This window comes from Hyperolius riggenbachi, chromosome 3 (genome assembly GCF_040937935.1).
Source record: "Hyperolius riggenbachi isolate aHypRig1 chromosome 3, aHypRig1.pri, whole genome shotgun sequence".
Lineage (NCBI taxonomy): Eukaryota > Metazoa > Chordata > Amphibia > Anura > Hyperoliidae > Hyperolius > Hyperolius riggenbachi.
The window spans coordinates 220,677,689-220,749,777 of NC_090648.1; positions in this window are offsets into that span (position 1 = coordinate 220,677,689).

Below are 72,089 nucleotides of genomic sequence, written 5' to 3' on the forward strand. Positions count from 1 at the left end.
TCCCGAAGAGGTGCGGCTCCATACTGCACACACGTGAGCGTGCAAGAGAGCGTGCTTGCGCAGGTGCAGTACAGGGCCGCCCTTCTTCAGGAGCACTCGGGCTCCCTGAAGACTTCTGAAGCCTCCTTCGGCTGGGTAAAGCAGTATTTGACTAAATTTAGTCAAATACTGCTACCGGGCGAGCCAGCACTGGAAGGACGGGACCAGGAGAGGAGCCGGATGGCTCTATAGGACCCAGAACCTTCCCTCTCCTTGGGTAAGTATCTGTCTCATTTTGTTAATTCACTTTAAGGGGAGGAGTCTTCACATTTGGAACATAGTCAGCATTATTGCAATGTAAGAGGCGTGTCTCCAGCAGGGATTGGAACACATTGCAGGGCTGAGGCAAAACAGAGGCATTGCTAGCCTATAGACTAGCAAAGTGCTATGTTGGTTTGCGGTGTGCAAGGGTGGGGGGGGGATTGGTGGTGGTCAGAGGGCAAACAGAGCAGCACTGGTGTGATGTCACGCGGAGCCAGAAGAATGGGGAGAACAATGCTCTTGGTTGCAGCAATCCACTAGGCTGATGACTGTAGGTGGTGATGGAGGAGGAGGAGTTTGGACAGAGCACAGACTGCTGTTGAATCCAGCCACAGTATCTCACAGTAGGACACAAATCCAGTATTGCAAACTCAGCTAGCCAGATTATTAAAAACTAGCTGATGGCCCGGCGTTGCCCGGGTATCCGATTGGCTGTGGCTCCACCCCTTTTCAGTCACTCAATGACCAACTGTACCAGGTTTGAGGCTTGTGTCATTAACTGTGCAAGAATGGCAGCAATTAAATATTCCCCTTGAAAATCAATAGGTGAATTTTGATTGGCTTTGGTAGGCTCCACCCACTTCTCTGATTATGAGGCTAGGTCCATGACCGATCGGATCCGTTTGAAGCTGATCCGGTTTTTTTTTTTTTTTTGGGGGGGGGGGGGGTTCCCCCTCGTTTTTACTTTTTGTGCAATTCTGGTGCAGACGTTTCCAGTCTATGCCCAGGAGGAGGTTGCCATGCTGGAGGGTGATAGTAGCCAGGACGGGGGTGACAGCGGTCGGCTGTCACACTGATGTTGCTATGCGGCAATCGGGAGCTTACCTTCACTTCCTCTCGCCGCGTCACCACCTGCAATGCCGCCCTCTATACGTCGGAGGACGGCATTGCAGTAAGTGACGCGGCGAGCGGAGGAAGTAAAGAAGGTAAGCTCGCCGCATAGCAACCTTTTAATTACTTTGCGCAAAGTAGCTGGAGGGAGAGGGGGGGTCATCCCCCTCCCCGCCGACCGCTGTCACCCCCGTCCTGGCTGCTATCACCCTCCAGCATGGCGGCCCCCTCCCCCAGTGGCTGTGACACACAAATGGATAAGTTTCTGTGTCAAAATTTGCCTGTGTAGAGGGAAATCCGTTTTCCCATTGCCTGCCACTACCCCTGCGTGTATCAGGGTCCAGATCCGTTGCGTGAAAATGCAGCAGATCCAGACCTTCTGGTCAGGTTTTGAAAACGAGTCCCTACAAATGCGGACTGATCCGTTTTTTTCTTGGGTGAAGATGGCTGCTATTTTTAACATTAGTATCCGTGGCTCAGTTTTTAATCGGCTGAAAAACTGAGCCACGGATACGTTTCTGGACCTAGTGTGGACTAGGCATTAATCCCAGTCAGCCAGTGGCCAACTGTGCAAAATTTGAGAACCCTACCATAAACCGTGTAAGAGTGGCTTCAGTTTACATTTTCCCAGTGAAATTTGGATTTGTTTTCACCCACTATTTGGTGTTGGGGGATAGCGGAAAATTGTGTACTTACCTTCGGTAATTTTCCTTTCCTGGAACAAACGATGGCGGCATACCTATGGGTTTAGCCCCGCCCCTTGAACCCGATAGGACAGTCCACATGATAAAAGATTAACCCGCCCCCGCCTCGCCATTCTCGTTAAAAGTAAGTCCTCGAATGGACAAGGAGGGAGGGAATCGTATGCCGCCATCGTTTGTTCCAGAAAAAGGAAAATTACCGAAGGTAAGTACACAATTTTCCGCTTTCCTGGAGCAAACATGGCGGCATACCTATGGGATATAACAAATCACCACGAGGGTGGGAAATAGTGCCAAAACAAACAAGTCAATTTATTTCTTAGCTGCAGAAATAACAGATTTTCCAAAATCCAAAGTGGTAAGATAGGCAGGATTGACACGATAATGAGACATAAATGTATTAACAGAAGACCAACCAGCCGCTTTGCATATGGTTTCTACAGACACTTTGGCAAAGGATGCCCAAGAGGACGCCATTCCTCTGGTAGTATGAGCATGTACCCCAGTGGGGACTTCCAAACCCCTCAACCGGTAGCACTGCTGAATGACCTTAACCAACCATGCTGCGATGGTTCGAGCAGAGACTGCCTGACCCTTCCTGTATCCCTGAAAGTTGTCAAACAAATTTTCTGAAGCCCTAAATTTGGTTGTGGCCTTCAAATATGCTTTCAAGCACCTTCCCACATCTAAAGGATGTAGACCATCTGACAGGGCAAAGGTCGGAAATGTCAACTCTTGGTTGATATGGAATGCTGAACAGACCTTTGGAACATATTGCAGTACCGGCCTAACTACTACCCTGTCTGGGAAAAATTGCAATAAACGCTCCGAACATCCCAAGGCTTAAATATCAGACACTCTCTTGGCTGAAGATGTGGCGGTTAGGAAAACAGTTTTCAGAGTAATCTGTTGAACCGTTGCCAACTCCACCGGATGAAAGGGAGGCGAAGCCAAAGTATCTAGAACCAAGGTCAAGTCCCACTGTGGAAAGAACGGACTCCTTGGTGGACGAATTTTCATAACCGCCTGAATAAATTGAATCACCAATGGATGCTGAGCCCATCTTGCGTCCGTCAGTGCTGACAAGGCTGACACTTGCACCTTTATAGCCGAAAGGCTCAAGTTCCTCTCTACACCAGTCTGCAGGAAATCTAATACATTATAGATCTGTGGAGCCAACGGATCAAATCCCTTTGTCCTTGAAAAGGATATGAACTTCTCCCATATTCTATAATAAGTGGCGTTGGTTGTTGGCTTTCTGGACTTCAGCAAGGTGGAAATAACTTCGTCTGAACACCCCACATCTATGAGCTTTTGCCTTTCAATATCCACACCGCTAAACATAATTTTTGGAGATTGGGGCATAAGAGATTCCCTTGCGCTATCAGATCCGGGATTAATGGCAGCTTGAACGGCTGTTCCACACTGAGACTCATGGCCAGTGCGAACCATGGCCTCCTTGGCCAAAAGGGCAGGATAGCTATGATCGTGACTGATTGTTTTGACAACTTTTGCAGAAGCCTCGGTATTAAGGGTAACGGTGGGAACGCATACCCGAGACTGAATTCCCAATTCTGGGACACGCAATCCACTCCCGAAGATTGTGGGTGATAGGTCCGACTAAAAAACTTCGGAAGTTTTGCATTCTCTGCCGAGGCGCACAGATCCCATTGTGGCTTTCCCCATCTGTTTACGATCCTCCTGAAGACTGAAGCATTCAGAGCCCACTTGTGCGGGCTGTAAAAGGTCCTGCTGAGGTGATCCGCAAGTTGGTTTTGCGGCCCCGGAATGTAGAGCGCTGACAGACTCTTCAAATTCCTTTGAGCCCAACTCATAATGTGACCGGATTCTTGAAGAAGCCTCTGACTCCTCGTACCTCCTTGCCTGTTTATGTACGACACCGCTGTGGTGTTGTCTATTCTCAACAACACTGCTTGACCTTGTACCCTCTGAACAAAAGATTTCACGGCTAGGAATGCCGCCCGCAGTTCCAGCAGATTTGAAGGCACATCCGTCTGAGAAACACGCCACCTCTTCTGTATCCAGGCCCCCTCGCAATGGGCTCCCCAACCTTCCTGACTGGCGTCCGTGGTTATCACCACTGGTGCATCCGGCAGTATTTGCTTGCAGTTCCTCAGATTTACTGGCTTGATCCACCAAGTCAGGGATTGTTTCACTTCGCTCGGTAAGGATAGCTTCTGCGATAGACTCCATTTGTTCCACCTCCGAAGGAAGAAAGTTTGCAGACCTCTGAGGTTCCAGTGAGCCCACCTCACCATCGGGATGGTTGCGGATAAGGACCCCAGAAGACTTAGGCAATCCGACGCTGTTAGAAAACTTGAGTCTAAGGCCCATCTGACCCTCCCCATTAGGGACTGGATCTTCTGTTCTGGTAAACAAATTCTGTTCTCCACCGTCATAAATCTTGCCCCCAGAAAAACCAGGTCCTGGGCAGGGCTCAACTGGCTCTTGCGAAAATTTATAATCCAACCCAATGATTGTAGAAGAGCTAGCACCACCCCTTGATGTTGCAACAGGGTCTCGCGATCTTGATGTAACAGAAGAATATCGTCGAGATAATGGTACACTCGAATTCCCCTCAATCTCAATTCTGCAATCACCGGTAGCAACACCTTCGAAAAGGTCCTCAGGGATGTTGACAGGCCGAACGGAAGACACTGGAACTGGAAATGCTGACCTTCCACTGCGAACCTGAGATACTTTTGGAACTGCTTCACTATGGGGATATGCAGATAAGCATCTTGCAAATCGATTGTACCCTTCCAATCTCCTACTTGCACCAGCTTTACGATCGTCTGAAGAGACTCCATTTTGAAATGCTGCACCCTTATGAACTGGTTTAGATACTTTAGATCCAGCACCGGCCTCCAACCTCCCGAAGACTTTGGGACCACGAATAGCGGTGAATAGATTCCTGAAAAGAGTTGTTGAGATGGAACCGGTACAATCGCGTTGTTTTCCTGAAGAGAAACTACGAAGTCCATAATCGCCTGCCTCTTTGAAATTTGGGACGGAACTCTTGTTGACACAAACTTGTCTCGGGGTGGCTTTTTCCTGAAATTCCAGAAATGCCCCTTGCTTATAGTCTTTAGTACCCAGTGCTCCTTCACTACCTCCACCCAGTCTCTCCAAAAGTATTTTAATCTGGCTCCGACCGGGAATGACTGGGTGGGCGTATTCTCAAAAAGACTTCTGTCCCTGCTGAGAGGTAGACGCTGCCTTTGCCTTATTTGACTTGAGGAAAGACGACTGCGTGCCCCTCCAATTTCGGTTAAACGGCTTTCCAGGCCTATACGACTTGGCTTGCTGAAACCTGTTTGAAAACGACCTTCTTGGATACTGCTGCTGGGTTTGCCGCGGCTTCCGGTCTTGGGGAATCAGCCCAGACTTTCCCCCCAGTGACCTTGGATATTGCTTGATCCATTTCTGCTCCAAAGAGATGAACTCCATCATAGGGTATCTTACACCAATTATTCCGGGAGGAGGCATCAGCCGACCACGGCTTCAACCAAAGGGCCCTCTTAGCTGTAACAGTGCATAACATTGCCCTAGAGGATGACCGAATCGTGTCTATGGCCGCCTCTCCTATGTAATCTCCCGCCAACTTCAGCTCATCCAGAGCCCGAATGATCTCCTGCTTCTCTAAGTCTGAATTCACTGCCGTCTCTATGTTGTTCACCCATACTTTAATCGCTTTGGCCAGGGACGTGAGGGCTATAGCCGGCTTGCAAGCCGCCCCAGATGCCAAAAACGCCTTCTTCAGGTCGACATCAATCTTTCTATCCAACGGATTCTTAACACTAGATTTACCATTTCTGCGCAGATTTGCGTAAATCCCCTCAAGCTCACACCTAGTAGCACCCCTGCTGAGTTTTTTAACATGCCATCAGCTCCATTGTTCTCTTTCTTTTGTTCTGAAACCACAACCATTACCTGTGAGGCCTGAGCATTTGTTTACTCTACCTCCCATCCCCCACAACCAGAGAGTTCTGTTCTTTGTGTGCCAGACTGATACTGTAATCAAGGGGCTTTTATTGGTGTTTCAATGTGCACTGTGTGGGTAGAGGTCATTGGGGTGCCCAGTGCAGTAGCAAGTCACTCGTGCTTCACTGCGCAAGCTGGACCCACAAAGTCTGCTAAGGTTTGTCATTGCCATAATACATATGATATTTATATAAACCCACGACGGACAATTTTTTTACTTCACTGTCACTGTCGCACAGACTGCTGCAGTGCAAAACAATGCTATTGGGCACGGTGAATAAAGTCCGGTGTGAACTTCCTCAGCTTGCAAAAGACACTGCACAGCAAGAGGTATTATTATTATTTATTGTATTTATAAAGCGCCAACATATTACGCAGCACTGAATATTAATTTAGGTTACAGACAATATTTAGGGGTGACATACAGCAATATGACAATACAGGAATACAAGAAAACCAGATCACACACCATAGTATGAGTACAAGGTAATGCTTAGTCAGTCACTGGAGGGGAGCATGGAGATTAGGCAAGTTAGGTTCACTCAAATGCATAGCATGGGTTCACAGTAATGGAGGTGCATGATCAGGTAGGACACAAAAGGAGGAGGACCCTGCCCAAAGGCTTACAATCTAGAGGGAGAGGTAGGGACACGAGAGGTAGGGGACCAGAGTTCAGCTGTGGGTTTAGAGCAATTGTGAGGGGTGGTAGGCCAGAGTGAAAAGGTGAGTTTTGAGGGCCTTCTTGAAGGTGTTGAAGGAGGGGGCTGCCCTAATGGGTGGAGGTAGGGAGTTCCATAGTGTTGGAGCGGCTCTTGAGAAGTCCTGGAGGCGTGCATGGGACTGGGTGATGCGGGGGACGGTCAGGCGAAGTTCATTGGAGGAGCGGAGTGAGCGGCTTGGTGTGTATCGATAACGTTTATAGATATTGGTTTCACGCAAAAAATCTCGTTTGCGCGCGAAAAACGTTATCGTTTCACGTGAAAATTCACGATCGCGCAAAACCAAAAATTCTGTTTTCTTTTTCAGTGTTTCAAACTTTACAGAGTTTACAGCGTTTGCAGACCCAGTGTCCATCGTCCCTGCATTTGGCACAGGTGAATTTTTGACATGTTGCACAGGTAAACCTGCTGCGATTCCTGCTGCAGCTCTCTTGCACCTGGCACTGTGTTGTCTGTACAGTCCCTGGCACAGCAGCTGCAACAGCTTCAGCAGCCCGCCTTTGTGCCAATATTTCCTTGTGCTGCATGAATCGGCAACGGAGTTCCTTAGCTAGAAGACTCAGAAACAATCTTCTTTTGCCTGACCACCCTGTACATGCCTTGTACAAAATGTAGGCATTCACCGCCGCCAGGTCCAGCATATTGTAAAAAACTGCTACTGGCCACCTGCGTGTTGCTGCTCTTACGGAATACATCCGTGCGTTCCTTGGGTCCTTGGAGATCAGTTAGAGTGGGCGCTGGGCGCAAATATGCAGAAGTGATGTCACTTCCGCATATCGGCGGTGTCCGCTAGGTGCTAGCGCCCACTCTAACTGGTCAGGGCACCCCTGGAAATAGATTGGGGCACCCCAGAAAATTTTCGGGGCATGGGCCCCCCAAAATAGCGCTAGCGACGCCACTGAGCACTGGTGTAAAATTCAGTGCAGTTTCTAGGCTAAAATGCACCCAGGGCGAGGGTGTAAAAATTGCGCCCCCCCCAAAGCAAGGTATGGGTGCCCGCAGTATAGGTTAGCCAGGTCTAGTTGCACTCAGTATAGATTCCCCCAGTATAGGTAGCCCAGAATAGGTACCCCAGTATAGGTAGCCAGCTATAAGTCCCCCCAGTATAGGTAGCCAGGCATAGGTGAGCCAGTATAGTTGCTTCCGGTATAGGTTAGCCAGGTAGGTGCCTCCAGTATAGGTAGCCAGTATAGTTGCCCCCAGTATAGGTTAGATAGGCAGGCGCCCCCGGTATAAGTTAGATAGGTAGGTGCCCCCAGTACAGGTTAGTACAGGTTAGCTAGGTGGTTGCCTCAAATATAGGTAGCCAGAATAGTTGCCCCCAGCATAGGTTAGATAGGTAGATGCCCCCAGTATAGGTTAGTTAGGTAGGTGCCTCCAATATAGGTAGCCAGTATAGTTGTCACCTGTATAGGCTAGCTAGGTAGGTAGGTAGGTGCCCCCAATACAGGTTAGATACGTTAATGTTCCCACTATAGGTTAGATAGGTAGCTGCCTCCCAGTATAGGTTAGATAGGTAGGTGCCCCCAGTATAGGTTAGATAGGTAGGTGCCCCCCAGTATAGGTTAGATTAGGTAGCTGCCCCCCAGGTTAGATAGGTAGGTGCCCCCAGGATAGGTTAGATAGGTAGCTGCCCCAGTATAGGTTAGGTAGGTGCCCCCCATGATGGAGGGGGAGCCTCAGCCGCGGGGAGGGCAGCCCAACCTCACCCTCCCTTCCTCTCCCCAGCCGCCCTCCGTGCTCCCCCCTCAGACTGCAAAGCAATGGGCAGGGAAGCGCTATACAAAACTACTCACCTCCCTGGTTCCAATCGCTACTCACTCGCCGCCAGTCTCCTCTCTGCATAGACCCTGATACACACGCTGCTTCCTGTGTGTGTATCAGCGTCTACTCTGTGCAGAGAGGAGACTGGCGGCGAGAGAGCAGCGATTGGAACTAGGGAGGTGAGTCGTTTTGTATAGCGCTTCCCTGTCCATTGCTTTGCAGTCCGAGGGGGAAGCACGGAGGGCGGCCTGGGAGAGGAAGGGAGGGAGAGGTCGGGCTGCCCTCCCCGCGGCTGCGGCTCCCCCCTCCATCACAGCGCCCCCCCCCTCCCAACAGCGCTCAGGGCGCCCGCACGGCCCTAGAAACGGCCATGGTAAAATTATACACACATTCACATACCTTCATGTTGTTATAGTCGGTTATCGTGTTGGGTTTCCTGTTTCTGCCATCACCGATCGTCACGTCTTGGTGCATGGAACTTAGAACACACACAGTCTTGTTTTTTTTAGGTGCATAAATTGTCAAGGATACACTGCCACTTCTAAGCACTGAAGTGGAGAATACCTCTCGCTGTGCAGTGTCGTTTGCAAGCTGAGGAAGTTCACGCCGGACTTTATTCACCGTGCCCAATAGCGTTGTTTTGTGCCGCAGCAGTCTGTGCGACAGTGACAGTGAAGTAAAGAAATTGTCCGTCGTGACATTTCTCCCATCATCCAAAAATGGCTCCATCAGATTTATGACCACGTTCTCTGCCAGCCTCTCTCCCTCCGACAGGACAGCATCACACCTTTTGGCCACCTCTACAGCATTCATATGTTGTGAAAAGCCAGCCTAATTGCATTACAGTATCTGCCATACTGCCATCAATGCCATGGCAATGGAATGCCTCAGTCTGTCATTATTTGTCTCACGGAAGGCACCTCCAAATTAGCCACCCACCCACCTGGTCGATGGCAGCGAGACCTACGCAAGCTCAACCCTAGTGTCCTTGCTGACCCCCTCCATGCCCTCTCCTCCACTCTCCCCACCCTAACCTGTCCTAATCTTGCTGCAGCTCAGTATCGCCAAACTCTCTCATCAGCCCTAGAGAAAGCTGCTCCACCAATATTTCGCCACAACCGACCCCCAGCCCTGGCGCACTACCCATATTCGCATCCTCCAGAGGAAAACACGCGCCACTGAACGGAAATGGAGAAAAACTAGACTTAACCAGGATTTCCTACAGTACAAGACCAACCTGCTGCAGTTCCACACTGCCCTTGCTCATGCGAAGCAGGAATACTTTACCAAGCTCATCGGAGCACAAGCTTCCAACCCCCGGCGTCTTTTTGCCACCTTCAACTCCCTGCTTAAACCCACCCCCCCACCCTCCGTTTCCTCCCTCTCTGCCACAGATTTAGCCACCCACTTCACCAACAAAATTGTCTCCATCCGCCAGGAAATATCCAATCTCCAATGTTCACCTCCCACCCCCTCCCAACCAGCTCCTCCTCCACCCTATCCTCCCCTCACATCCTTCACTCCTACTACCACTGAGGAAGTCAACCACCTACTGCAGACTTCCCATACCACTACCTCCCCCCTTGACCCCATCCCTTCGGATTTACTCCAGCCTCACTTCACGGAATTGGCCCCAGTCCTCACTACCCTGTTCAACCTCTCCCTATCCACAGGCACCTTCCCCACAGACTTCAAGCAGGCCATTGTACTACCCCTGCTCAAGAAACCCTCACTCGACCCCTCGCTACCCTCCAACTACCGTCCTGTCTCCCTCCTCCCCTTTGCCTCAAAACTCCTTGAGCGTCTGGTTCACAAACGCCTGACCCAGTACCTCAATGCTAACTCACTGCTAGACCCACTCCAATCTGGATTTCGGCCTGCCCACTCAACCGAAACTGCTCTCACCAAAGTGGTCAACGACCTTGCCTTAGCTAAAGCTGAAGGTAAATACTCCATTCTCCTCCTCCTTGACCTGTCAGCAGCTTTTGACACAGTAGATCATCCCCTACTCCTCCAGTCCCTCCAGTCCTTGGGCATTCACGATCTCGCCCTGTCCTGGCTTTCATCCTACCTCTCCAACCGCTCCTTCACGACCACATTCAATGAGTCCTCGTCCACCCCCAACCACCTCTCGGTGGGAGTCCCCCAAGGTTCGGTCCTTGGCCCCCTACTGTTCACCCTATACACATCCTCCATTGGCAAGGTAATCTCCTCCATGGGTTTTAACTACCATCTGTATGCAGATGACACCCAGATCTACCTCCACACCCCTGACATATCCACCACTACCATGGACAAGGTCTCCTCCTGCCTATCCGCCATCTCCTCCTGGATGTCTGCTAGGTTCCTGAAACTAAATCTAGACAAAACGGAATTTATGATCTTCCCACCCCGGCCATCCACGAACCTCCCAGATGTGCATGTCACTGTTAACCACACTACCATTCGCCCTACCTCTCAAGCCCGCTGTCTGGGTGTCACCCTGGACTCCACACTCTCCTTCACTTCCCACATCCAAAACCTCACAAAGTCCTGCAACTTCCACCTTCGTAACATCTGTAAGATTCGCCCTTTCCTGACCTCTGCCACCACCAAACTCCTCATCCATGCCCTCATAATTTCCCGCCTTGACTACTGCAATGCCCTGCTGTCTGATCTCCCTATGACCCGAACAGCCCCACTGCAGTCCATCATGAATGCGGCAGCCAGAATTATCCACTGCTCCCATCGCTCCACCACGGCAGATCCCCTCCTAGAATCCCTCCACTGGCTTCCTATCCAGTCCAGAATCAGATTCAAGATACTGTGTCTGACCTACAAATCTGTCCACAAAACCTGTCCAACCTACATTTCCGATCTTACTCAGAGGTACACACCTAGCCGCTCACTCCGCTCTTCCAATGAACTTCGCCTAACCACCCCCCGCATCACCCAGTCCCATGCACGCCTCCAGGACTTCTCAAGAGCTGCTCCAACACTATGGAACTCCCTACCTCCACCCATTAGGGCAGCCCCCTCCTTCAACATCTCCAAGAAAGCCCTCAAAACTCACCTTTTCACTCTGGCCTACTACCCCTCACAAGTGCTCTAAACCTACAGCTGAACTCTGGTCCCCTACCATTCGTGTCCTTACCTCTCCCTCTAGATTGTAAGCCTTTGGGCAGGGTCCTCCTCCTTTTGTGTCCTACCTGATCTGGCACCTCCATTACTGTGAACCCATGCCATGCATTTGAGTGAACCTAACTTGCCTAATCTCCATGCTTCATCCAGTGACTAAGCATTACCTTGTACTAATACTGTGCTGTGTGATCTGGTTTTCTTGTATTCCTGTATTGTCATATTGCTGTATGTCACCCCTAAATATTGTCTGTAACCTAAATTAATGTTCAGCGCTGCGTAATATGTTGGCGCTTTATAAATACAATAAATAATAATAATAATAATTTGTCATGTCAATGGAACACTGCCAAAAGTGCCAATTGCCCTCTGATTGCATTTTGCTGCATGAATCGGCAACAGAGTTCTGTGTCTGCGTGGGTTTCCTCCGGGCACTCCGGTTTCCTCCCACATCCCAAAAACATACAGATAAGTTAATTGGCTTCCCCATAAAATTGGCCCTAGATGACGATACATACACTACATGATACATACATAGACATACTGTATGATTATGACAGGGACTAGATTTTGAGCCACTCTGAGGGACAGTTAGTGACGAGACAATATACTCTGTACAGTGCTGCGTAATATGATACGGCAGGCATGTCGGAAGGTTTCCATCCAAGTCTCACACAGCTACTTTGTGTAAACAAATGTGCAAGGCCTTAGGTAATGGGTGGTTTGCACAACAATAGATTGAAGATAATCAACCCTGAAGACCTGTGAACATCTCAGCAGGAGTGAATAACACCTCTAGCCTTGCAACAGAAAATAGAAAACTCGGTAATTCTAGTGTTAAAGGATATTGCGTTGTCCTTCGGCAGCGTTGCATGCTGCGCAAGCCTCATGATCGAGGCATCTATCACTGGTGCCGAATCTAGTAACTTTGCATCCTCCTCACTTAGTGGGTAAAGCTTTGAAAAGCGATTGGCTAATGAGGACTTCTGGTCTACCTTCTTCCATTCCCTTACCATCACTTCCTTAATCACCTTCATTAAAGGAAATGAATTTGGTTGTTTATCCAGATGTGGATATTTGTCCTGCTTAACTTGGCCTTCCCTGCCATCTTTCCACTCTATAGCTGCTTTAATTGCAGTCAAAAAGGAGGGCACTAGAGCAAAATCAAAGCCTATTGGCGGAGCTTCCGCACCCTGCGCCGAAGACTCCTCCAACAGGGGCTGAGGAGTTGCAGCCACAACTGTCTGGGCGGCTGACATTTTTTGGAACGTTTCCTGAACCGCCTGCTGGATAAAGCTCAAGACTTGTCGATTATCCTCCTCTCTATCTTTCCCCAGCTCAGAGAAACACGGCTCACAAACCCTCTTGTCGGGCAAGGCTGGCCGCCCACATGACCAACACAAAGTCTTTTTTGGTCTCTCATGTCTCTCATGTCTCTCAGGCGAGGGTGACCTATGACGCCTACTAGGGGAAAGTCTCTCATAACGTTTGTAAGGACTAAATTCTCTTGTATAACGTCTCTCGGGAGTCTTTCTCCTCCCGTATTTATCCTGACTGCTTCTGCTTCTAGATGCATGCTTCCTAGGGCTCAGCCTGAAGTAATCTCTTGAAGCCACAGAAGCTGAAGAGTATCTGTCTGGAGAGTATCTCTCACGCGACCATCTTCCAGGAGACCTTCCTCGAGGAGCCTGAGGATAATAGAAATCCTCCTTAGACCGAGACCTTGACCGATAGTTTGCTGATAAGGCCTGGAGTCCTTTAGACACCCTTGGTCCTTGTATATCCCCTTGCGGACTGTGAAGACACAAAGTGAAAAAAAAAAGTATGTGTTCACCAAAAACATCCGCTACAAAAGAACAAGGGAGATATTTGCACTCTTTTAAACAAAAAGAAACCCCCAGTGAAAACATACAATAAGGTTCACCCAGTGCAAGGGAATAAACGGGCACCGAAAGTGCCCAGTACCTGGGCGTAGTTCCAGGACCGGCATTGCCACGTCCCTCCATATCTGGAACAGAGAAGAGAGACTCATGTGCCAACATGTACTAACAACATGGCCCCCACCTGCCCCAATGCAGGCTAACACATTACAAAAATAAGGCAAAGATGGTACCTTCAGCCGAAGCTCACTTGCCGCAGTGCAGACCTCAGAAGAGACGCCAGAAGCGACCACAGGAATGCGAAGGATCCGCGCCCGAGTACCACCAGAAGGACCCCTGCGAGCCGTCAGAGTGTCCGGACAGACGCCGCTCCACCGCCTCCACTCGTGCAAACGCCGGGTTTAGAAGGCGCGCCTTCCACTTCCGGCCAAGAAGAACAGGCGGCCAATCAGAGCGGAGTCCCACCTCTCGCGAGAGGTTAGGCGGCAACGTCACCGCTGCCCTGCGCTCCACAGCGGCTGTCAGCCAGGGAGAGGAGGAAGCTCCCGGTAAGCTAAACACCTCCCTGCATCTTTTAGCCCCGTTTAGAGGCCGCAATGCTCCACCTACTGTGCGGGAGAGGCTGAACCCGCACAGTACAGCTCACTGCTCAAAAAAAAAACAATTTTAAAGAAAAAGAGCAGCCCTGGGGAAAAATGACAAAATCCAACGTGAACTTGTCCAATCGAGGACAGGAAAAGAGAATGGCGAGGCGGGGGCGGGTTAATCTTTTATCATGTGGACTGTCCTATCGGGTTCAGGGGGCGGGGCTAAACCCATAGGTATGCCGCCATGTTTGCTCCAGGAAAAAAAGTATCCTATATGTTGTTCCAGGTAATGTACTATGTGTGTGCCAAATTTCATTCAAATCCGTTCAGCCATTGTTGCGTGATTGAGTAACAAACATCCAAACTTTCACATTTATAATATTAGGCCTCTTGCACACTACATCCGATTCCGATTTTTTTTTTTTTTTTATAGGATCCGATTTTCAATTCCGATTAAATAAAACGTAGCCGCATGCATTACTTTTTTTTTTAATCTGAATCAAAAATCGGATCGTATAAATATTCGGAATCACATGTAGTGTGCAAGAGGCCTGCGTGAGATAACTGAATGCAAAAAAAATTAATGATTGAAAAAAAAAAAAAAGTGTACAAAACTTTGTGCATTGCAAATCATGACATATTTCATACAATACGAATGAAAGAATCATAAGCCTAACTGAATTCTGTACCGCCACTTGAAAAAGGAAAGTCATAAAGCGGAATACTAAACTACAAATGACACTTCCTTAGTATATACTTAACATCAACACTACTGGTTTACTGTTTAAAGTATGCACCATGCCAACAAATTAGAACAATTATATAAACAAAAAAAGAAATTGGCTCTTGGGTGCATACAAAAAACTTTTTTTATTATATCAAAAAACATGAATAACACCACACATATATATCGTATGTAAAAAACCTAAAAATAGGACCACCCTACACACCAATAGATACCCCAGGGAGGCTGCAGTCCTCCTTATTCGCAAAAATGGGAATCAGCAAAGAACTGAAGTCCTGGTATTAAAGTGCACTCATGAGATCTTCAAAGCAAACAGGAACAGATATCTTGCTTGCAAATAAATGGTAAACTTTGGAATCTTGCATATGCTGGCAAAGCAAGCTGGCGAAGATGGTTATAAAGCTAATAAGTTAGTAGAAAGAGCAGGAAGACTTCCCTTCACGCCCTTCACGTGCTTCACAATCCCACTCGCAGATTTGCAGCATCAAAGGACAGCCTATGCATGCAGATGATCAAAGTTCTTATATGTCAAAGCAGAAGATTGGCAAGGTTGCGCATGCAAAGCAAAGCGTGATAGTCAAAGGACCCACTCGCAGTCCAAAAAACATAATTTCAGAGGGAGGTGTTTTCCCATAAAGTATATCCGATCAATCATCCATCAGCATTGCAGCACATGATAAGTGAACCATTTATAGTTACCAGTCCCATTTCATTGACAAATTTGTCCAGATGAGGGGTTTTCCAGTTGGGGTAGGTGGATCAAAAGCGCAGAAACCATGTACATGTTTCGCTGACTAACCATGTCAGCCTCTTCAGATGGACAGCGCTGGATATAGTGCCCCATGTAGGAACGCTGGGGCCGCCATTACGAGTAGTGATACCATCCTTCCCTTATCCTCACCGAAGGACGTCAATCCGGCAAATCAGAGCCCTGCGCCCGCAAGTCCCGCCCTACCGCCGTAGCGATAGATCAGGCGGCGTCATGCGGGTCGCCGTTAAGCGCAGGGAAGTGTGCTGCCGACGAGAGCTGGGTCAAAGAGGCAGATGCCTCACGTGTTTCAGAAAGGAACTCCGCCTCGGGGGGTGGAGTCCTGGACACGTAATTTTGGACGCTTGCAAGTGTAGATATGCGTCCACGAACGGCTGGAGACAACGGTGAGGACAGGGGAAAGAGGGAAAGCATTTAAACAAAAATTAAAGAGCAAAAACAATAATATTAAATATATACACATTGGGGTAAGAATAAATTGTGGACATAAGTGTCGCCAGTGCGCATGCACGTCCCCACATATGAACATGATCCTGAGGACACAAAGGCGCAATCAGCAGACACACATTCCACAATACAGAATAATGGTATAAAGAATATAATAATAATGATGATAACAACCATCGCACGTCCAACAATAAAAAATAATAATTCATAAAAATCAATCAAAAAACTGATTTTCCTTAAAGGAGACCTGCCTACAGCGAATGGAGGTAAAAGCAGATGAAGGCCGAGAACAGAGGAGGGGGGGAGGGGGAAAGACCAGCATCTCGCCAAAAAATCCCCAAATTAGAAAGGGGGTAAAAAAGCCCCATAATGCACAGCATCATTAAGACCCCTACCCTGTGTAGCATTTAGTTCAAAAATCCATTGCAGCTCTTTTTGGAGTAGCTGTCTATCAATGTCACCTCCTCTTACATGGGCATGAATTCTTTCTAGACCCACAAAGCGAACATAATCCTCACTACCCCTATGAGTCAAATTTACATGTCGAGAGATGGGCGACTTGAAATTGCACCCCCTGATGTCCGCAGTATGCTCTTTAATTCTTTCTTTAAATTCACGATATGTTTTAGTTATGTAGAAACACCCACATCTACACATTAGCAGATATACTACAGCTTTGGTGTTACAATTAACAAAGTGCCGCAATTTCCAAACTTGTCCATCAGGGAGTGCAACTTCGGGGCCCACCATCAGAAATCTGCAGTAAATACAGCCACCGCAGCCATAGGTACCTGTCACAGTGCAGTGACTGGACCTAGAGCGGCGGTCAAAATGGCTATTTGTCATCAAATCCTTTAATGTTCTAGCCCGTCTATATGTTATCTCTGGTCTGTCTGGTGTTAAACCTTTAACTGTTATATCACTACAAAGCACATGCCAATGTCTCTGTAGGATGTTGTAAATATTTGTTTCCTGGTTATTATACCGAGTAACAAGACGGACTTCCTCGTTTGAACCGGCAGTCTGTTCCAAAACACCTCTCGTATTTGTTTGGTTGTTTCTATTCATATTTAATAAATCAGAGCGTGGGGTATTTTTTTGCTCTTTTATATGCTTTTGTGAGCCACTTATCTTTATAGCCCCTCTCCCGAAACCGGGCTCGTAATAATTTGGCCTCTCTTTCAAAATCCTTCTCATTAGAACAATTTCGACGAACTCTCAAATATTGGCCCACGGGAATGCCCCGAATTGTGTGTTGTGGATGATGACTGTCGGCTTTTAAAAAGGAGTTCGTGGCCGTCTCCTTACGAAACAATTGTGTATTAATGTACCCATCTGGATTAATGATAATTCTTCGATCCAAAAAGGATACCCACAAAGAGTCACTGTTCATAGTAAATCTCAAATTGAAATTATTTTGGTTCAATGTCATCACAAAATCATTCAACAGGTCAGGACCCCCGGTCCAAAAGACCAAGATATCGTCTATGTACCTGTGCCACGAAACAACGTGGCACAGGTACATGACCAATGAGTCGTTTCCAAAAATGTGTCGCTCCCATTCCCCCAGGTACAGGTTCGCCAGTGAGGGGGCACACGTGGTTATCATAGCCGCGCCCTGCACCTGGAGGTAGTGGCACCCATCGAAAACAAACACATTGTTCTCGAGGATGAATAACAACAACTCCAATAAAAATCGGTTATGTTCCTCAGCTCCAGTCTCCATTTTAGAAAGAAATCTACCCACCGCTTCTACTCCCTTCAATTGTGGTATACTGGAGTACAAGGCCTCCACATCCAGGGTCACAAGCAAAGAACCAGGGGGCAACTGGAGACCATCCAAAATACCTAAAAGATGCGTCGTATCCTTCACAAAAGACGGCAGTCGTTGAACATGAGGTTGCAAAAAATGGTCCACATATCTGCTGATATTTTCAGTCAAAGCCCCACATCTCGACACAATTGGGCGGCCCGGAGGCTTCTGCAGAGACTTGTGGACCTTTGGCAATGCATAAAAAGTTGGAGTTACAGGGTCATCAATCTTAAGATATTTGCCTACCCCCGCATCGATCGTGCCCGACGCAACTGCCTCTTCAATTAATGAAAAAAGGGCCCGCTGGTTCTCAATGACCCTGGATGGGGGGACCCTGCGGTAACACTCCCTATTGCTCAAAATCCTATGACACATATAGAGATATTGTTCCACTGACATTACAACCACATTGCCCCCCTTGTCCGAGGGCTTGATAACTACATGTTCGTTTTGTTGAAATTCCTGAAGAGCAGCCTTTTCACCTGGTTGTAGGTTGGATGTCCCATTGGGCTCCAACCATAAATTACGTATTTCTTTTTCCACCAAAGATATAAAGGACTGAACCCCCGGACAAAGGGAGAAAGGTGGGAATGAGGTGGATCTCCTTTTAAATTTCCTCTTACTAGCAAGAGCCAGAGAATTAGTATCTTCAAGGGCATCCTGTGTCCAATTACCCTCATCACCCAAGGATATCAAGTCCATGAGTGTTCTTTAATCTTTATTCGTCCAGTCTTTCCAATCATTAATCAACCCTCCTAAGGGTGCTTCTGATTTCTTTCTGTGCAGGCTTTTTAACACAATATTACGACCAAAAATATGCAAGTCTTTTACAAATTCGAAACGGTCTAGCGTTCGATTTGGACAAAAACCGAGACCCCTCCTTAAAAGTTGTTCCAAACTGGAATTCAAGGTAATATTAGAAATGTTAATTACCTGCATTGAAGTACTGACGTCTGCACCAGAGGGGATCTGCTGTGATTTTAAATTCAAGTCGGGGTCAGAGAAATCAAGGGCAACTACGTCATGGCTCTGTGTTGGAGGTTTTGCTCTAAAAAAGAGGAAGAAGAGGAGGAAGATGCAGCGGAGCCCCCAACAGCCCCCTCCAGCTCCTCCCCGTTTTCTCCAGTTGCCGTACATCCCGATAGATATTTATTAATAGGCCATTATTTATTATTATCTTTTTTATTATCTTTTTTTATCTTTTCTATCAGGTTTGTATTTTGTAGTTTTAACTGCTTTCTTTCTTTCCTTCTCCTTTTCTTTCTCAAGGATTTTTGATCTAGTATACGAACCGATTGGAGACGAATTGCCTGCCGATGATAGGGAAGTAGAACTGGGGGCACCAACTGAGGAATCAGAATCCTCAGGTGCACTAGAAGCAGGGAGATCTACCAGCGGAGTCTTTGGGGGCTCCCCGGGGGGGGGGGGGGAGGGAGGGTGCCTAGGACCCCTATAACTAGGCGGTGCTTTACCCCACCTATAGGCATAGCCCAACTTGTAGGCCATTTTATCTTTCTCAAATTTATTATCTCTCCTAGTAACAATATCCCTATTGTATTTTTCTATATGAATTTTACGTTTATCACTCCTTGTTTTAAATAAGGGATGTTCCTTTACTGTTTCTAGGGACTCTAGAACTACCTTAATTTTAAGATCTACTCCTTTCAAATCCTCCTCCTCCAGTTCCTGCAGTAAAGTTAAACTGACCCTAGAGCAAGTTTCAAAATTCTCCTCCCACCTTTTCTTGAATTTTTCAGGAATATTCTGTTTATATGAGAAAATCTGTATGCGCAGCCTAACTGAATGCTGTTATCAAATGGGAGCCCTGGTGGTGACATGGTTAAAGCAAAACTATTATGGGGTGGGCAAAAATCTGTATACTTACCTCAGTAGTGGGAAGGATTCCCAGATCCTCTTTGAGCTCCCTGTTCTCCCACAGGACCCACTTCTCGCCATGTTCCCAGCCATGTACATCGGAAGAAATCTGGATGAGCAGGTATCCAATTTTTGTTTTTTGTTCATTTTTTTTTTTTTTTTTTTTTTACTGCAGATACTTTTTAACCACTTAAAGACAACTGGACCCAAAGGAGGATGTCAGCATTACAGCGCCACTCAGTGGTGGAAGAGGAGAGACGATCTTGCGTCCAGATCAGATAACTTTCCCAACTTTCCCTGCGCCACTAAGCATTAGGCTGGAGGAAACAGAAAAGAAGAAGTGGTGCTGCAGTGCCCGTAGAAAAAAAAAAGCATAGTTTTCATTGACTGTGCAATTTACTGAACTTCACTGTATACGGTGCAACGCGCAGATAACATGCAGCGCCACTTTCATGATCTGTTGCATTCCTGCTGTTACAGGGAATGCAACTGCCATTGTGAACATAGCCTCACTATAGAATGACAGATCAATTTTAATAGATCCATGCCAGGTTTTCAGGATTGTATATGTTCTTCAGAGATCCTCAGTAAATCTGAAGCAATGAGTACCTGGATGCTCCAGCATGTCTAAATTGTAGCCTAGACCAGTGTTTCTCAACATTACAGCATCTACCTCCTTATTAATGACTGACTCCATGACAAATACCCTTTTATGCATACATATTGCTGTTAATTAAAAATACTTATTTGGGTTAATTTATATCTCAAAACTTAAGATAATTGACTATGACAAGTACAAGAACCCCCTGAGACCTACTAAAGTACCCTCTGATGTATATGTACCATGTGTTGAGAACCTAAGGCCTAGATATACAAGAGTCACCCATAGACCAATCATTTTGCCAGTTCCTCAGTACATGTTGTCTGCTGTTCTACTCTTTCTTGCTCATTGTTTATTCACTTCCTGTTATGTCTCTGACGAATGCTGAAGCAGCTGTTGTATGAAAGAGTGTAGTTTAGCTTGTGTGTAACACTGCACAAGACCTCCTCCCTCAGCTGTCTGCTGCTTCCCACATTACTGTCTATAGCTGGAAGCTTTTGGGTGTTGTCCCATTTTCCATACATTGGTGTCACTGCTTCTCTCTGTACCTACCCTGCCACAGGACAATCGCTTGTATACCGGAAATGTGCATTGATTGAGTATAGATTGCCCAGAGAGTAACCAATCAGACCAACAGTGTTTTATATAATGAACATACCACTATATAAAACAAGGCTGAAACCGTTAATATTTGAGCTGCATGTTCATTTGTGGAAAAAGCTGATTTGGCACCAGGGAGTCTTATTTATAAAGCGGTTTTAAAATTTTGAATGCAAAAATGTTCTGGGCATGGTATTTATAAAGATGCTATAAGGAGCAACGCTGGTGTTGCAACACTTCTATTTGCAAGAATGGGATTTCCACCTACCGTAACATAAGTAAAAGTAGAAAGCAAATATGACAAAGATATTTTACCAGTATAGGGATTCCTGTACATGTACAATACATAGAGAAGGAAAGCAAACTCTAACAATAAATATGCAAAGTGCAGACTTGTTTGTTGACTGTAAAATGCAGAGCTATTAGTTGAGAAACAAAATCTATTTTGTATTACTGTTGTGTACAAAGCATATAATTTGCTTCGCACACTGCAAAATCAACCCCATTCCTTGCTGGTCCAGAAGAAAATACTCACTGTGCACTCTTGATCTAGTGTGCAAATTCATAAGTGGGAAATGCAGAACTCATTGGATCATTTATGGACAAGGCAATGCCATAAACTGGAAATACGAGTATAGTGCGTGACCAACTCAAAAGTGGCCAGACTGAGCATATTCTTCACGTATTTGTAAGTAGATTATTATTTTACCATTTTCAAATAACCTCTCCAGACTCAGAACGCTCTGCTTCCTTGTATGTGAAGTTCTTATAGAGCTGCTGGAAACGCAGAGCCTGGGCTGTGGTAGGTAGTGACAATAGCAGGACCACTGGTGGTCCAACAAGGTGAATTAGGATTCTCAGTCTCCTCATACAGGAGATCACTTGGGGGTCTGTGATGGGGTGTGTTTCATAACTGCCAGGAGAAACTAGGGCTGCAGAGAGTGCATGTTTTCCAGTTACACACTGCAAGACATAGTGCCTTCTTCTAAGCTTGCCCTCATGCACTGTTCAGTTACTGAGAATGGTGATGCATTCACCGTGTTGGGACAGTACTTGGCAGTGTTCTCCCCAGAAATGTTTTTCAGCCGGGTAGCATGAAAAATTAGCTGGGTGGGGTGGGACAGGGAAATACAGGGGCAAACTAGAGGTTGCCCAGGGGCCCAGAGCTGGCTGATGGGCCTCCAAGTATCCCCCCAATTGATAGTGCTCCCTTAGTACCCTTGCAGAGTATCAGTGGACACCTCTGACACAGGATTGCTGGGTGCTGCTTGTGTGCACATTCATTCACACAGAGAAGCACACACAGAGACTCAAATAAACACAAACGCCGCAAGAGAAGCTTACCTATGCTATGGCAGCAGCATGAGGAGAGGAGGCGGAGCCAGACAGGAATGCAATGAATAATAATTTGCAGTAGTTCTGCACCTGCGCAGTAAGCCCCGTACAACGTGGGCTTGATTGACAGCGGCGGTTCGCACATGCGCAGTTCGGATGACCTCGGGGTCGGCTTCCGGACCGAGAACAGAGACCAGGAAAGTGGAGGTGACAGCGTGGGACAGTCTGCTGCTAGGGGCTGGAGAAAGCCACAGGTGAGTAAAGCTTTTTTTTTTGTTAAATTCGCCTGATGACTCCTTTAAGGTAAAGCGCAGCATAAGTAGCTGTTGTTATTTTTTATTTATATAGCGCCAACAGCTTCCGTAGCATTGTACATAGCACAAAACAAATATTGGGGAACATATATACATGAGAAGTTCAAGACACTGTACAGTCATGACATCTGGTAATACAAGTACATATACTGTAAATACATAGTTAATGTGTGGATTGAGATATCACTAAAGTTGGTACATGTTTATATGGTCAATTACAGCAAAATAAAAAACAATGAGGTTCATTCATCAACCTGCGCTGCTCTAGCAGTGAGAGTTAAAAAACAACTTGCACACACGATACTTCACTAGCCTCTATTACATAGATGAATATAGTAGCAGCCGGGCTACTGAAGTATATAAAAGAGCATGCGTAACTAAGTAAACAGCGTGCATAACTAAGGATCACATTCTAACCTAATCATTAGGAGGTGATCCCTGCCCTTGAGAGTTTACTATCAAGAGGGTAGTGGGGTGAAAATAATAGGTTATAGTTATAATGTCATATTTCTAATGTCAGATTCAATACTTAGTTTTACCAAGCTTAGGATAAACATGATATTGCTACATATTTGTAAGTAAGTTTTCAGCATACCTGGAAATTTTGATTTTGCTGAGCAATTGCCTAGGTTTTGTGTGAATCAAAAGCACAATTTAAAAGTGCCTGAATGCCAGAATGCTTACTATGAGTGTGGATGAAAAAAGTGAACAGATATGGAGAGGAACTGTAGTTGGATAGGTAGAAGCAACAGGAATCTAAAGATGATAGTGAGCTTTCTTCTACGCCTCTCCACACCTGGATGGTGTGGAGAGTAGTAGAAGAAAGCTCACTATCCTCTTTAGATTCCTGTACAGTACTCCAATAGTCCCTTAGGTAGTTTTCCCAATACTTTATAAGGAGAGCTTATGCAAACACCAGGTGAGCACCAAAAGCTGGAGAGTGAAATAGTATGTCATCATCAGCACCAAGAACAATGAAAGCACAGTATCTCACAAAAGTGAGGACATCTCTCACATTTTTAATTATTTTTTCATGAGACAACACTGAAGCTATGACACTTTAATACAGTGGCAAGTAGTTAGTGTACAGCTTGTTTTAACAGGGTAAATGTGCTGTCCCATTTAAAAAAAAAAAGTATACTCCTACGGAAAAAATGTCAAAATTCTGACCAAACTGTCAATATTTTTGGTGCTTACCATTATTTTCCAGTACTGCCTTAAAGTGACCCTGAGATGGGGCCACATGGATTAAATATACATAACTGGGGCTGGAGGAAGCCCCCTTCGGCCTGATTGTTCCCACGCATCCTCTTCTAATGGCCCATACTTACGGGCTACTTTTGTTGCCTGTCGCTAGCACACGGGAGCGTGTGAGCGACAGTTCGGCGACAGCTCGTCCCCAGGTCCCTCCGCATACACACGCGGAAAAGGGACTAGGGATGCGACGGAAGCTGTCGCCGACGTTCCTCCCCGCTGCCGGAAACTCAATGCACCAGCTATTAGGTTGCTGTCGCTAGTCCGCATACACACGCGGACTAGCGACAGTTGCGGCGAAGTTGCGGTGGCAACTGTCACCAGGCGATTGACCGCGCCAATCGCCTGGCGACAGCAGCGACGACCGACGGTTCGGGGGGCGCGCGCCCCATACTCACGGGCGACCTGTTGCCACAACACGCGCGTGCCACGTGGTTGCGGCGACAATTGTAGCCCGTGAGTATGGGCTATAACGTGCCGTTCTTCCACAATTGGCCCCAGAAAGTCCTCTAGTCCAGGGCCAACTACGCATGCACAGCCAGGCCGCGTTCACATTGCCAGGAGTGCTCTGCGCCTGCGCAGTACTACTGCACTGGCACAGAACACTCCCGGGAGAGAGACAGGGAAGCATGCCTGGCTGGATTGCGCATGTACTGACTGGCACAACTGACAGATTTTCAGGGCCAGAAGTGGGCGAACAGGCAGTCAGAAGGGGACAGCGTGGGAGCAATCAGGCAGGAGAGGGCTGAACGATGCCCCAGGTATGTATATTTTATCCATGTGACCCTGTCTCTAGTACACTTTAACTCTCTTGGGCATGAAGGTCGCTGGAGCTTGACTGCCACTGGAATCCTGTTTTAGGGCCCGTTTCCACTATCGTGAACCTGCATGCGTTTCCTGCATGCAGATTCGCACAGCCAATACAAATGGATGGGCCTGTTTCCACTTGTCAGTTTTCTTCAGCGTTTTTCTGTGCAGGATTTTTCTGCACGGCAGAGCCCTCAGAATTCACCTGCGTGTGGAATGCATGCGAATCGCCGTTAATGTATTTAATAGGGAAATCGCCTGCGGCTTTGGTATGCAAATTTTCATGCGAATTCGCATGGAAATCAATGGAAAAGCACACCGGCACTGCCATGGTTAAATTCGCATACAACCGCATGCGAAATTCGCATCCGCATGCGAATTTTTACCACGGCGATTCGCACCGCACAAGTGGAAATGGGCCCTTACTCCCCCATGATGAAGCTGGTGGATTTTAGAGAACTTGTGCTCCTCCACCTTCCATTTGAGGATGCCCCACAAATGCTCAATAAGGTTTCGGTCTGAAGACATGCTTAGCCACAGTGGCGTAGCTACAAACCTCTGGGCCCTGATGCGGAATCTGGATGTGGGCCCCCCTCCCAGCAACACTCGACGCACACACATAACCAAATCCCTATAGCCAGCTATAGGTCCCCCCAGTATAGGTAGCCAGGCATAGGTAAGCCAGTATAGTTGCCCCCGGTATAGGTTAGCCAGGTAGGTGCCTCCAGCATAGGTAGCCAGTATAGTTGCCCCCAGTATAGGTAAGATAGGCAGGCGCCCCCGGTATAAGTTAGATGGGTAGGTGCCCCCAGTACAGGTTAGCTAGGTGGGTGCCTCTAATATAGGTAGCCAGAATAGTTGCCCCCATCATAGGTTAGATAGGTAGATGCCCCCAGTATAGGTTAGTTAGGTAGGTGCCTCCAATATAGGTAGCCAGTATAGTTGCCACCTGTATAGGCTAACTAGGTAGGTAGGTGCCCCCAATACAGGTTAGATAAGTAAGTGCCCACAGTATAGGTTAGATTGGTAGCTGCCCCCCAGTATAGGTTAGATAGGTAGCTGCCCTCCAGTATAGGTTAGATAGGTAGGTGCCCCCCAGTATAGGTTAGATAGGTAGGTGCCCCCCAGTATAGGTTAGATTAGGTAGCTGCCCTCCAGTAAAGGTTAGATTAGATAGCTGCCCCCCAGTATAGGTTAGATTAGGTAGCTGCCCCCCAGTATAGGTTAGATTAGGTAGCTGCCCCCCAGTATATAGTTAGATTAGGTAGCTGCCCCCCAGTATAGGTTAGATTAGGTAGCTGCCCCCCAGTATAGGTTAGATTAGGTAGCTGCCCCCAGTATAGGTTAGATAAGGTAGGTGCCCCCCAGGATAGGTTAGATTAGGTAGCTGCCCCCCAGGATAGGTTAGATTAGGTAGCTGCCCCCCAGGATAGGTTAGATTAGGTAGCTGCCCCCCAGGACAGATTAGATTAGGTTAGATTAGGTAGCTGCCCCCCAGGATAGGTTAGATTAGGTAGCTGCCCCCAGTATAGGTTAGATAAGGTAGGTGCCCCCCAGGATAGGTTAGATTAGGTAGCTGCCCCCCAGGATAGGTTAGATTAGGTAGCTGCCCCCCAGGATAGATTAGATTATTTAGCTGCCCCCCAGGATAGGTTAGATTAGGTAGCTGCCCCCCAGGATAGGTTAGATTAGGTAGCTGCCCCACAGGATAGATTAGGTAGCTGCCCCCCAGGATAGGTTAGGTAGCTGTCCCCCAAAATAGGTTAGGTAGCTGCCCCCCAGGATAGGTAGCTGCCCCCCAGGATAGATTAGGTAGCTGCCCCCCAGGATAGGTTAGGAAGCTGCCCCCCAAGATAGGTTAGGTAGCTGCCCCCCAGGATAGGTTAGGTAGATGCCCCCACGATAGGTTAGGTAGCTGCCCCCCAGGATAGGTAGCTGCCCCCCAGGATAGGTAGCTGCCCCCAGGATAGAATAGGAAGGTGCCCCCCAGGATAGGTTAGGTAGCTGCCCCCCAGGATAGAATAGGTAGGTGGCAGGTGCCCCCCAGGATAGGTTAGGTAGCTGCCCGCCAGGATAGGTAGCTGCCCGCCAGGATAGGTCAGGTTAGGTAGGTGCCCCCACCCCTATAATGGAGGGGGGAGCCTCAGCCGCGGAGAGGGCAGACCGACCTCTCCCTCCCTTCCTCTCCCCGGGCTCCCCCCTCGAAATTCAGAGTGAGCGTGCAGGGTAGCGGCGCTATACTAAACTACTCACCTCCGTCTCAGGTTCCAATCGTCGCTGGTCTCCTCCCGCTCCGCATAGATGCTGATACACACGCTGCGTACACGCTGACGCAGCGTGTGTATCAGCATCTATGCGAAGCGGGAGGAGACCAGCGACGATTGGAACCTGAGACGGAGGTGAGTAGTTTAGTATAGCGCCGCTACCCTGCACGCTCACTCTGAATTTCGAGGGGGGAGCCCGGGGAGAGGAAGGGAGGGAGAGGTCGGTCTGCCCTCTCCGCGGCTGAGGCTCCCCCCTCCATTATAGGGGTGGGGGCACCTACCTAACCTGACCTATCCTGGCGGGCAGCTACCTATCCTGGCGGGCAGCTACCTAACCTATCCTGGGGGGCACCTGCCACCTACCTATTCTATCCTGGGGGGCAGCTACCTAACCTATCCTGGGGGGCACCTTCCTATTCTATCCTGGGGGCAGCTACCTATCCTGGGGGGCAGCTACCTATCCTGGGGGGCAGCTACCTAACCTATCGTGGGGGCATCTACCTAACCTATCCTGGGGGGCAGCTACCTAACCTATCTTGGGGGGCAGCTTCCTAACCTATCCTGGGGGGCAGCTACCTAATCTATCCTGGGGGGCAGCTACCTATCCTGGGGGGCAGCTACCTAACCTATTTTGGGGGACAGCTACCTAACCTATCCTGGGGGGCAGCTACCTAATCTATCCTGTGGGGCAGCTACCTAATCTAACCTATCCTGGGGGGCAGCTACCTAATCTAACCTATCCTGGGGGGCAGCTAAATAATCTAATCTATCCTGGGGGGCAGCTACCTAATCTAACCTATCCTGGGGGGCAGCTACCTAATCTAACCTATCCTGGGGGGCACCTACCTTATCTAACCTATACTGGGGGCAGCTACCTAATCTAACCTATCCTGGGGGGCAGCTACCTAATCTAACCTAATCTAATCTGTCCTGGGGGGCAGCGTGTACGCAGCGTGTGTATCAGCATCTATGCGGAGCGGGAGGAGACCAGCGACGATTGGAACCTGAGACGGAGGTGAGTAGTTTAGTATAGCGCCGCTACCCTGCACGCTCACTCTGAATTTCGAGGGGGGAGCCCGGGGAGAGGAAGGGAGGGAGAGGTCGGGCTTCCCTCCCCGCGGCTCCGGCTCCCCCCTCCATTACAGCGCACACCCTCAATAGCGTTCAGGGCAGCGAGCGGCACAGGCAGCACGGCTCTGGAAACGGGCATGTGCCCCCCGGGCCCCTCCCCCGCCTCTTCAGGAGCCGGGCGCGGTCGCGAAGGCGACTGCTGCGACCCCAGGCCCTACGCCCATGCTTAGCCAGTCCAGCACCTTTACCTCTGTTTCTTTATAAAAAAAGACAATGGTCATCTTGGAGGTGTGTTTGGGGTCACTATCATTTTGGGATACTGCCCTGTTGCCCAGATTCTGAAGGGAGGGGTTCGTGCTCTGCTTCAGTATGTCACAGTACATGTTGATGTTCATGGTAAATGTAGCAAGAGTAAATCAGACTTAGCTAAACTTTTTAGGCAGTTTAGAATCAGTCATCCATAATGCCGGAGAATGTCTACCACACATGTAACTCAAGAAAGCAAGAAGTGAGCAAATGCAGCAGAAGATGAAAATCTCTAGATGTGGCTCTCTGTTGTTGTTTAACCACTTGAGGACCGCAGTGTTAACCCCCCACCTTCCCCCCTCCCCTAAAGACCAGGCCCTTTTTCATGATATTGGCCATTGCAGCTTTAAGGCCAAGCTGCAGGGCCGTACAACTCAGCATAAAAGTGATTCCCCCCTTTTCTCCCCACCAACAGAGATCTCTGTTGGTGGGGTCTGATGCCACCCCCCATGTTTTTTTTTTAAAGAAATATTTATTTGATTATTTAAAAAAAAAAATTCCCCACTCCCTCCCTCCCCACTGCGAGCCAATCAGCGTTATCGGCTGTCATAGGCTTCAGCCTATGACAGCGGATCACTTTCGCACTGGCAGAGGGAACAGCCGTGTCACACGGCTGTCCCCAGTACAGCGCTGCTGCAGATCGCAGTGCGGTACAAAGTAATTAGATGACGAAACCGCCGTCTATTAGTCTGTGCGCGATCTCCTGCTAGCCCCATAAACGGCTGTTCACGCCAATCAGCATGGAGCGGTCCTGGGACTGCCGCACTGCCCACGCCAATTGGCGTGGAGCAGTCGGCATGTAGTTAATGAACTTAGCTTGTTGTGTTCATCTATCATCAGTAATTTTTTTTTTTATGGATACGTCCACAATAAAGATTTTGTTGTTTTTGGACATTGTGCGGACCTCTCCATGTTTTGCTTAAAGGGGCATTATGGCGAAAAATTTTAAAATTTTAAATATGTACAAATATATACAAATAAGAAGTATATTTTTTCCAGAGTAAAATGAGCCATAAATTACTTTTCTCCTATGTTGCTGTCACTTACAGTAGGTAGTAGAAATCTGACAGAAGCGACAGGTTTTGGACTAGTTCATCTCTTCATAGGGGATTCTTAGGGATTTATTTATTTTCAAAAGCACTTAGTGAATGGCAACTGCCAAAAAACTGTGAAGCGAGCAGGGAAGCTGGCCAGCATCATTGTTTAAATACTTTTAGGGAATATCTTTATAAAGAATAAAAAAACTTGCTTTGAAACCCCTATGAAGAGATGGACTAGTCCAAAGCCTGTCACTTCTGTCAGATTTCTACTACCTACTGTAAGGCTGCTTTCACAGTGGGACGTTACAGGCGCACGTTAGAGCAGCCTGTAACGCAGCCCAACTCACAGTAATGAAAAATCAATGGGCTGTTCACAGTGCCCACGTTGCGTTACAGTGTAACGCTGGACGTTCAAAGAAAGTGCAGCATGCTGTGCGTTATAGGTGGTTTTAGCTATATTGGACTGTGTGCCCATGCTCAGTAAGGGGAGAGTCCGCTATTGTTCCTAGCCACATGGCTAATTAATATTCACTGCACTGTCGTGTTGTCCAGATCATGAACAATTCGGATCTTTGATCCGGATCTTTTTTGTCGAATCATCCGGATCATCACAATGAAGGATTCTGTTCACAGTGGATGTCTGGAAGAAACAGGAACTGCAGCTTCTTAGCACAAGCACAATCTTCCTGCTGCATCTCTCACTTCCAGGCAGAAGTGAGCAGTTGAGAGAGTTTGAGAGGCATTTCACTGCCTATCAACAGTTCGTGGAAAGGAGGCCTAATAAATGCTGATCTATTCCCTTGTTTGTTGTCATCAAGAAGGTGTTTTGGGTGACAGCCTCACCACCATTACTATTGTTTAACTATCATTACGAAGAGACCTGAACAATCATCTTCCAGGAGGAATGTAGTCTCAATCAGTCAGTTTGCCCATCTTATTCTGATGGCGTCCAGGAAAGTTATCTTTAACAAATGGATATATCCTAGTGTGGCATCAGTGTGGGATGTATGAAAAGAACTAGCTCACCTATTTAACCAGGATAGACTGGATACCCTTAGGCCCGGTTCACACTTCCGTTTTCTGCAAATACTGACCGGTGGCACGGATCCGTTCCGATCCGGTCCATTCTGAGAACATCCGTTTGCCATCCGGATCCGGTCAGTTCACGTTCAGTTTGCATCTGGATTTACTTCCGTTCTGCATGCGGATTTGGATCCGTTTCTGTTTTCAATGAGGGGTCTGGAAGGTCTGGAAAAGCGCTGGGGTCATTTTTGGAGAGAGCCTGCTGTGTGGACATCATCCTTGGAGAGAGAGAGAAACTGCTGTGTGGACCATGGATCCAGTGGTCTTCATGCCCCTTGTCCCGCGGGGCTGCGCCTGGACGGTCGGGGGTACTCTGGGAGAGGCTGGGGGCTGTTCGGTGCAGGGCACATGTGTTTCGCTGTCCAGATGGCCGCCTGTACCATAGAAACCCCACAGGAATTGGGGTAGGACGATCGGCGTTCATCCGGAAGTATGCTGTGCACTGCCGTTTTCTATTGGTTCCTGTTGTGCTGGGTTTTTTGTTCGGATCCGTTCCGGCGGCGGTGGACGGAGGTACCGGTCAAGAAAAAAGGCGCAGGTTGGAAAATTCCGGACCGCAGGCTGGACCGCAAAACGCATCCGGATCCGGTAAAACGGACGAGTGCGTACGGATCCATTGATTAACATTGGACCCTTTCTCGTCCGTTTCATTTCTGTTGTATGCGGTCCAGCTGCGGTCTGCAAAATAACGCCAATGTGAACCGGGCCTTACTCATAAGTGCAAGAAAAGTAAGAAAAAGTCCTTCATTCTTGCATTCTTCTCTTTAGATACTGTACATGGAATGGTATTATTTGGCACTTCTACAGCGCTGTTTAGGGGGCCTGGAGATTGCATGAGACTTTAGAGTTAGAGGAAAAGTGTAGCAGAGATGACAGGAGGGATGGGGGGTTGTGTTTCATGTGAAGGACCCCCATGTCTGAGTCTCAGACTTCCAAAGTATTGTATGTATTGTGTTGCCTTCAAAACCAAATAAATGGTGTGTTTAAAGGATACCACAACTGACATGTGACATGTTGAGATAGACATGTGTATGTACAGTGCCTAGCACACAGATAACTATGCTGTGTTCCTTTTTTTTCTTTCTGTGCCTGAAAGAGTTAAATATCAGGTATGTAAGTGGCTGACTCAGTCCTGACTCAGACAGGAAGTGACTACAGTGTGACCCTCCCTGATAAGAAATTCCACCTATAAAATACTTTCCTAGCAGAAAATGGCTTCTGAGAGCAAGAAAAAGATAAAAAGAGGAATTTCTTATCAGTGAGGGTCACACTGTAGTCACTTCCTGTCTGAGTCAGGACTGAGTCAGCCACTTACATACCTGATATTTAACTCTTTCAGAGAGAGAAAGAAGACAAAGGAACACAGCATAGTTATTTGTGTGCTAGGCACTGTACATACACATGTCTATCTCATTATGTCACATTTCAGTTGTGGTACCCTTTAAAAAAAAAAACCCACTAGATGTTACCTCCATATAAATCTTAATGAGACTTACTGTTCCCATCACTAAATCCAACAATGATAAGGGGAATTTAACTTGTGGAGTTAATTGATTTTACATTAGTGTGTTTGCATCCTATTCCTTTCTTATGCTTTCCATTTATAACCTTGTTTCTTAGATGCACTGGCTTTATTATTCATATTTTCATCCCAGGTTTAGACTGACGTTTATGATTTTCAGGTGGGAGAAAAGTAGCCAGAAAACTGTTTATCTGCTCACTCTAAGAGGTGACCACATTAAGAGCCTGACGTCATCTAATCATAAATCTTCAGCATACCTAACGCATGAGAGGCAGACAAGCCACAATGAAGATTCTGTTAAACTTTCTCTCAGCCAAGTAACTACTTCTAATTTTTACTGCTTGGAATAGACTGTACTGAGAATGAAACATTCTGGTTCAAACAGACTTCATCAATCTATGCTGGCTGTCTCTGGAAAATATGCATTGTTGTCGTTTTGTCTGTTATCTATGCTACTGTTGTGAGCACATGATGTATACATGGACAACCGCTTGTTAGAAGTGGCCACACAATAGTTAGGAAACCGGTGCTGAGAGAAATCTGTAATAAATGGTGCAAGTCAACTTATGGGTTGTACCTTACTGTTTTAGCGCCAGTTCACATTGGGCGCTTTACCTCGATCGCGTTTGCATCCGCGATCACGATTCGGCAGCCCAAATCTCGTGATTTGCACTTATGATTCCCATTCAATAGAACAAGAATCACAGAGCAACCTCCCCAAAAATGCTGCATGCAGCGCATTTGCGATTAATCGAAATCGCAACCACTGCAGTGTGAATGGATCCATAGGGATGCATTGTAGCAGCGCTTTGCTGATCGTCGGCGTTCAGCAAAGCACTGAAAAATCGCCCCAATGTGAACCAGCCCTTACTGCTGTTTTTGTTGTGGTACTTGTAATTCTCTGTTCTGTAGTACAATGTGTGCTTACCAGGAAAGACAGAGTTGGGGTGGGATACAGTTGTTCTCATAAGTTTACATACCCTGGCAGAATTTATGATTTCTTAACCATTTTTCATAGAATATGAATAGCAACACAAAAACTTTTCTTTCGCTAATGGTTAGTGGTTGGATGAAGCTGGTGTTAAGTTGGTGCTGCTCACTTGTGTCCTACAGCCAGAGCTGCTCAAATCCGGATCCGGGAGATATAGGGAGATAGTTGTATCCGGATATCTCCCAGTTACCTGTGCGGGGTGGGCGGGGGCATCAATCTTACCTGTCTGACGTCTTCATCGGTCCGTCCCTCGGCACCTCCCACGATGCGGTCCAAGCGGTGGTCACGTGATTACAAACACTTCCTCCTTCCGGGTTGAAGGAGGAAGTGTTTGTAATCACGTGACGCGCGTGTAGCAGATCGTGGGAGGCGCCTAGAGATGGACGAAGAAAACGTCAGACAGGTAAGATTGACCCCCCCCCACCCCCCGCCCAGCGCGCACAGCCCGCACAGGTTTACTGGGAGATATCCGGATAGCAACTATCCGGGTATCTCCCGGTTCCGGATTCGAGCAGCTCTACCTACAGCTTCTCATTTGATGCGACAATTATGAAAGTCTGAAAGGTGCTGTGGCCCAGCCGCACGTGGATATTGCACTGCTTTCTTCCTTATTACATGTAGGAGCTCACATCGGAGTATTTAGTACTGTGGAAAAATCAGGGCACTGCTTTTAAATATTCAAGGCACAGGCCCCAAAAACTTAACTCTATTCATGCCACTGTAAGGAAATATAGTGTTGATCCTTGTTACTACAGCTCCATTTTATGCAGAATAGAATTTAAAACACTAAAAGACATTGGGGTTCTTCTTGTTGCCTGAAACGCAGAAGTCTACTTTTCAGATGTTTCAAAACCACAATATAATGTTTAACAATCTGTCTTTATTGGTGTATACAGAAAAAATTTGAACAATCATGTCTGAAACCGCTTCAGGTGACATCAAGAAATATATGATCACATTCACATTGCTGGGATTAATCGAGACTGAACAAGTTTCCCATAGTATGACATCTGACTACAACTGTATAAAAGACAACAGTGAAATGATGCAATTCTTAAAGAACAACTGAAGTGAGAGTGATATGGAGGCTGCCATATTAACTTCCTTATAAGCAACACTAGTTGTCTGGCTATCCTGCTAATCATCTGCCTCTAATACCTTTAGCCCTAGACCCTGAACAAGCATGCAGCAGATCAGGTGTTTCTGACATTGTCAGATCTGACCAGATTAGCTGCATGCTAGTTTCTGGTATTATTCAGACACTACTGCAGCCAAATAGATCAGCAGGGCTGCCAGGCAACTGGTATTGTTTAAGAGGAAACAAATATGGCAGCCTCCATATTCTTCTCAATAGAGTTGTATTTTAAGGTCACTTCAGATATACTGAGATCAAAGCCATTACCGGTATATTATTTCATCTGTTCTGATGTATTTTTTTTATATACACCTGACTCTATCCAAAGTCTGCAGCGCTAAAGTAGCCATGGCAAACACAGATCTCCAACATCACCTAGAAATGTAGAAAATGTTCTCAAGATTGTTAGAAAATTAGATCTCTGGAAAGTAAAACAAAACACTTAGATCCATCCTTTCTGTATCTTTGCAAATGTAAAGCACCCATCAACATATCTTGTGTCCCACTTTTTAACTGCCAAGAGCTTTTTATATGTGCTTATGCTGGGAATTCAGGATGAGTTTTATTAGCAGATACAGTCCTGACTATAAAAGTTACTTTTATTCAACCAGCAAGTGAATTTTTGACGGGAAATGACACTAGTATCTCCCAGAAGATAATAAGAAGATGCACAAGAGGCATTGTTGTTGAAAAGAAAACCAAAACATGTTTTGGCTTTTTTTTACATTTGAGCAAAAAGTGTCAAGTCCAAAATGATTCATACCGTTCACAAACTGTCACAGTCTGTGGGAAAATCCAAAGTTCTATACCATTCCAAATAGTCCAAGCTGTTCTAAAGCATTCTAATTAGCCTAATTTAATTGGGAACAGCTGTTTTAATCAACTCAACAGGTGAAAAACAGCAGCTCTCTGCAGGTGGTTTGTGGATAGTCATGGCTAAGACAAAGGAGCTCAGTGAGGACCTGTGGCTGCGCATTGTGGCTGCTCACAAGTCAGGAAAGGGCTACAAGGCCATTTCTAAATGTTTTCAAGTTCCAGTGGCTACAGTGCAAAGTATTATTAAAAAATACAAGATGTTTAGCACTGTTGAAAATCTCAGAGGATGTGGTTGGAAGCCAAAAGCAACACCTGTGCTGGTCAGGAGGATAGTGAGAAAGGTGAAAAAGAATCCAAGGATCACCACCAAGGCCATCCTGGTGAATCTTGGCTCTGCTTGTGGCAATGTCTCAAGGCAGACAATCCAATGGACACTGCACACTGCTGTGTTCCACGGATGCAGAACAAGGAGGACACTTCTTCAGATAAGGCACAGAAAAGCTCGCTTGGCCTTTGCAAATGTTCAGAAGGAAGAAGACTTCTGGTCTTCTGTGTTCTGGTCAGATGAAACAAAAATTTAATTGTTTGGTCACAATGATGTTTCCTTCATTTGGCTTAAAAAAGGAGAAGCCTTCAACCCAAAGAACACCATCCCCACTGTCAAACATGGTGGTGGAAACCTGATGTTTTGGGGGTGTTTTTCAGCCAATGAACCAGGGTACCTCATCACAGTAAATGATGCACAATGAACAATGAAAAAAGAACAATATATGAGGATACTTAATGACAACATGAGGCAGTCTGCAGATAAACGTGGCCTTGGGCACCAGTGGACATTTCAGTATGACAATGACCCAAAACACACAGCAAAAGTGTTGAAGAAATGGTTAGCAGACAACAACATTAATGTTTTGGAGTGGCCTAGCCAGAGTCCTGACTTGAATCCAAATGAGAATCATTGGAGGGAGGTAAAGATCAGGGTGATGGCAAGGAGACCCTCCAACCTGAAAGATTTGGAGCTCATTGCTAAAGATGAATGGGCAAAAGTACCTGTTCAGACATGCAAAAAGCTGGTCTGCAATTATAGGAAGCATTTGATTGCTGTAATAACCAATAAAAGCTTTTCTATTGATTATTGAGAAGGGTATGAATAATTTTGGACTGGACACTTTTTGCTCAAATGTAAATAAAAGCTGAGAAATGTTTATTTCCACAATAACTCCTCTTGTACATCATCTTATTATCTTTTGGGGGGCACCTCAATGTCATTTCCCATCAAAAAATTACTTTCCGGTTGAATAAAAGTAACTTTAAGTGAATATTTCCCAGGGGTATGAATATTTATGGGCAGCACTGTAGATGGCTGGAAAAATAATTTTTGACAGGTCCAATCTGATTTCAATTGTTTTTCTGATTGATTTGCTCATAAAAGGGAATGGAAATCGATCTGGAAAATGATCGGAAAATCAATTGGCCAGTAAATCTGGTTGCCTGGCAGCCCTGCTGATCCTTTGCTTCTAATACTTTTAGCCATAACCCCTGAACTAGCATGCAGCAGATCAGGTGTTTCTGAAATTATTGTCAGATCTGACAAGATTAACTGCATGCTTGTTTCTGGTGTTATTCAAACACTACTGCAACCAAATAGACCAGCAGGGCTGCCAGGCAACTGGTATTGTTCAGCAGGAAATAAATATGGCAGCCTTCATATTCTTCTCACTTTGATTGTCCTTTAATGATTGTTTGTGCTGGCAGTGCGTTGACAAGCAGTGGCCGCACATATTCAGGTCTGGCTCGGCCAGGCTGCATGTACTCTCCTTTGGGGAGTTGCGGGGGAAGGCAGAGCTGTAACACCTGAGAAAAAAAAGCATTCGCCTAAAACAATAATCTGCTCTGGTGAATTATTTGTTGCCATTGTTGTGACAGGCACGTTAGGCATGAGCAATCATTTTATCCATCAAAGTTTAATGTCTGTATGTACCGCCAGTTTTTTGTAAGTAAATCTCTTTCTTCTCTGTGAAAACAATGAATCATTCTGAAAATATGCCTAAGTAGACCAGTTTAGAACATTTTAAAAAAATGTACAAATTAAATCTTGGAAAGATCAAATGCAGCGACCTTGCCCAAAATAGAGCCAATCGCATGTGGTGAAATCAGACTTGACCTTTCATGAGTCACAACTATTGTGACGTGTTGCATGAAATCAAAACAGATCTGTTTATGAAGGTTTGTATTTTAGACAGTCAGTGAATGGTTAGGGCTTCTTCACACTATGAGCGTTTTGCAGATTTTGTAAGCGATGGCAATTTTAGAATTCGCTCTAAAAGGGCTTGTGCAAGGATTGTTCACATGTGAGCGGTTCGATATTATTAAAATCGCAAACGCGCTACATGTACCATTTCTGAGTGCTTTGGCACAATGGAAGGTATATGGAAATCGCAAAGCGCTTTGAAAAGCGATTTCCCCAGTGCTTTTATGAATAAATGCATTGTATTTATTCATTTCCGGGTTCTAGAGCTCACTTTCTGAATGACGGCAGGAAGTGAAAAAAAAAAATATCGCTGAGCAAAAGCGCTTACAAAAGTGCTTATAAAAGCACTTTTCTAAGCGGAAAGCACTAGGAAAAGCGCTGTAAAAATCACAGTATAATCACTCAGCGCTTGCGATAGCACTGGCGATTTATAATGTGAACAAAGCCTTAGTGAATATAATTTTCTTTTGGACTTTAAATGGTTAAAGCCTGGTTCCACTAGAACATATTATAAGGGTTTAGAGCCTAGTTTAGATAATTAACAAATAAACCATTATTATTATTTGTATTATTATTTTACAAATAGGGGAAAGTTAATATCCCAGACTACTTATTGCTGTTATTCATTTCCTGTCTCCAAGATTACCAATATTCATATTAATTTCACAAAATGTTATGGAGGTTCCAGTTCCATGGAAGTGCTAAAAGAAAACAAAAAACAATAACTCACTAAAAAGTGAGTTTCTAACCCCTTTAATTCCTATTCAAGCTAAAATTAAAATAAAGAAAGCTCAAGTTTAGACCAAGTAGTCTGGAGTAAGGTTATTAAATTACAGACTGTAACGCCAGTGGTATAAACCTAGGAAGCCACTTAGATTAGTGGTGTATCATCCTCTGATATTTCTTGGTTGTTCAGTTGCTTTGACTCCCACAAGATATCTAGTCGGTACTCTGATAACTAGAAGATCCCAACCCAACTATAATATTTGATGAGCAAGAGATGAGAACATGTTTGTGATGTCAGTGGCCTTTTGGCTAACTCTAAAGTCTCCCACACACGCTAGACAAACCTTGTTCAAGATGGAGGTTTAATAATGTCTTGGCCGTTAATCTAGTGTGTTCACACCTGCTTCCTGATATTTTTTAGAGATTTGTCATGTCATATTGCTAAATGACAACTAATGAACATAGACAAACCAGCACATTGTTTTTTCATTGTATCCACCCACTGGAAGCTGTATGGTTTTGTGCTGCCCATCGTTCTTCCTCCCTTCTTCATTCCCTCTCCATGGCTGCCATCAGGGCAGTAGAACATATGCTGCTGTATGGGTTCAGGAGAGGGTCAGGGGCCAGCCAGGCTAACGGCTTGAAGCATGCAGGTAGGGGAGCTAACTTCTTTCCTCCCTCCACCTCTCTGGAATATCGTAAAGGAAGATGGGGACACAGTACTAGACCACCAGGGCATACAGTGAGGGGGTTTACAAGACCACCAGGGAATAATGTGAGGTAGATGGGGGACCATTGGACTCCCAAGACATACTGTGAGTGGGGAACCACCAGACCACCGGGAAACGTTGTGAAGTGGAATGGGAGGACCACTACACCACCAGGGAAAGCTATATGGGGAGACCATGATGGCATACTGTGATGGGAAAGGGGCCACTAGGCCACCAGGGAATAGTGTGGGGAAGATGGGGGACCACCAGGGCATACTGTGAAGGGAATGGGAGGACCACTACACCACCAGGGAAAGCTATAGGGAACACTAGACCACCTGGAAATATTGTGAGGGAGATAGGGAACCACTAAACCACCAAGGTATACTGTGAGGGAGGACCACTACACCACCAGGGAATACAGTGATGGAAGTGGTTGGACCCCTAGACCAACAGAGAATACTGGAAGAGGACAACAAGACAACCACGCAACACCGGGAGGGGGATGTAGGGCAACTGGATTACCAGGATATGCTGTAACGGACAGGGGAGGACCACTAAACCAACGGTAGTTTACTACCAGGGAAAGTTATATTCGATGTGGGACCATTAGATCTCCAAGGAATACTGTAAAGAGGGAAGGAGCACCAGGAAAAATTATAGGGGTTAAGGGGTACAGCAAAGGGATTGCAATTAGGCTGAGCTGAAGACCAGAGGGCATTATGTTTGGCAATTTATGGGGGTACTCTGCCTAATTATGTTTGGTAGTTGTGGGCAGGGGATAACTCTCTCTACTTATGTTTGGTGCAGCCCCATTTATAGAGGTGGGCGAGGCAAGTGTCCACCCAAGGCACAGTGATGGAGACGAGAGCCACAGGCACACTGGGACTCAGCTTGTGGGGAGGGGGGCCCAAACCCTCCCTCTCCTCGAGCCCCCCTCTGTGCTCCCCCCTCCACTGCAGAGTTATAGCGCAGGCTCATAGAATCAACTCACCTCTCTGGGCTCCAAGCGAAGTTCACTTGCTTCCAGGCCACTCTGTCTGCAGCACTGTTCACTACTTCCTGACTAGCGGAAGTAGTGAGTGGCGCTGCAGACAGAGGAGCCCAGCGTCAACTTCGCTTGGAGCACGGAAGGATGTGAGTTGTTTCTATGAGGCTGCACTATAACTCAGTGGAGGGGGAGCACGGAGGGTGTGTCAGGTATTTGTTGGATTGACTTATTATCAGTCTTATCAGCTCTTTGAACAGTAGCAAAATACTTTTTTTTAGGTGTTTCAACTTGTCTCACAACAAAAGTTGTGAAAGCATAAAAGACCGCTGCTGAGCGTGTGTATGGGGCTTAAAAGAGCGGACCGGACATGTTTTGTTTGTGATTATTCTCCTGCAATAAATGATGTGCTGGATTTAAATTCACAACTAAAGAGCTCATCCTTTCATGACTGAATTTCTAACTTGGCTCGGCAGCTCTTTCCTATGGCTGATGTGGCACAGAGGGGTGGTGATTGTAGTGCTTCTCTATAAAAGGCAAAGTGGGTGCTGTGTTTATTCCCTGCAGAATGCGTCTAGCCTGCTCCCTTCACATGTTCATGTGACATTCCCCAGATATGGGAGTAGTAGATGCTTTACAATACTCTCACAGCCTCCTCATGCAATAAAGGGCTGCACAATCGCTTGGAGATGGGTGACGTTATCCTCATGTTTGCCTTTTTGTTTGTAGGTGACAAAAGTGTATCTGCATATCTTGTCACTTGCTTTATCCTGGACCAGTCAGATGTATTAAAAAGAAATGCCTTAACAGAAACAAGTTATTTTCATAGACACAATAGGTGGGTGGAACAGCTGAATATAGTAACTTGTGTATCCCTATTCCCTATGCGAGAGGTGCAAACAAATACCTGACACACTGCAGTCCCAGAGGGAATCCACACAGTGCTTCACAGATAAAAACAATGTCTAAATAGTGTCATCAATAGGATCATAGAGATTTGAAGCTGTCTATCCATCTCTATTGTCACAGCGGCTTCTTTCCACTCTGTTTTTCTTAACTTTTCTCTTAATCTTTCCTATAGCTGGCCAAGCACGGCAGGACTTTTAATAGTAACAAAAGTTTTGAGTATTATTTGTTCTCATCACAACTGTTAAAGCCATATTCCAGGCAGCAAAGAAAACAGAAACATTGATAGTGTTTTAGTCCTTGCATAAGAAGTTTAAGCTTTCAGCTAAGTAATTGTCTTAAAAAGGAACTGCAACAACATACAGTAGAATGAAATACATTATTCAGGATACAGGGGCGTAACAATAGGGGCTACAAACCATGCAGCCGTGGGTGGGGGTGGGGGGGACTGTTCTTGGGGCAGGAGGGGTAGCGGCATGAGGGGAGAGCATTGGACATCGGCGGGGAGGAGGGACACTCCCCCCTCCCCCCCCCCCCCCCCCCCCTCCTCGGGGTCTCCTCTCAGTGCTCCCCCTCCAGCATCAATCACAGTGGCAGCAGCGACGGGCAGCCGGAGGTTCCGATCTCTAAGGCTACTTTCTGTTTAAACGGGAAGTAGTGTGAGGCACTTAAAGATCGGAGCCTCCGGCGGTTGATGGAGGTATGTGTCACTGCCCGCCGCTGCTGCCACTATGATTGATGCTGGAGGGAAAGCGCTGAGAGGAGAACCCGAGGGGAGGGACAGGGAAGAGTTTCCCCCCCTCCCCGCCAATGTCCAATGCCCTACCCTCATGCTGCGACCCCTCCGGGCCCCCAAAACTGCCCTGAGCGGGCCCCTGTCAGGATAGCCACTTTTACATTCATTAACCTGGTTTTAGAAACAGAAACTCTTCCTATTTCTATATATTGCTGTATGTTGGTATGTAACCCTTCCCTCCCAGTGATGGCTGTTTAGTTATGCAGCCATCTTCCCCAGAGCATTCTGGGAGACCAGGTGTTTCTTCTGCTCACTTTGAAACACAACAAACATACATTCCACAGTGATGCTCCTGGACAACTGTAAAGATGGCGTGAGATTTAATGCCTTCTATTCTTATTGTTATTAGTGTCCAACTGACTTGGTAAGATTCAAACTGGAAGCCCAGGAAGCTCATGTTGAACCAGAACTCCCAGGAGTCTGTAAGGGGCTAAAAAGGACCAAAAAGCCCTTTTACCAAAATGCTATGCAAAAACAGATTTCCATGAGATTCAAACCACAGGGTTTCGGTGGTGGGTACATGACATCAGTTATATGAAGTCTCCTGATTCCTGAATAGAAAAACATTATTTAATACATGTAAGTTGGTGAAAATATGGACAAAGTATTTAGCATCATGCCTAAACATGAGCTTTGTTGGTGTATTATTTCTCATAGATGTAGGTGGATATTTTAGGAACAGGTATTGCCAGTTGATCATTGCTTGGATAGCTTTTCTATGGCTAGTAATAATAAAGGACAACTGAAGGGAGAGGGATATGGAGGCTGCCATATTTATTTCCTTTTAAACAACAACAGTTGCCTGGCAGCCCTGCTGGTCCATTTGGCTGCAGGGCGTCTGAATCACACCTGAAACAAGCATGCAGCTAATATTGTCAAATCTGCCAATAATGTCAGAAACACCTGATCTGCATATACTTGTTCAGGGTCTATGGCTGAAAGTATTAGAGGCGGGGGCTCAGCAGGACAGCCAGGCAACTGGTATTTTTTAAAAGGAAATAAATATAGCAGCCTCCATATACCTCTTGCTTCAGCTGTCCTTTAAAATATTTTGGAAGAAGCCTTTGGACCCGTTTCCACTAGGAGCGGTGTGATGCGGCTACATAGCCGCATCGCACCACAGGTGTCCTGAAAACACATGCACAGCAATGGAAGAGTTTCCACTGCGTGCATGTTGTGCGGAGCGGTTGCAGTTCCAAATGGCAACAGTGCTTGGGGCAAAAGGGAAAGTATCCCTGCTATAATTGTGTAACACAAGTATATAACATATAGTCAGGAGCCTGTAATTTTTAGGCTACTGTATTAGACAAAATTGATATATAAGGGAATCAACACATAAATACTCTCCCTTAGTGGTGATTATCCCCATGCCTCAGTCTTGGAAGCAACTCTATTCAGGTGCTTCTGCATGAAAAGAGGAAGTTGATATTATCAGAATAATTTATTTCACCAAGTACAATGGTGGTTGTGCCCAGAATGGGAAGAGAAGAAAATGAAAGTAGAAAAGAAAGAGAAATAGCTCCTGAATCCCTCCCCTATCCCCGCCCATGGTTCCCACATTCTCCATCCTCACCTACGAAGAAGTCCGGTCAAGGTAGCAACATGGTATTGGTATCAACCTTATCCAGACCAGCTACACCTTCCAAATCTTTTCATATTTCTATGGGCAGATCCTTTTAACGTATGTCAGTTTATAAAGGGGGGATGGCTTTGTTAACCAATCTCATCCAAGTTTCCTTGGGTGGGGATGTACCACTTTCCACATTAGAATAATCCCCCCTCTGGCATATTAACAAAGTAGTTTGATAATCATTTGGATATGTCTCTTAGCTGAAATTTTATCCATTTTTCCAAGCAGAGCTATTTTAGGAGTACTAATTATATTTAGAGTTGTAATTTGATCAATAATGTCAAACAAAACCCCCACCCAATACCATTGGACAACTCTAGAACTCCAAAACATGTATGTAATTTCCTGGTTTCGTGTTCAATACATTATGTAATCTTATGGGGTGAAATGTCCTCTAATACTTTAACAAATTAATTTGTCTAACGAGTGGCAGATATCAGTGAGGTTTGTCCTCCAAAACCTCATCCCGGTCTTCCTCCTCCAAAGATGGTAACATCCTCCCACCACCTGTTTGTAGAATTTTCATAGGCCCAAGTTTTCCCTTGAGGTGAGTTAATAATAGTATTATTTATGAATTTTATTTTCCATTTGTTCCACATTGACACTCCCAATGGAAACTGACTACAGAATGCATGTCTGAGTTATAGAAAATGAAAGAAAAGATTGTTGGGTATTGAGTACTCCCTTTTAAGTTGTTCAAATGTGTATAACCTACCTTCTTTTATAATCTGATGCAGTGACTTGATACCAAACTCAACTATAGCATATGCCTCATAAAGAAGTGATCTAATTTAGGGTCATACCATATGGGGTAAAGGGAGACCAACTCTCTTGCATATTTTTAATTTTATTAGCTACTTACTGTATATTCCATGCTTTAGCCACTTCTGGTGTGACAGCTGGGATGCAAGAATCTTGTTGGAAGCACCATTTACTGACACTAGTTGAGCCACCCAGTAGTGTTTAAAGGACAACTGAAGTGAGAAGAACATGGAGGCTGCCATATTTGTTTCATTTTAAACAATACCAGTTGCCTGGCAGCCCAGCTGGTCTATTTGGCTGCAGTAGTGTCTGAATCGCACAAGAAACAAGCATGCGGGTAATCTTATCAGATCTGACAATAATGTCAGAAACACCTGATCTGCTGCATGCTTGTTCCAAGGTCTATGGCTAAAATTATTAAAGGCAAAGTATCAAAAGGATAGCCAGACAACTAGTATTGCTTAAAAGGAAATAAATATGGTAGCCACCATATCCCTTTCACTTAAGGTGTCCTTTAAAAAAGTTTGGAAAGGTGAGTCCCTCTGTCTGCTGGCAACAGTAGAGTTTCTAAAGCAATACCCAGAGTTCAACTGTTCCATATATATTTGTTAAATATGGCTTCAGAGATCTAGATGTGGGCTTGACTGAACATGAATGTGAATTTGGGTAGCTATATGCTTTTAATGATACTGATCTGCCCTGTAAGTTACAGGGGTAGTTGTTTTTTTTTTTATCTAAATATGACGTTCAACTATCACTGGGAGAAAATTCAGCCCCACAAAATTGTATTATCTGTATCCCCAGATATATAACTTGGGGACTCGCAGGGGTTCACATGAGAATAGAGAGAAGCTGGCCTCCAGACTAGAAGCAGGCCCCCACTGGACTGGACTTCATCATGGGCATTATTGGGAGAAGGGGCCATATCTATAGCAGCAACATTTTGGGGAAGAGAGTAATGACCACACCGGAGACATTAGTGGGGTGCACTGGAAATGTCTTGCTTAGAACACCACATGTTTGAGCAATCTACAAGCTCCACAAGCCATAGTCCCTCTGTAGGAATAATACCAAGGAAAAGGAGTTTTAATTGTATAAACAGGTTCAAATCTATCTTTATGGTAGTAGGATTCAGCACAAAAGAAAATGTATGCGCTTTGGGGCACCTGTGTATAATGAAATATTCAGTACACCACATCTTGCCTGTCCCTGGATTCTCATGCACTTAGCCACTATAAATGCATTTGTGCACTAAACTGAAAGGGAAGGAAAGGTGATGGGAATCTTAGGCCTCGATTCATAAAAGTGCTGTCGGGAAGGTAACGTCGAGCGGGGAAACACCGCTGTCGGTATTTCCACCTTCAGGGTGGTAATTCATAAAAATTTTGCTACTTGTGACAGGCGTGCGGAGATATTCCGCTGTAGGCAGGCGTTAGGCTGTCGGGAGACATGCGGAAACAGGAGAAGCAGGCGGAGTCCCTCCGTGCGGTGTTCTCTCTGCAGCTGCTTGGGAGGTCTGTCCCATTCACTGCACTGTATTCCGCATGCTTCTCGCCACATCAGAGGTAGCGGTAATAGCCGTCCGCATACCGCTACCTCTAATCTTTATGAATTGACATTTGTTACTTTTGCTATGATAATCACCGCGCAAGGCGGTGATTGATCACTCTGCTCGCGAATGTCGGCTTTTCATGCGGAAAAAGCCTTTATGAATACAAGTTTTGCTATGTGGTCGGTAAAGTGAGCGGTTTTCTGCATTTCCGAATGCGGGAATGCTTTATGAATCGAGGCCTTAGTTTTTTAAGCTCAGCTTAATTACTAATGCAAGCTGTATACATATTTAAGTGATGATTTTTCCTATTTTTAATTTCTTCTTTAAAACAATCTATTTATTGTGTGTCACTACTCAATTCAATAAATATCTCTAGAGCTTGCTTTACAGTCCCTGGTCAGCTATATAAGCAAAGCATGACAGCTACTTTAAGAATAGATAAGCCCTCTGCAATTTTGACTACAACCTGATGATTTACAACAGAGCTGCCATATTTTACTGCCCAATTCTCTCTGTCCTCTCCCTCCCTAGTGAAGACTGATGTTTTCCTTGGAGTCATACTAGTGTGGGGCATACCATGTAACTCCTGCTGTCAGCATTCAGTCAGGATCTAATTCTGGCCCTTCCAGGCTGCTCCCCTCAGACTTATTCGGAAGGGGTGTAAGTGACACCTAGTTAGAGGCACTTTGTATTGGCAGACATATCGATTTGGGCTGCATCAGCAACATGTCCAGTTTAACTGCTTTACCGCTATGGGAGATAGCCATACATTTCCCTACACATTATACAGATTATCTGCCTGTGTCCTGCTGAGCAAGGCCAGCTGGCAGTCAAATGGTTAACTACCAGGGGAGAACATAGATATTCCAATCTAAGTAACTTTAACATCTAGTGAAGTGTTCCGCCATTCCTTTTTTTGATGACAAACATGAGAATAGTTACTGCCACCTCCTGCAACATAGTCAAGAGTGTAAATGTATATTTCATATAAACAAAGTGTTACATGGGGACTGAGTCTGTTTAATAACATGTATATGTGGGAATTATTGGTAAAGTCAATTTGTATTTAAAGCGGATCTGAGATAAAAACTTTTACTTATTGCATAATTGTGCCCCTTACATATAGTTTATAGGGCATTTCTTAAGCCAAATACTTTTTTTTTTTGTTTTAATACCCTAATTCCCCATAAACTAAACAAGCCTCCCCCACAGCTCCTATAGCACCCAGGCATACTGAGTCCCATATAGCAAGTGCTCACGGGAGCTCAGTCTGGGGAGGAGGACTTTTTTCCCAGAGGAGGAGGAGGCATTACCAGCCAGTGATTTCAGGCAAGGGGGCGGAGATGGGAGTGGAGTTTTCATAGGCTGAGGGGTGGCGATGCACAGCAGCTTGTCTGTGTGTAATGATGACAAGCAGAACATGGCTGCTCTCCTATCACAGGAAGAAATAATCATATACCGTTGAAGCTGTTTGAAGCTAGATTTGCTGTGTAAACTATCTAAACTTTAGCTAAGATATATAGACAAGTTACTTGTTTTAGTTAGTTTTTCATCTCGGATCCACTTTAAATGTAAGCATTATGTTTTCATATAAAAAAAAAATGTTTGAATCTTTATTGTAAAGCATGCTTACAGCGCTGACTTCTATAGTGTCAACACAAGTGTATTCAAATTTGATTAATTTTATATAGGAGGTAGACAGAAAAAATGCCCTCTGGTCTAATGTGCTCCATCAAATACAATAAGAGATCTCAAAATGGCACGACCCTTCTCCAAAATACAGGAAAAAGAGACGTCAATACCTGGTATATACACCAGCTATTTACATTAACCTGGATTCTGGTCGGATAAAATACCGACCGATTAGACACTAAAATTGGAAAACAAATTTAATAATAAAACAAGCATGGTTAAAGACACAAGAAGTAGATAATGCTTATGCAGAAATCAAACGTTATTGGTGTTAAAGTGGCCATACATCTGGCATTTTTGCGCCGATCGACCATCCGATACGAAAATTATCAAATCGGATGAAAAGCGGTGCAGCAACAAGCATCCATGAACAATTCAACCAATTTTGGACTGAAATCAGTCGAATGCATCGATCGAACATGCTGGGAAAGCTTAGGCCGACGTAGTCGTTTAAGAGTGCAGTGATAATGGCGTGCGATAACATGACTCTGGAGCACGACTGATTTCCCCCTCCCCCCGCCCGCTGTCCCCCCAAATGTTAAATATTTAGCTTGGCTCCTGTCTATTATCTCGCAGAGCTTGATTAAAGAAAAATTGGACCCAAGGCAAATGGATAGCATTGGGCCTCCTTGCTTTAGTAGCCAGTTAGGCTCAGTTCATAAGGACTTGTTGTAGGGTGTTAAACATGGGTGCTTTGACACCTTCTAAATAGTCTGGCTTGTTACCCTCAGGCCAGTTTCATACTGAATATCGATGATAGCTGTGCGGTGAGACCCGCCACACTGCCAAAAACAGGCCATTGGGGATTACCGTGTTAATACATGGTAATCCCTGTCTGGTAGCAGGCCAAGCAGGAAGTGATGCTCACTTCCTGTTAGCAAATCAGTGACAAGCGCGGAAGCGTATTGCTAAAATACGCTTCTGTACATGCCCGACATATAAAACTGTGGCGGACAGTTTAAAAACACGCACATCGCCAAAGACTCACATGACTCCCAGTATGCCTCAGGTTGCCGCAGGACCCGCACGGTAATGAAGGTATGCACAGATAGGGTACCAATGCAGCGCACCGCAGGCAAACTACCCCATAGACTTACATTGCCATTGAGATAGGTTGCGGTAAAATCCCGCATCGCGCCAGTGTGAAAGGGCCTCAATCATTTGTTGCCATACAGCCACTCTCTACTGCTACTTCAATGGAGAAAAGACTGATGTGCCTGCTTACGCATGGCTCTTTAGGGCAGTTTGACATGACCAGAAAAGTACCCTAGCAGGCAGGTAATGGTAGATAAGTGACATATAGAAAGTGGTAGGCATGTAAGTGGTGGGCACATCAATGGTAAGTTGTAAAAGATAAGTAAGTGACAAGTATATAAGTGGGAGGTAGATAGATAAAAGGCAGTAAGTGGTTAGATAAGTGACCTTCAGATAAGTGACAAGGGGTTGTTGCACTAACTGTTAGAAATATAGCTGTGTACAGCAATATTACAGTTACCACCACAAGCAGTGTACCATGTGTTATGCCATCAGAAAAACCCACGTTACATGGGTACTGCAAGCATTGCTATGGTAACGCGCATTACTTTAGTAACGCTAATGCTAATCATGTACTGCTGGTCATGCTAATAGCTAATACTGCTGGCAGTAGTAACGACAATATTGCTGTGTGCAGCAATATTACTGGTGGGTAGTGTATCAACTGCTTGGGGCCTGATGGGTAAGGCTACGTTTCCCACTGTGCTCAGCATGCATCTTGCAAGACGCAATGCCGACACAGCTGTGAAGCCTCTAGCAGCCGAATCCCTCTAGCCATGCTATGCACGGCTATGGCATTCAGACAAGTGAAGCCTGATTATGCTGAATGCCGTCAGATTTCGGATTTGGATGCTCAGTGTTGACTTCAATAGGCTGCCAAATCACATCTGAATTAGTGGGCGGGAAATAAGACCATAATTGCAGCAGTGGAAACCTTGCCTAAAAGGCCGGCATTTTTGCCATGTGGTGGCACCATAGCAATGTACACACTAGCCCAGTATTGTATGTGGGAATAATAGAGTAATGGGCGGTGACTCCCTGATGTTGAGACCAGAAAAATTGCTGTGCGCTACCTGCGCATGGCAAAATGACCAGCCTTTCATGCATTAGAGTGTGTGACTGTGCTCTCTCCCCTAGTTAGTATTGCTACTGTGCCCAATCCCCTATACAGTACTACCCCGTGGCCTCATCCTAGTGTCCACCTTTGGCCATGTTCTATAGTTAGCCATAAGCATAAATAGATTATTTATTGGACACTCTTAAAACTCTGCACCTACATCTCATATCTACAGTGAAGACATGGCTATATGGACATACTGTACATTTGGTCAGCTGACAGTTACAATTACCTAGAGCTAACTATGCTAGCCTTCCATGTAGTGGAATTTTAACGGACAACTATAGTGAAATGTTATGTATATTACAGGGGAAACCATATTTCAGTAAAATCAAAACAATATGTTCAGTTTCATCTTCATGATCTTTTGCGGTTATTTTTAATGTCCTTTCTACATCTGCTTCTGTGCTCAGTAAGACATCTGACCAGTGTTATGTCCCTGGTGGGATTTCTTCCATTTGACAATAGTTCAGCTGGCTATGGTAATGTCCTCCACTGGAATTCCAGCCAGGAAATAAACACCAGTGTCTGTAGACTTCATCAGCCGATCACCGATAAGCACAGATCACCGATAACAATCCATAAACGCATCAACCTTGGAGGATGTTTGACTTCATAGGATTGTGATCATGGATATGGCATGTGCCCATCTGGTAACAATATACAGACATTGATGTTTTTTACATTTTCTGAGGGCAGATATGATGAGATCACCACATATAATATATGTAGTATTACCTCTGAAGAAGGGAGATCTGTACGCACTGTACTGTAACACTACATTCACCTTCTGGCAGCATTATGTTACATAAGATTTATTGTACAGTATGCAGAATTCTTAATTTTCATCCTGTATTTTACTGATTGTGGTTGGTAATTTCTTATAAAAGTTCTTTCACAGAAGTTAAGAAAAAAATAATTTATAAGTAAATACCAAATGGAAATACTGCAAAACTGTGATTGGCCCTATTAACACTTTGAGGTGCAGGGAGATGATAGAGAAGATGAAGCCTTTTAAGATAATGAAGCTATGTTTTATTTTGAAAAAAATGCCAAACTGATGGAGAAGGAGGAGAAGAGTGATTCTATTCTGACCAATAGTGCTTTTATACAGAACTGTATTCCTACTCTGGTACTGATATTATTACTAAATTTAAGATATGTAAACCAATGATAATAACATAGCATGACGAGATTAAAGAATAATTGGAGACTCCTATTCAGAGTGAAAAAGGAATAAGAACAGCTGAAATGGATTTACCCCCCAAAAAATGTATTCCGTACACAAGACAATGAGTTTTGTGAGCATTCACTATCTTCTTCAGGGCCTGATGGTTAGTGAAGCTGAGCAAGACCACCTCTAGTCCTTCCGGCGTTATTCTGTGACCCATCCTTCAGGCACTATTCATTGACCTGGCTCATCTTCAGATTTGTGAAACAATAGTTATTTGTCCACCTTCCCTGCAGGTGTTATGTCTCAATACTCTGCCCTGTGTAAATACAGGGACTTGTAGAAAAACAGTGGTAGTACTGCACAAACCCTTTACAGGTACAATTAAATAGGTAAGTTAACACTTTTATCTTGTCAGGTGTGGCAGGGTAAGGCAGAGGAAATGGTTGAGAAAACAATATCTATGGAGAAATTGTTTCTTTCTATGCCTATGTCCCCATGTTTATCAGTACATCACTGCATCTAAACAATGAAATACGGTTTTGACATAAGGAGGACAGCAGTCAAATTAAAATGAAAATGTATTTAAAACAGAGAATGACCAACCTTCTGGTGACTTGTTTCTGAGGATTGCCAGATTTCACTTGCTTGACCTATAGCTACCTTAGTTATACACACTTGTTATGGAGCTACCAATGAATGGATGGGTGTCACACTAGTTCTCATATTCCAGAATCACAAGTACACAGCAGAGTGGAAATTGAAGGGCCACTTAATCATTGGGTCAAAGCCCAGATCATTTTATATAGGGAAACCCTGTCATACCTTAGAGATAGACTCAGGGCCCCGAGAAGATTGCACAGTTCAGTACTGATGTCCCTGACAAGCCAGTTAAGTACACAGCTTCCTTCCAGATAATGGGAATCATATCTTCTAATATTAGAAATGATTAGCTTTGTTATGCTACCAGTTTAGATATTTGTTTATTTTTATGTTTATTTTTTTACTTACCACAAAGTGTAACAGCCCCAGAGTAGTACATTAGTACAATATTGTAGCATTGCCTCTAGGTCAGTTTCATGGTCTGCTCTTATTAATGTTGTCCATTCATGAATAGCGTTGAACTTAATGCATGTCCTAGATCAGGCATGGGCAAACTTGGCCCTCCAGCTGTTAAGGAACTGCAAGTCCCACAATGCATTGTAGGAGTCTTACAGCCACAGTCATGACTTATAAAGGCAAATGCATTGTGGGACTTGTAGTTCCTTAACAGCTGGAGGGCCAAGTTTGCCCATGCCTGTCCTAGATAGTAAAAAGTATTGCTGCGGAGGCAAGGGTAGCCCTTAATTTCCGCCTAAACCCAAATAAGACAAATTGTAATAGGAATCCATATAAGTGGCTGTGAACATTGCAAATAATAGCAAGATGGTGGCCAGATTACCTTTTTGCATGATAGAAAAGAGCTTGAATCTGCAACATAGCTTGCCCTATGCCCTGTCTGAATTAAGCTGGTAGGTGGGTCAGTTAGGAGGGACCATGATCACTCCTAAAGTAGGAAGAACTATAGAGGGAAAATACATTTCCCAGCATTACAGCTGAAAATGTAATGAAGGTAGTATCAAAGGGCCTGGACCAAGGCAGTGACGAGGATAAAGCAAGGAAATAATTTGCACATTTGGTTCTTTAGTTGCACACTTCACCACAACCTCATGCACATTAAGTTAGTAATGATAACATAGATGGGCAGGAGCTTGTGTCAGTCACTATACTGGCAGAGCCTGTTGTAATACATACTGTATGGCATGTGCAAGTGCAGGTGTACAGCTGCAGGCAAACAGATTAACAGAAAAACACAGCTACCACTTCCTGTTGGGTTTTCAGTCAAGCGTAGGTGAAATTATTATGTTTCTTATGATTTTATTTAGCAATGACATCTTTCAGCTCAGAATCTAAAGCCTGTACACTCACTAGACAGGTCAGGGTTGCCTCTGCCAAGAATCTAACATATGTATAGCAACCAAGACTCCCCTTCTTGTCTCAGGCAGCAGTCACCCTGGCGGATCATTTCAGCTGAGCGCTGGCCAAAGGCATTATTCTTTTTCCTCAACCTACCCTGTGCTACCTTGTTTGCTGCGCCTTTGGCCCTCCTCGCTATAGCAACAGAAAATGTCGCTAGCCTTTAGGCAGTACTGCCCCGGACCCACACTGTTGCCCAAGGGATGGAGTCCAGATCCCTGCTAGGTGACAGTACAAGGCTAACAAAAACAGGTATAGCCAGCAAATGTTTAATCCAGAACTGCCATACTGCAGAAAAAAAGTCCAACCATAAAGGACTCCTTCCACAGCACTGCGATAAACTGACAGCAATAAAGCCTGGACAAAGGGGGCCTGAATTGCTATGTTTAGTGCACTGACTTCTTTACACTTTGAGGGTCGGGATCCCCTACAGGCTCTTTGTGGCAATCCCAAAGCACCCACGATTTGCTAATTCACAAAATGCTGCAAGCTCTGCGATCACAACGCTGCTAGTGAGACCACCCCCCTAGGGATCCACTGACGTTGCGCATTGCCATCGTCAAACACTGCCAAAACGCTCCTAGTGGGTCCCAGTCCTGACTGTGAATTGCACAATATTGCTTTGGGGTTGATGAAGGATACCATGGTTATGTTGCTATGCACGGCAATATTACCCTTTCTATCGGTACTGTGAATTCTGCTATTGACCTGCGGTACTCAACTAGTGTGACCGTTGCTATGGTAATGTGCTTTACAAGCGTTACAGTCAGTCAAGTACCGTGGGTTGTGCTAATAATGTAACTCCCAGTACCAGGGCCGCCATCAGAAATTTTGGGGCCCCTCACAAATCATCAGTCCCGCCCCCCCCCAAACTGAGAAATGTGCGTAGCCATTACATGTTGGCAGAGCTAGTTGGAGGCTTGCTGTCCACAAATTAATCACGAATAACCACGGTGCATACTCGTGATTCAAGTTAGCTCTAATTGCCACAGCTGAGCGGCTAGATGCGGCGGGGTTAATTAACCAGAACGCCGCTCTCCGCCCAGCGTTTCAACGAGGTGCAAGTGTCCGAATGGACGCGTTGCAAGCCTCGATATCGAGCACTTCCTCCTTCAAGCCGGAAGGAGGAAGTGCTCCATCATTTGTTTTAGAACCTCCCAGTTTTATTTTCTGTTTAAAAAAGCTAAAAAAAAGTAGGTTTAATGCTATTGTCTCATATGGTAATGATTCAGCTTTTCCCATAGTCTCGCAGTTAGCAATCATGTGACCCCCAACAAGACAAATTCAGCAATCATGAGGCCCCCAACAAACCATGAGGCCCCCAACAAGACAAATTCAGCAATCATGAGGCCCCCAACAAGACAAATTCAGCAATCATGAGGCCCCCAACAAAACAAATTCAGCAATCGTGAGACCCCCAACAAGACAAATTCAGCAATCATGAGGCCCCCAACAAATCATGAGGCCCCCAACAAGACAAATTCAGCAATCTTGAGGCTCGCAACAAATCATGGGCCCCCAACAAGTAAAAATTCAATCATTAGGCCCCCAACAAGACAAATTCAGCAGTCATGAGGCACATAAATAGACAGCATTTCACATAAATAGGCAGAATGCCCCCTTATTATGGTAGACACCTCTCACCTGGATTCTGACAGGGACCCCCAGGTTAGGTAGTGAGTGACATGGAGCCCTTTAGGCAGTGAGTGACAGGGAGCCCTTTTAGGTAGTGAGTGAGTGACAGGGAGCCCCTTTAGGTAGTGAGTGAGTGACAGGGAGCCCCTTTAGGTAGTGAGTGAGTGACAGGGAGCCCCTTTAGGGAGTGAGTGAGTGACAGGGAGCCCCTTTAGGGAGTGAGTGAGTGACAGGGAGCCCCTTTAGGGATTGAGTGAGTGACAGTGAGGCCCTTTAGGTAGTGAGTGAGTGCCAGGGAGCCCCTTTGGGTAGTGAGTGAGTGACAGGGAGCCCCGTTAGGGAGTGAGTGAGTGACAGTGAGGCCCTTTAGGTAGTGAGTGAGTGCCAGGGAGCCCCTTTAGGTAGTGTGTGAGTGACAGGGAGCCCCTTTAGGCAGTGAGTGAGTGACAGGGAGCCCCTTTAGGCAGGGAGTGAGTGACAGGGAGCCCCTTTAGGCAGTGAGTGACAGGGAGCCCCTTTAGGCAGTGAGTGAGTGCCAGGGAGCCCCTTTAGGGAGTGAGTGAGTGACAGGGAGCCCATTTAGGGAGTGAGTGACAGGGAGCCCCTTTAGGCAGTAAGTGAGTGACAGAGAGCCCCTTTAGGGAGTGAGTGAGTGACAGTGAGGCCCTTTAGGTAGTGAGTGCCAGGGAGCCCCTTTAGGTAGTGAGTGAGTGACAGGGAGCCCCTTTAGCTAGTGAGTGAGTGACAGGGAGGCCCTTTAGCTAGTGAGTGAGTGACAGGGAGGCCCTTTAGCTAGTGAGTGACAGGGAGCCCCTTTAGGGGGTGAGTGAGTGACAGTGAGGCCCTTTAGGCAGTGAGTGAGTGACAGGGAGCCCCTTTAGGGAGTGAGTGACAGTGAGGCCCTTTAGGTAGTGAGTGAGTGACAGGGAGCCCCTTTAGCTAGTGAGTGAGTGACAGGGAGCCCCTTTAGGGAGTGAGTGAGTGACAGTGAGGCCCTTTAGGCAGTGAGTGAGTGACAGGGAGCCCCTTTAGGGAGTGAGTGAGTGACAGGGAGCCCCTTTAGGTAGTGTGTGAGTGACAGGGAGCCCCTTTAGGCAGTGAGTGAGTGACAGGGAGCCCCTTTAGGGAGTGAGTGACAGTGAGGCCCTTTAGGTAGTGAGTGAGTGACAGGGAGCCCCTTTAGCTAGTGAGTGAGTGACAGGGAGCCCCTTTAGGGAGTGAGTGACAGTGAGGCCCTTTAGGCAGTGAGTGAGTGACAGGGAGCCCCTTTAGGGAGTGAGTGAGTGACAGGGAGCCCCTTTAGGCAGTGAGTGAGTGCCAGGGAGCCCCTTTAGCTAGTGAGTGAGTGACAGGGAGCCCCTTTAGCTAGTCAGTGAGTGACAGGGAGCCCCTTTAGCTAGTGAGTGAGTGACAGGGAGGCCCTTTAGCTAGTGAGTGAGTGACAGGGAGCCCCTTTAGGGAGTGAGTGACAGGGAGCCCCTTTAGGCAGTGAGTGAGTGACAGGGAGCCCCTTTAGGGAGTGAGTGAGTGACAGGGAGCCCCTTTAGGCAGTGAGTGAGTGACAGGGAGCCTTTTTAGCTAGTGAGTGAGTGACAGGGAGCCCCTTTAGCTAGTGAGTGAGTGACAGGGAGGCCCTTTAGCTAGTGAGTGAGTGACAGGGAGCCCCTTTAGCTAGTGAGTGAGTGACAGGGAGGCCCTTTAGGGAGTGAGTGAGTGACAGGGAGGCCCTTTAAGTAGTGAGTGAGTGACAGGGAGCCCCTTTAGCTAGTGAGTGAGTGACAGGGAACCCCTTTAGCTAGTGAGTGAGTGACAGGGAGCCCCCCCCCAGCCGCCGCCGCTGCTTCCCCTACCTTTCCAGCAGTGTCAGACCTCAAGATCAGCGGCGACCCGACCAGTAAGAGCGGGCGCTGGACGCACCCGCTCTATATGCGGAAGTGACGTCACTTCCGCATATCAGTGCGGGGGCTGGGTCCTAGCGCCCGCACTATTGTCGCCGCCTGATCGGGGTCTGACGCGGCGGCTAGAGGGATGGAGGGAGGGAGCAGCGGCCAGGGGGGGTTGAGCGGCGGCCGGGCGGCACCCGCCAGGGCCGCGGCGGGGATGGGGCCCCCCTGCAGGCCCGGGGCCCGTGACGGGCCTATAGTAAGGGTACTATTGCCACATTTTCCTACATCAATCCCCATTTTATCCTAAACCTTAAGACTTGTACACATGCTAGATGGTTCTTGGCTGTGGTGGGTCGGGGTTGCCTTTGCCAAGAGTCTTGTGTGTGTAAATGGCCCTGATTCCCTAAGGTGTCTTGGCCAGTGATATGCCTGGAAGACCATCTTGGTCGAGCACTGGTCTTGTCCTCTTAATCACCTCATCTGCTCTGTTGCACACTGTGCCATCAACCCTCCATCCCCTCCATAGCAACAGAATGCGTTGCTAGCCTGGAGGCCAGCCTCAGCCCTGCACTGATGCCCAAGGATCCAGTCACAATCCCTGCCTGTTCATACGTGTGAACAACCAGTACAATAGTCCGTCAACTATCATAGTATAAGGCCAATATTTTAGGATACTATTTAAATGATGATTTGCTTGTGCTTTTCAGATTTTGGAGGAGATATTTATATGTGAGTAACTTCCTCATGTCCTCATAAGTATTGTGATTGTATCCCCTACAGTAATTCAGCACCTGATTATCTGGCAGGCTGACAGGAGAATCTGGTTGCAGTGTTAGCCTCCTCCAGCCAAGTGGATTCTTGCCCAACTTCTCTCACAGCAAGATCTTACAGGCCAGCAAAGGGAGGGTAGGATTAACTTATGACCCTTTTCCACTGCAAATAGCCAAAAGCAGAAAAAATGTGCAATCACATTTCTCCTGCATTTACAATGTGATTTTTGATGCAATTGCAAAAGTTCCACTGAAAGGGACAAATTTGCACTTGCTCCAACAATGCACAAGGAAGTGCAACTCTGATTACATAAAAATTGCTTTGCACTGATGGGAAAGGGCCACCACGATTTCTGGCACTTCTGAAGTGTCATTGTGATTGGAAAACACAGTCAGTGGAAAAGAACCCTTAACATCAACTACAGAGAGGAGTCTGACACTGCATCTGCACAGGGGCGCCTGGTGCAGCAGGCCGACAAGGCAGTCATCTAGAGCGCCGTGCGGGGGGTGGCCACCCCTCCGCCAGATGGTGTCCCCCCAGGTGGCGAATTCACATTGCGCCAGTTCACGGACCACCGCCGCCCCAAGCTAACCTCTGAGGGTTCCGGCAAGCAGAGCAGGGCTACAGGAAGATGGCACCCAAGGCCCTGCACTGAAGACTTTGTGTCTACCGTGCAGGACTTCGGGCGTCATCTTCCCGTAGCCCTGCTCTTCCTGTCGGGGTGGAGGTTTGTGCAGCCGCACTGGCTGCATGAAGATAATTGGGGAGCTGCACGCCGGAGGCCTGGAGAGTAGGAGTCTTCTGCAGGTGAGTAAATGTTTTTTTTCTGCTGAAACACTGCACGCATTAGTGTGATTTCTGGTGAAACACTGCCTGCATCAAGTGCGATTTCTAGTGAAACGCTGCCCGCATTAAGGGCTGATTCACACTACAAGAGCTTTTTAAGCACTAGAGATTGTAAAAGCTCTTGCTAATGCAATGCTGTGGTGGATTTTTACAAAATCCCATAACTTAAGTGAGAATACTCACATACAATAACATTAGCAAGAGCTTTTAAAATCACAAAGCACTTAGAAAAGCTCTTGTAGTGTGAACGAGTCCTATGTGTGATTTTGTGGTGAAACGCTGCCCACTTTAACTGTGATTTCTGGTAAAACACTGCTTGCATAATGTAAGATTTCTGGTGAAACGCTGCCGCATTAAGGGCTTCATTCACTAAACCGTGATAACTCAAATATCACACCTTATCAAAGATATCACACCTTATCAAAGTTAACACGCCTTATCAGAGTAGTGATAGCGAGCGCTACGAACCCGCAGGGGCACAGGGCAGGATGAGTGTCATTGCCAATTAGCAGGCATACGTTCGTAGCGCTCCCTATTCTACTCTGATAAGGCGTGTTAACTTTGATAAGGTGTGATATCTTTGATAAGGTGTGATATTTGAGTTATCATGATTTAGTGAATCAAGCCCCAAGTGTGATTTTGATGAAACGCTGTCTGCATCATGTGTGATTTCTAGTAAAATGCTGCCCGCATTAAGTGTGATTTCTGGTGAAGCAATGTCACATTAAGTGTATTTTCTGGTGAAACTTTGCCGCATTTACATGTATTTTCTGGTGAAACGCTACCACAATAAGTGTAATTTCTGGTGAAATGCTTGTGCAAAACATTTATTTTCTGGTGAAACACTGCGGCATTAGGATTATTTTATAGGGTAACCCGGCTGCATTATTTTCATGGGGGGGGGGGGGGGGCACAGGTTTTCTCGCCTGGAGTGACAAAATGGCTAAAGATGCCCCTGCATGTGTCAGCTCTGACTCAAAGCGCAGATTACAAAGAGGAAGAATCTCATAAATCATTAATAAGTTCTTATGGGGCTGCGTGTAGTTTACCACTTTTGTGGTCACTACAGTGTCTCTTTAACTATGTTTGTCTAGCACTTGTACATGCACGCTGCTAAATATGTAACTGTAGAAGACCATAAAACGGTTTTCTCTATATCATGGCGACTATACAAGTATTTGTTAGGTTTACCTACCAGCAAGTGTTAACTACACTCTTATTGTATTTTGATGCCAACATAATGCCTCGGTGACAATCTCCAGCCTGTCGGACTCTTCAACCAATTGATGTTCCGTCAGCAGCTTAGACCACATGACTAGGTGATAATGCAGGGATGAGAGGGGAGCTCACTGTGAGGAGGTGTTGAGCGCTGTACATGCACAGAAATATGAGAAGACCATTGTTATGCTAGGGAAACATCTGTTAAAGGAGCCATGGAACTGGTGAGTCAGTATGGCATTGTTTACATCTCTCCGATTAAAGTAAAACCAGTAATTATGTGAAAAATAATAAAAAAAAAAAAAAAATTTAGTGGTCTTTACTGTTTTTTGTTTTTTTCAAAATATAGCATGGCATTATAGAATGGCCTTGAAAGTTATTTATTTATATAGAACTGACATATTACACAGCGGTGTACAGAGTATATTGTCTTGTCACTAACTGTCCCTCAGAGGGGCTCACAATCTAATCCCTACCATAGTCGTATGTCTATGTATGTATCGTGTAGTGTATGTATCCGTAGTCTAGGGCCAATGTATGTATTGTGTAGTGTATGTATTGCAGTCTAGGGCCAATTTTAGGGGGAAGCAAATTAACTTATCTGTATGTTTTTGGGATGTGGGAGGAATCCGGAGTGCCTGGAGGAAACCCACACAGACACAGGGAGAACATACAAACTCCTTGCAGATGTTGACCTGGCTGTGATTCAAACCGGGCCCCAGTTTGGCGAGAGCGCTAACCACTACAACCAATCCGTCCATCAAACGGAGGTTTATTTACAACCAATCCGATCAGAATTTTTGATCGCTCGAACGATTTTTCGCTAGAAATTGGACAGTTAGTGGCCACCTTAACAGATTTACTGTCATATTGATTATTTCCAACATTCCCGATCTGACTTCCGATCGATTTTTTGAACGATTTTTCATATTGAACAGAAAATTGTTTGAAAAATTGATTGGAAATCAGATCAGACAAGTTGGAAATAATCGATCTGACAGTAAATCTGTCAGAAAATTGTATTGTGTGTACCTAGCATTAAGCCAACTATGTACATCCAATCCTTATTGGCTAATTGTACCACTTCCATGTAGTGTGACAGATTAACCACCCAATCTGACATAGTATTCAAAATCTGTTAGCCCTCATACTACATGTGTGAAGGATTGCGGAGAAGCCGCCGCTTGTGCTGACAGTGAGGCGGCGGTTTCCGCGCACAGAGCGGCGATTTCCTCACAGCAACATGCGTCTGGGTTATCTGGACCTAGTAGTGCACACAGATGGAGAGCTACGCGCTCTTTATGCCAATAGGAGAAGGGTCAGCTGATCGGGACGGTCAGCTGACTCCAGCTCAGCAGATGATTGGTTGATGGGAGCTGGGCGGCGCTGGGGAGCGCTTCACCTATATATATATATATATATATATATATATATATATATATATATATCTTGCTGTTCAGTTGCTGGTTGTCTGGCATTGCGAATACATATGTGTTAGCACTCAGACCTTAGTCAGATCCTTCAGTGTGGTGGAACCAGGAGGACCTGGGAATCCACACTTAGCCAGTTTACTGTGTATCATCTGTGTTATTCATTAGACCAGTTCCAGGGTGTAGAGACCACGGACCTCACTCCCCAGACTAGGAATACTGTGTATCATCTGTATTATTCATTAGACCAGTTCCAGGGTGTAGAGACCACGGACCTCACACCCCAGTCTAGGAATACTGTGTATCATCTGTGTTATTCATTAGACCAGTTCCAGGGTGTAGAGACCACGGACCTCACACCCAGACTAGGCATTGTTTGATATCTGTTATGACTTATTGCTTTCCTGACTACTCTTCTGTCCTCTGATTCGGTACCTCGCATAGCTGATTCTCCGTTGCCAAACCCTGCTTGCCCTGGATACCGAATCAGTCTTCTGTCTTTGTACTTTATCTGTCCGTGTGTTACCGACCAGGCGTGCCCGACCTCGAGAGCTATCTCTCCTCTTAAGAGATAGTCTCCAGATCAGATAGTGACATCCACCTTCAGGTGTCACTCACTCTCTGGTCCTTCCTATCTCCAGCCGGACTCCACCCCTTGGAGAGTCTCAGGCTGCTGGAAGGTTCCTGTGTCCTCAAGAGCAGTATTCCTTACTGCCTATGATCACCTGCTTGCAGGTGCATTGCTCAAAGTACTACTGTTACACCAAACACTCACATACCTATAGGTGTCCAGAGGTTAGCAATATATCTGTATTATCGGTGATTCTGCAGATCATCAATAATCAGGTATATATCTGCATTCTTGGTGATACTGCAGATCACCAATAATCAGATTCTCTCTGCGTGCTGACACCAATCGTTACAACATGGAAATGGTAAAATTGGTTAGTATAGGTTTCATGTGTATACTTGGCTTTGGCCATATAAAATCTCTAAAACTGGGCTACAGATAATAACACAAGCTAGAAAGAAGGTAAACACCTCCATAACTATATTCAGGGCTAGACATCTGCACTGGCCATAAAGGCTGTGGCCTAGAATGGTAATGTCTGCATGGGGTGGCATCCATCCACTGCAAACCTTTCATTTCAATTAAATAATTTATTCATAGCTGCCTTTACTGGAAAATCCTGCTTATTAATTAAAAAGCACAGGATTGTTTGTGTTTGTACTTAAACCATTTGCACTGTGGAACCATTAGTGGAGTGTGTGTGATGGGGTTGGGATCATCTTATTTGTCAATTGTCATTAATCTATTCTGCTTTTCACAGGGCTCAGTTACTACTTAGGAGTCTATAGGGACAAAATTTGGTTCCCTAAATTCCACCCTCCACTGTGGATCCACAAATTCTGATGCAAACGGGTTTACCCATCAAACCACACAGAAAGTGTAATGGCTGCTCACCGCATCTCTCTTTTTCCTGACTTGGGGGCCTACACTCACCATCTGCGAGTCATGCTTATATTACCACCCCAGAGTATAGAAATCCAGAGGAGTCGGTTGGATTGAACTGTCCATCCACTCTGCCCCTCCAGCTCTCTTTGCTCCCTCAGCGGTGACCTGCCCAGCTACATACATGTATTATGGCGAGTTAGATGGGCAGTCACGTCCATCCCACCCATCCAGCTCTCTATGCTCTGGGAACGGTGGCATCAGTGCAGCTCAAAGATAATGATCGTGGGCAGGCAGGGGAGGGGAGGAGGGGTACAACCAAGATGTACAGTGTATATATATATATTGTCACTAACTGTCCCTCAAAGGAGCTCACAATCTAATCCCTACCATTGCCATATGTCTATATTATGTAGTGTAAGTACTGTAGTCTAGGGCCAATTTTTTTAGGGGGAGCCAATTAACTTATCCGTATGTTTTTGGAATGTGGGAGGAAACTGGAGTGCCCAGAGGAAACCCACGCAGACACGGAGAGAACATACAAACTCTTTGCAGATAGTGCCCTGGCTGGGATTCGAACCAGGGACCCAGAGCTGCAAGGCGAGAGAGCTAACCACTACGCCACCGTGGGTTAAAGGATATTTCATGTTTGAAGGATTCACGGGTTAGTTAAGTGGAGATAGAGGGTATTGTATGAACAAAAATATTTGTAGAATTGGGCTTTACCCGAGGTGAAAATAAATTGATGAGACAAACATTTGTGTTTATCCTCCTACTCCTAAAAATGACTTATAGATGTATCATGGTTTTATTTTAGATTTAAACATTTACAAATTAGATTTAATGTTTTTTTGTCTCTGCTCAATGGCAGCCTATAAAGTGTCCTGGCATTAAAATACATGAACTATTGAACAGCAAAATAAAACAAGCAAAATAAAATAAGACCTTACCTTGGGTTCACTATAGTGAAGTTAATAACATCTGTTCTGATTTATATTAGAATTCAGAACAAACACAACCTTTTATAGAAGAGGAACAGCTAGGTATTACTTGTAAAAATGTCCGAAGAATAAAGAGATCATATTTAGCACAATCTTTAGGAATTTGGTTTGGGAAACAAGAACGTTTTTATCCTTCAGACACGTCAGCAAATTTATAGGTGCTGCTGTGAAAGGGGTGATATCTGACCGGCAGTGACATACGCTCTTCTATGCTTATGAATGCTCTTTGTATCATCAGTTATGCTGTCCCATACAACCCAGTAAATCACAGGAACCCCTGTGAACCCACAGTGTGCTATTGTGTATACTTACACAGAAGCCTGAAATCTGATCCTGTTACTGGCGAACAGCCTCTAATCCAGCAATGCACTTCCAAGGCCAAAGTTAAATCCGATTTCATTAGCTATGTATGCAGGTCCCACTATGACTGGAATGAATGACACATATTTTTACCTATAGCAGGCAGTTGCCTCATTGCCAAGTGTCATGTCCAGTATGGGACCTTTTAATCCCTTAGGTACATTGTCACAAAGTGGAAAGTGTCATACATCTCTTTACTGTCAGGGCACAGTTAGGAGAGGGTGAACTCCTATGAATGACTTAATCCCATACTGCAACAAAACAAGGTATCTGACCATTAACTTCTGTAGCCAAGGCTGGATTTATATTTTTGCGCCCCTAGCCCAAGTATGTTATGGATTCTCTTTTATGTGCTGCAGCGCCCCTCCCATTCCATGTGCAGCCCCCTCTTCCATGTGTATAATGCATATACTGCAGCCCCTCTCTTTCATGTACAGTTCCCTTGAACATCAGTTTCCCTTTTTCATGTGTTTCTCCCATTTTCAGCCTCCCCTTTCATATGTAGCAGCCCCTCTTTCATGTTCAAGTGCCCCCTTGGGCTGCAGCCGCCCTAGGCCCAGGCCTTTGTGGCCTTTCCTGAAATCCAGCCATCTGTACCGTCCATTTTATGCCTTTAAATGGACATTTTGGAGGTTAGAAGATCATGGGATTTTATTGCTGTCAAACACTGTCAGAGCATTGACCTATGGGCTTAGTTCACATGAGTGCAATCACTGGAACACTGCTACTGTTATCAGCTGTATACGTGTGGCGAGGCTGTGGCAGTTTTCTGCACTCCATAGTTCGGTGCAGTATGAGAATGATAAGAAGCCTGTTTTAGCCGTCTTATAACCACTGACCGACAGCTGGCTTGCAGGCACCTGATGCACTGCTACAGTATATGCCATTGTCTAGGCATTTAGAAAAAAAATCTGTGTAAACTGGAATTATCTTTTATTCTTATTTTCTGTGTTTTATATCACTGTAAATCTCCATGGCCAAAATCCTGTGTCTTGGAAACACAAATGGCTCGAGTCAATATGGAGTTGCTTTGGCACCGTTTGCATATTTACTTTTCAACTCTGGCAGCTCTCCAGAGAAAATATGTTTTCACATTCAGGATTTGAGTTTTATTGTGGCTGAATGGCTTTCCGAAAATACAGTACAGTACAGTAGAGACGCTGGTCAGATGCCGGAACTACTCCAATCCAGACCACGGAAGCCTTTGCCACACTGCACAGCATGTCCACTCCTTTTATTTTTGGGAGGAGAGGCGATGCAGAGGGTGCTGGACCTATGCCAATACATATTATACTATAAAATTCAGTCTGCATGTTAACTATTGCTGTGATTCCACCTTTATGAGTATGGTGTTTATTTTGTTTTACACAGTCATAGGTTAATAAAAATTACCAAGCTCAAGGCAAATAGCACACCTGAGCTAAACACATATTTATAAGAAGTGCGACACTTTGACTTGATTTCCAAAGGCATCTTCAGTGGGGATATCTTAAGCGATCTAGGAAACAGAGACTGCCTACTACTGTACTATACCAATTTTCTGTGCAAGTGCTGGCATTAAAAGCAAGATGGAAGTTCCCATGTAGGTTAAAAGAAACAAAAAAATCAGGCAGCACAAAAACAGCAAAAGTCACAGTGAAAACATTCAAAATGCAGGGTCATGGGTCTTCATTTACTATGGCATCTGCTGAGATCTCCAAGCATCTTCAGAGGCGATAATATAACTACATAAGTGACTAAAATGGGCTAAAATTCATACATTATGACCCGTTATTGAGTGGTTAGGATTCTCTACTTGCACCAAGGTCATATCAGATCATAGTGAGGTCTGCTGAGGCAGTAGTTGTGTACACAGTAGGATATATGGCAAAGAACTCAGGCAACCGGACATCTCAACTAACTGGCCTGATGTGATAACGGGACTGTAATTTGAGCGGGGAGGGAGTTTGCAGGCCATTAAATACTCACTGAGCCTCCAGCAATGTCTTGTAGCCCTCCTGAAGCTCCTAGTGGCTTTCCAGTGTCTATGCACAGTGAGTCACGTGACCATACGTGGGTCAGGTGACACCCCGGAAGCCGTACACTGAGGAAGCCAGAAAGCTACTAGGAGCTTCAGGAAAGCTACAAGATGTTGCTGGAGGCCCAGTGAGTATTTTGTGCTGCAATTAAGGGGGGGAGGGGGAGCTTTGTGCTTTTTTTATCTGGTTGCTAAAGCAACCAGCAAGCCCATGTATCCAGCATCAGACTATCCCTGCCGGTGGGGGGACTTTGCTGTATACTGATCTGCTAGAGAAATGGCCCAGTGTGGCTTTTCAGATGATCTTGTTTAACTATCTGAATAATCCAGGATATGGTACATTACATTTGGTATATGGTGGGTTGTCCTGTAACCCTCTTGATGTACCAGGTATGCCAGGAGCCCATGCACGTCCAATCCTGCTATTGGTCACTAAATTGCAGTGAAGAACAAAATAAATTAAACATATTCACAAAATACTTAGTAAATAAAAGGAACATCTAAATAACAAGAGGAAGAGATAAAATCAAGAGAAATTACTGGTTTGTAATTTTCATGAATTAAATTAACATAGGAATGATTTTATAAAGGGATTAAACTTAACACAATAATATAATTGTAGAAGCATAGTTTATATATGAAGAATAGACTGTGTAAAGATAAAGCCTGGAATCAGCCTGGGTAGAGTTATAGGATGAGTAACACAGGCCTAAGCCGAGTGTTGGGAATAATCTAACAGGAAATGTATGATTGGTAAATTGTGATTCAGTAGAAAACTTGGCAGATCTCTGTAGTAATCCAGACTGTAGATTTACTACCAATGCCACCTGCCCACTGCTTGTAGTGAACTCTACCGCCACCAGTAACACTGTCCAGTTCCCAATGGCTTGTAATCCTGTGTCCCAGCAGGAGATGCTATAAGTGTAAGCCAGCAGTAATGTTTTCTTAGGAGATGACCGTCTGAAAGACATGGCCATACTCTGTGTCCTTTTATACCTACACAGGCACAGAGCGGGGGATCTGTCACATGAGCCCAAGCTTTAAATAGTGTTAACAGATTTAAATACCGTACTCCCTTGCTAATTGCTATATAGTCAATGAATGGTGATGTTGCTTGTCAGTCAGGTATTAGAAATTGTGTACGGAATGAACAGTTTTCAGAGGTAAGCGACGTTCCTGCATTCAGTGCAGAATAAATACATTTATAAACATATATCAATTTCTTAATAAATGTGAAAAATATATTGAAACAAAATTTCCTTGCTGACAAACTTCAGCTCATGAGATGAGCAAATATTTATTTGGTCCATACAGGCTGCTTTCACAGTGGGACGTTAAAGTCCCACGTTACTGCAGCCTGTAACGCAGAACAACTGACAGTAATGATAAATCAATGGGCTGGTTCACAGTGCCCATGTTGCGTTTGAGTATAACGCACAGCACGTTAAATGAAAGTGCAGCGTGCTGTGCTTTATACTCGTATTTGGCTGCGTTACAATGTTTGCACATGCTCAATAATGTTTTTTGGGTTTTTTTTTAAATGTGCCGCATGCGCCGTTTTTGTTCGATCCGTATGCGTCAAAAAGTATGCATCGCGTACGCATCGAGACGCATAACGCAGTGCAATGTAATATCCAACTTCAAAGCTAACATGCGTTGCATTAGGGGCACGTTATGCGACCTTAACGTCGCATCAAATGCAACGTCCAAGTGTGAAAGAGCCCACATGGTTATGTTTTCTCAATTTATACGTTTCAATTGACATTCATTGGAAATAACATAATATGCCAGATCAGCCCTTTAGGGATGGTGCATACCAAGTGCGCTATTGGGCGTTTTTTAAATCGCCAGCACTTTGAAAAGCGCTTGGCTAATGTTACCCTATGAGGGTGTTTCCACAGCAGTATTGTGTTTTTTTTTACAAAATCCCGCTGCACGTAGCATTTTTTGGAGCAGTTCAGCTTGAATGAATGAGCAAAGCACTTATTCATTCAAAAATAACTTTGAAAATCGCTTCACAAAATCTCAATCGCTGAGTGCTAGCGATTGCTGTTGTGATTTCAGTGTGCACTAGCCCTTAGTTTGATTTGCATGAGCTGTTTAAAATAACATGACTTTTCTGGTGTATAGAAGATGCTGGGATGTGGGAGAATGTGATAAGGTTTGAAAGGTTGTGTAATATAAAGGGTACAGACTAACCAGCAAGTTCATGGTGAACCAGAACTCATTAGAGTGTGTGAGGGGCTACAACGGTCCTAAAAGCCCCCTTACTAAGATGCTAAGAAAATCAAAAGTTTGCTTTCCTAAAACAGAAAGAATTTGATCCATTTATTCATTCATATTTTTTTATATACTGTATAGATACTATACTAATTTGCTTTTATATTACAGAAAGAATTTGCGATAATTCAGGTTGGAGTGAACTTGAGATGTCTCTCAGTGCATCACTGCTGAATATATGCAAATTAACCATTGTTGCGCTTAGAAGCTAAAAACACCTCCAGATCCGCTGGAATGCAATGATGTATCATCTTAATACAAATTAACAAGCTGACACATCATTGCATTCCAGCGGATCTGGAGGTGTGTTTAGCTTTTAAGGGCAACAATGGTTAATTTACATTTATTCAGCAGTGATGCACTGGGAGACATCTCAAGCTCACTCCAACCTGAATTATCGCAAATTCTTTCTGTAATATAAAAGCCAATTAGTATAGTAAAGTAAGTCTATACAGTATATAAAAAAATATGAATGAATAAATGGATCAATATGTACTTCTATAATTAAATACAAACCAAAATATAGCTATCCTTGTACTCAATTCGTTTTTATGCATAAAACATATGTTTAATACATGTTTATTTAAATTGTATAACATGAGTAAATAAGCTATAACACTTTTTATATAATGTATAGAAATTACCTCACCACCTTGCCTTACTGCCTCCCCACCCCTTATTTTCCAACTGTATTGATCATAAGAACCGCACTGGATTTCAACCATATTTATGTTTTATATATGTTTGTTTATTCTTTGTATTAAGTATGTTATATCCTATCGACCAGTCTTGTAAATTCTCGGAGGAAGCGGACTGAATTAGAAATCATGTGCCAGGTGCTTGCAGCTTGAAATGATTTGTATAATTTTGTAGCTGTAATAGCTCAACGTGTGTTGGTAAGTGGCCTATCAAATTGTGCCAGATTATTAACAACACAAGCAAACAGCCAGGGCACCTCACCTCTGTTACTCATTTTGTGGTCAATATTTGCACAGGCTCACCATTTTGATTGGCCAATGACTGACACATTTTACCACCTCCATTTGTATTTTTTTATAGCACCACTTAACATCAATGCTTTTTTGGGTTCTATTTTTTTCCCAACAAAGTTTTATTGTGCAAAAAGTCAAGATACAGTAATCCAATAGAAAATATGCAAAGGCAGCATACAGTTATGACAAAGTCAACCATGAAGTAAACAAAATACGCTAGGGAGAAGAAACAACATACCCAACTGCGTCCATAAGGTTCAAAGCAGCAAAACAGCGCAAGGAGGTGGACTGTGCTAAAATTATCAAAATTCAACCTCAAAGGACCTGAAAGATAGCAAACATAAGACCAGGCTCAGTGTGTTGAGTACCAGTCAAGCCAAGGGGACCACATTTTGATAAAGTGATCCTCCCTCTTATTAAGGGAGTAAGTGATTTTCTCAAGGAGATATAGTTCTTAGAGCCTATTTTTGAGAGCAGCAATGCCAAGAGAGGGTTATTTCCAATCCTTGGCTATTATAGCCATGACAACATTACAGATTTGTAGGGTCTCTGTTTTAATGGGAGACCATGCAGGCTAAGTTGTTATTAAAATCTCTGAATGGTTCCTATAGGTGAAATAGGTTGGGAAAGGGTGCCCTAGCCACTATGCTATCATCTGAACTTTTTATTTGAGGCTTTAAAATAAAGTATAAACTTAGGACAATCACATTGAGGATCCATCATTACTTGGTCTGTAGAAGATAAATCCCATCAGTAGCATCAAGCTGTTACCACCTCCTCTCCTCTTTTCCCAACCAGTTTTGTACATGGCTGTGACATGGCAATGAAGAGAATAAAATATATAAGGTACACATTGCCGATACTTGAGCACTGTAGGATGGTGATGCAGTTTTTGGCTGTGTTACTGGAGCTTTATTCCAGTATACGGTTTCTAACTGTGTTGGCACCTATCTTCGAGACGGACAACGGCACTTTCAAAATCTCTCCAGCCTTGGCATGCATGGATATGGGTGTTTAGATGCAGAATGCAAAAATAATGAAGCCACACTGTTTTTTTTCCCACATGCGAATTTGGAACTAGCCCATTGATTTCAATATATTGCGATTCCCCATTCCCATTTGCATGTGGGGAAATGCTGCAAATCACCTCCAGTGGAAATGAGCCTTAAAGGATTCCTGAAGTGACATGTGACATGATGAGATAGATATGTGTACGTACAGTGCCTAGCACAGAAATAACTATGCTGTGTACCTTTTTTTCTTTCTCTGCCTGAAAGAGTTAAATATCAGGTATGTAAGTGGCGGACTCAGTCCTGACTCAGACAGGAAGTGACTACAGTGTGACTTTTTTTTATCTCTTTCTTGCTCTCAGAAGCCATTTTCTGCTAGGAAACTGTTTTATAGTTGGAACGTCTCATCAGTGAGGGTCACACTGTAGTAGGAACACAGCATAGTTATTTCTGTGCTAGGCACTGTACTTACACATGTCTATCTCATCATGTCACGTCGGGTATCCTTTAACGCTAGCCAATCTCCCTAGTGAAATGCCCCTTTATAATTGCTAACCTTAACTCCTCCCATTCAACTTAATTTCTTTCCTGGTGCCAAACCAATACCTTCCATGATCTTAGCACCTTCTTGGTAGCTAATACTAGTCTCTACCTCTAATGCTAACCAATTCCTGATAAATGCCACAACCTTTTCCCTCTAGCATATAAAGCTACATTTTTTGACCTTAGGCAATAACTCTAACCAATACTTACTTACCAAATCCAAGCACAAGGGGAATTTTCATTGCCATTTCTTCAGCTACATAGTTTAATTCTAATGCTTATGGCTGATTTAGCACTTGGGATTAGCTATGTTATAGGCAAGCTCCAGTGCCCAAATCAATGGTGTCATGATGAACTGATTTCCAAAATATACTGTATATTAAAAAAATACATTTATTATTATGTATATAGTATTTATTGTTAAAAACACATTCATGCCATGAACTTGGATCCTTAAAACCTGGCCCAGCTTTATTTAAAATGTTAAGGATCAGTCAATTATATCCTTGTAAATGGACATGGCTTACAAAAGTAAATCTGTTGTTTTTTTATGGTATTCCCATGTTTTAATTCCCAGTCTGTCAGGTGTCAACGATTGCATTGGCAGTAGAGACGTATCTTGCCATATACACATTTCTTTGATATACCTATCTGTTATTGTGAAGGCTAATCAGGTCTAACAAATTAACACATGTTGTAATTAAGTAATGGATTAATACACCAAAACTCTTGACTAAGAGGTTATTTTAAACTTCTCTCTCCTGAGCTTGTAATGAAACATATGTCATGACACACAGGGATACTGAGTGAAGCAGGTGCCACAAGTGCTCTAAAAATACCCATCAGGAAAGCAGCAGCTGGAAGAGTCAATTAACCCATTCTTCCTTTTATTAGTTAAACTATTTAACCTCGTTACTGCTGGAGGAATGTTGTGTCCTCGCAAAAGAGTGAAGTCAGGGCTGGTGTCTGAGATCTATATAGAAGAATTGTCACACCTCCTAAGGATCATGCTTCTGTGAATATTTGTTTGCCCATGTTCAGAACAATTCTTTAGGGCCCTTTCACACTGGCACAGTGTGGTGGGTCAGTTTACTGCACATCACTGCTAGGCTAGTGAAAGCCTATGGGTGCTTTCATATAACATGCGGTGCGCCAGAAGACGCTGATCTACCGCATGGACAAACCGACATTAACGCGCGACTTCTGCGATGACCTGTGGCGGACTGGAAGTCATGTAAGTCTACGACGATACAGGGTTTGACAAAATGTTGGCATTGCGGCGTGTGGAAGCTTATTTTAAAAATACACTTCCGCACACTTCTGTTTCTCCAAAACAGGAAGTGACTACGAGCCACTTCCTGTTTGGATCCCAGTCAGAAGGGGATTACCGCATACTAACGTGGTAGTAATCCCCGATGGCCTGTTTTTGGCGGTGCGGCCTGCAGTCAGCCTCAGGGTCTGTGGACCAATGATGATTCTGTAATCAACCAACTAGGGACAAGTCAGAATTATATACAAATATATCTTTAAATTAAATAGTATTGTTCCAAAAATCAATACTGACTTGAGCAGAAAAAAAAAATACATTGTAAAATGACATCCATGCTTACAAAAGAGAAATTGCCTCTTTAATGAGAAATAAAGAGTCCCTTCATCACAGCTCTATAAATTGCTAGGATTAATGCTCTGCGTTATTTTAGACTTCTTGCCTTGATTCACAATCACTCATCTCCTGCATAGCTCTGCCATAATGATGCCAACACAGTCTGTCAGTTTGGTAGTGTTCATTTAAAAATTAATTATTCAATTAGTGCAGGTGTTGAAAATAGTCAATTAAACCTCAAGAGGGACAACACAACTGAACTGTGTGCACTTTGGCTGTTCCCTGATTCTATGGTAGGAATTGTGTGCGGTCTGCTGCAAATCAAAAAGGAAATTCAATTTTTAATACACTAAAACTCCCATTATCCAGCACCAATGGGGATTGGCTACTGTCGGATAAGTGTGCCTCTGGTTGCTTGAGAGTCAATGTTAAAAATAGGCCTACCGGTAGTTATAAAACAGAACTATACCGCACATTGTATATTTATCATACACTCTGTATTAATGTTGAAATACAGTGATTAAAAACAAATTAAGGCAAAGGACAGTCTTCACCTAATATAAAAGAGGTGTATTATTGAAAATGAAGTGTAAAGCCTCTTTCACAGTGCAACGTTAAAGTCGCACGTTTAGGCTGGTTTCACAGTGGGACATTAAAGTCCCACGTTACAGCAGCCAGTAACGCAGCCTAACTCACAGCACTGTAAAATCAATGTGCTGTTCACAGTGCACACGTTGCGTTACATAGTAACGCAGCACACTTAAACAAAGTGCTGCATGCTGTACGTTATACTGGTGTAAGCCACGTTAGACTGTTTGCACATGCTCAGTAATGTTGGAGGAGGAGGTCTCCCCTCCTCCTCTGCGGCCAGCCACATGGCTAATTAATATTCACTGCACTGTGGTGACTTGTGGTGGGACTGTAGTGTTGTCTGGATCATGAACGAATCGTTCATTTGATCCAGATCTTTTTTTGTGAGTCGAATCCGGATCATCACAAT